Source organism: Aphidius gifuensis, linkage group LG2, assembly GCF_014905175.1.
Source record: "Aphidius gifuensis isolate YNYX2018 linkage group LG2, ASM1490517v1, whole genome shotgun sequence".
NCBI classification, from domain to species: Eukaryota; Metazoa; Arthropoda; class Insecta; order Hymenoptera; family Braconidae; genus Aphidius; species Aphidius gifuensis.
Window position 1 is genome coordinate 9517755 of NC_057789.1, and position 72089 is coordinate 9589843.

Below are 72089 nucleotides of genomic sequence, written 5' to 3' on the forward strand. Positions count from 1 at the left end.
TCGGAATAATATTTCTACCAGGGACGTATTTTTATTTTCATTGGTTATTATAAAGTTAAAATAAAAACACGAAAAAGTTAACAATAATATTTTCAATATATAATAAAAATTTCAAAAATGACTTAATTATACAAAATTAGAACTGTTGATTATCATTTTTTATCATATAATCATCCAATTTCCTTGTTTATTAATTATTTAATCAATGATTATTTAATCATAAGAAATCAATAAAACTTAATACACAAAACGACATTGAAAATATCATCAAATCGATTATTTGACAATCAATATATACTAAGTTAATCAATTAATTATCTTTAAATAAAAAAAAAGAATTTACGTGTACAAATATTATTTCGCAACAATTTGAGAATGAATGGTACCCCTGGTGAAAATGATTTCTCCAATATTCTCAGATTTTCTCCGATATTTTTCGGTTTCTCTCCGATATTTTTTCGTTTTTCTCCAATATTTCCTTCGATTCTTTCTAAATTACTCCGATTTTCAAAAATCGAAAAAAATTGGAGAAAATCGGAGATATTATTTTCACCAGGGACTTGAGTAAGAGCAAAAAAATGATCAAATGAATATGATAATTTAACAGCTTCAGGTAAATCAATATCGCAATACTCTTATAACTCATTAAACTCCCTTAAATTATGATCATAGTTATAAAACTCACCAAGATCTGAATAATTATCAAGGTCACTTAGTTTCGCCATTAGCTTGTTTTTAATTAAATAATAAAATGATGTATTTTGAGATTGGCATGTTTTAATGAAATCTTTAAATTTTTGTATTGTTTTCATTATTTTTTTTACGTTCTTCGGTATGATCGATTTCTTCGTAGATATTGCCAGTATAAATCCAATCATCACGACATTAAAAATAAAATTACATTTATTTTATTTATTAAATGAATAAAAAAAACCAAGGACAAGCAGTATTTGAGGAAAAAATGTTGCTAAGGTATGAATGTTGCTTAAAATATAATTTTTCTGGCAACATTAATTCCTTAGCTACATCTTTTTCTTAGATACTGCGTTTTTTTGTGGGAGACAACGCTTTTGTCCACGTCTGGGGTAATCTTCGACGATCTTTGAAAATCTTTGCCGACAAAAAAGTTCAAAGATTTTGTTAAAACATGAGTATTTCGATATTAATTCACCTATGAAGCTGTTGAATTATCACGTTTATTTGATCAATTTGTTAATCTTACTCAAGTACCATTCATTCAATTTGTTACTAAATAATATCTGTTCACGTGAATTATTTTTTTTCATTAAAAGATAATTAATTAATTAACTTACTAAATTCCCTGGTAAAAATTCGACGTCAGGCCCGACTTAATATCGACATAACGTGTTTACCCTAAAAATTTTTCCTTATGCTTATACATGTTATCTCGATATTAAGTCGGGCCCGACATCGATTCGACGGAACATTTCTACTAGGGTTGATTGTAAAATCATTGATATAATGATATCCCTGGTAGATATATTTCTCCATCTTTTTTCCAATTTTTCTCCGCCATTGCTCCACCTTTTTACGAAAATGACCCATGATTGGAGAAATGGCAGACAAATTTCTCCAACCTTTCTCCAACCATATTTTTTAATTTTATCGACGACTGTATATTTTTTTTTTTAACTTTTCAATTTTAATTTTTCTTATTTCCCACCCACAGCAACATAGCATTTTCTTGACTTCGAGCACTCGACGTGTTATTGCATCCAGACCCTCAATTTTAATTATATATTTTGTAATCAATAATAATCATTTTATTTAGTTAAAATGTTAAAAAAAGTAATAAACCCAAAAAAAAGATTTCAGTATTGTCAAATAATAAAACTTGGAGAAAAACGTTTATTTATCAGAAAATTATTCTAATTATAGATATTTTACAAAACTATTATCAAGATTAATACCGATGAAAATATTCGGAAAATACAAGCATTCAAGAAATCTTAATACATATAATTACATTTGCTTGTTTACGCATTAATAATAGTGAAAAAAATGTGAAAATACACAATCCCTGGTAGAAATATTTCTCCAACTTTTTCCAACTTTTTTTGCCTTTTTTCTAACTTTCTCCACTTTTTTACAAAAATGACCCATGGTTGAAGAAAAGTTGGAAAAAAGATGGAGAAATATATCTACCAGGGATATCATTATATCAATGATTTTACAATCAACCCTAGTAGAAATTCCGATCGACATAGTCCGACTTAATATCGAGATAACATGTATAAGCATAAGGAAAAATTTTTAGGGTAAACACGTTATGTCGATATTAAGTCGGGCCTGACGTCGAATTTTTACCAGGGAATTTAGTAAGTTAATTAATTAATTATCTTTTAATGAAAAAAAATAATTCACGTGAACAGATATTATTTAGTAACAAATTGAATGAATGGTACTTGAGTAAGATTAACAAATTGATCAAATAAACGTGATAATTCAACAGCTTCATAGGTGAATTAATATCGAAATACTCATGTTTTAACAAAATCTTTGAACTTTTTTGTCGGCAAAGATTTTCAAAGATCGTCGAAGATTACCCCAGACGTGGACAAAAGCGTTGTCTCCCACAAAAAAACGCAGTATCTAAGAAAAAGATGTAGCTAAGGAATTAATGTTGCCAGAAAAATTATATTTTAAGCAACATTCATACCTTAGCAACATTTTTTCCTCAAATACTGCTTGTCCTTGGTTTTTTTTATTCATTTAATAAATAAAATAAATGTAATTTTATTTTTAATGTCGTGATGATTGGATTTATACTGGCAATATCTACGAAGAAATCGATCATACCGAAGAACGTAAAAAAAATAATGAAAACAATACAAAAATTTAAAGATTTCATTAAAACATGCCAATCTCAAAATACATCATTTTATTATTTAATTAAAAACAAGCTAATGGCGAAACTAAGTGACCTTGATAATTATTCAGATCTTGGTGAGTTTTATAACTATGATCATAATTTAAGGGAGTTTAATGAGTTATAAGAGTATTGCGATATTGATTTACCTGAAGCTGTTAAATTATCATATTCATTTGATCATTTTTTTGCTCTTACTCAAGTCCCTGGTGAAAATAATATCTCCGATTTTCTCCAATTTTTTTCGATTTTTGAAAATCGGAGTAATTTAGAAAGAATCGAAGGAAATATTGGAGAAAAACGAAAAAATATCGGAGAGAAACCGAAAAATATCGGAGAAAATCTGAGAATATTGGAGAAATCATTTTCACCAGGGGTACCATTCATTCTCAAATTGTTGCGAAATAATATTTGTACACGTAAATTCTTTTTTTTTATTTAAAGATAATTAATTGATTAACTTAGTATATATTGATTGTCAAATAATCGATTTGATGATATTTTCAATGTCGTTTTGTGTATTAAGTTTTATTGATTTCTTATGATTAAATAATCATTGATTAAATAATTAATAAACAAGGAAATTGGTAATTGGAATTCCATCATTGGTAGAATGGAAAAAGAAATTGGACAAAAAGATTATTGAAATTTTTGATACAGAGTTTATATCATCAACAAAAATTATTTTTGATAATGAAGCTCAAATAAAATTTATATTTTTTGAGCTTTTTAATAAAGAAAAGAAAAAGATGAAATATTAAAATTAAAAATTTTTAAACCACCTATTTGATCTAAACACAATGATAATGCAAAAAGTTATATGAAACAAGGGATAATTTCTGCACGAAGTCATTAATTTGACACATCACATGATGTTTCAAAAAAATAGCAGAAAAAAAACACTTGTTCATCTTAACAATGAACTATATCATATACACGATGGGTTAAATCTATTTGATTCACTCTGCTCTCGAAATTTTAACAAAGCAGAAAAATCTTGAATGTTTAAAATGAATTGGTGACGTTTAAATCAAAGAGGAATCAATAACCGCAATTTCAAACAATTGTAAAAAACTTAAACGTTTAGAAATGAGTGATTGCTCTATAGTACCATCTATTAATGGTGACCCACTTTCTTCTCCATCTGCTCTTGATGAGTTATCCAAATTGAAATATCTTGAAGTTAGTACAATTATCGCTGTTGCTCATAATTGTAAAAACCTAAAATATTTAAATATCTCCCATGTCTTAACTATTACGGAAACAGCTTTTGTTGCTTTAACAAATTTGGAAAACTTACAAGTACTAGACGTATCATTTCTCGAAAGAATTACGGACGATTTCATTATCAAGTTGAAAGGATTAAAAGAATTGCATTATAATTGTTGCAAAAATCTTACTGATACTGGTATCATGCAACTTATAAAAAATAACCCAGACCTTCAAGAGCTTAATGTCATGTGTATAGATAATATTACAATTGACTTGATTATTGCTGCTCATCAGGCAACTAAAAATCGTACAAATGGTATTATTTTACACATAACTACATATTCATTAAAAGTAGAAGCTTCTATAAGTTGAAAAATAAATCTCAATGGTTAATTGTTACATAGATATACGCGTAATTTCATTTCATGATGTATTTTTAGAAACACATACAAAACACAATATCAAGTTAAAGACAACATGAAGATATTGTACAAGAACATTTTTATTATTACTTATTTTTTATATACTTGGATTTATAAAAAGTCTAATAGTAATGCTAATATTTTTACATAACAAAATTCAAAAATAAACATAAATTCTCAAATGATTTTCAATATGAAATAATTATTTTTACCCTATATAATAATCAAGTATCCAAGTGCCATTTATTGTTGATACTCCTTAACATATTCTTTTAATAAATAATTATTCACAAAAATAAATTGATTAATTATTCATCTAAACAAATATTATATTTCAAAAATAATAAATATTTTTAACAATACTTACAAAATAATAAACACACAGATAAGTCAATTGTTTTTCTTTACGAGTAACGATGAGAGTGGTTTGCGCACCTGTATCGTTATACACGATTTTGAGATTATAACTCCAATAATTTAGGCAATACTTATATATTTGTTTTTTTCTCTAAATATTCAATCTTAATTTTAATTATTTCTTTTTGATTTTATAATTCGTCACAAATTGAAATCGAAAACTTGGATTTTTCGACTGAATGTTTGACGTAGGTCAAGACTTGAAACAAATATTTCTCAATACAATTTTTGTAATATTTTTTTTCCTTTTTGAGTTAAACAAATTGAATTACAGTAAATTCTTTTTATTTGTCTAATATAGTAATTTAAAAAAATATTAAATGCCATCAATAATTTAGGAAAAATCAACATTAAACGAAAGATTCCGTATTTTTCTAATTTTAGTATAATTCCTGCTAGAATTATTGATCCACTAATTGGGGTTTTAACATGAGTCTTTGGTAGTTATAAATGTGTAAAATAATATATTGGAGTTAAAAAAGCTCTTAAATGAGAAAAAGATTGTTGATAAATTAATATAGAAAATGGAAATTTGTTTTTTAAATTAATTTCTTAACAACGAAAATTTTTTGTTTTATAGTCTCAATTTTTATTCCTTTTTTTAATTGACAAAATCAAAATTAAAAATATCTATGTATGTCAATAAAGTAAAATTAAATTATTATTAAATAATTTTTGTTATTTTTGCAGATTAATATTTTAAATTTATCCAATAAAATTTGTCCATATTTTAAATGACTCATTGCAAAAATAATTAGTCGTAATAATTAGTATCATTCAATTTAAAAAATTTCCGGATAATTCTCAACAGTTCGCAAGAGATTCGCAAATAAAAAATTCGCAATAATTTAAAAAATAAAATAGGTATAATTTTTTGTTATAATTTTATTGATCCATTAATGATAAATAAAGCTGATAAATTATACTTTCCTTAAAAAAAAACAATTTGTAATGCATTTATTTAAACATGATGATATAGACCGAAGAGGGATGATGAAGAGGGAGTAACGGGGAGAAGTTCATCGAGGGGTCACCGGCACCAGCATACCAAGATGCAGCTGAGTGGAATCACTTTTGTCATTTTCACTCGTCCACCACTTGATGCCTTCTTTTTCTTTTCTTCATTGTGCATATTAGATTCTGCTACGTATTTTTTTTTTTTTTTTTTATTATATCATTTAAAAAGTTAACTCAACATCTTGTGCAATGGGATTGAGGATTATTTGGGTGTTGGTGAATATATATGTACATTAAATTATTATGATTAAATAAAACATTTGTAATTTTATTATTGTCTAAGAAACATTATTCTAATTTCTAAGTTGCATAAAGATTATTAATAAATTAAATATTGAGAATAGAAATTATTTGTCGATCAAGTTTAACAATAAACTATCATTTTTATTTTTTTAAATTAAAACCAAATTTTTAGTTTTATAATTTCAATGTTTATTTTATTTTTCATTGTCAAAATCAAAATTAAAAATATCTATGTATGTCAAAGTAAAATTAAATATTATTAAATAATAAATTTTGTTGTTTTTGAAGATTAATTTTTGAAATTCATTTATTTTTCCATATTTTAAATGAGTCATTGAAAAATTATCAGTAAAATGTTTATTTGATAAAGTCCCATTCAATTTATCATAATTTACTAATTTTATTAAATTCATATTTTTTCAACATTTTTAAAATGAAAAATATAAAATTTCCTCATCATTGTTTACAAATGAAAATAGACAATAAATGATAAGGCTATTCAAGTAAACATTTTAGTAAATTTATTTTATGAAAATAATATTTTTCTTTTGTATTATTTCTTCAGGTTAATAATCATAATATTGAAAATTAGTAAAATTTTACCTTGTCTGAATTTTATTTTAATTTTATTTGTGAATAAAGTCGCAGTTTGGTTGTAGACATTGTCTGAGAACAACTGTTTCTTTTCTTTGTCATTTATTGTTTAAAAGTTGTATTGTTAATAAAAATTATTTGAGTGCAATAAAATAATAAGACAACGATAAATTGTTGATAGTTTTGTGAGCTATTTAATTGAAAAAATGGCTAGAAGAGACGAGCGTAAGTTTATATTTTATAATTTAAAAATATTTAATTTATTCGTGTTTTTTTTTTTTTTTTATTATTGAAATAGTAGAAATAATTATTTATATTTTTTTTTTTAGCTGATTCGTATGAATCTTTCAAAAATTACACTAAAGAGGCTTATAAGAATGATGCAAACAAAAAAATTGAAAATAGAGCTGAATTTATCAAGTTCATTTTGGAAGAATTATGCAAAAGAGAAGATGAAGATGATATTATTCCTAAGCCAAAAATTGACTGTAAATCTGCTGATGCTGCCTCAATGCTCAGGATGCAAGCACAGCTTAATGTTGATAATTTAAGATATGATGATACTATTTTGGATTATACATTCAATATTTGTACCAAAAGTATAGCTTATGCACCACCAGAAAGTAAATTATTGGCATTGGCATTTAATCTTAGAAGTGAAATTACTTTCAAGGCTAAATTAATCAGTGATTGTCTTGAAGATATTAAGAATGCATTGCTCACTCACAGTTGTCCGGATGAAGTGAGATCAGAATTGTATCTTCGCCAAGCAACATGTTATCAAATCACAAAAAAAAATCAATCTTTAATTGATGAGGCATTTTTAAATGCACGAAAATTTGTAAAAAACATAAAAGCTCAATCACGTGATTTGATAGAACGTAAAATTGCTCTTCAAGAAAATAAAACAACATTTGATCCAACGTATTATAAAGTAACATATAATGAACATCCATCAATGGTAGAATTAAAAAATGAAAATCTAGATATTCCTGGTGCATCTGATGCAATTACAATTAACTATGATGAAAAATATGGAAGACATATTGTGGCAACACGAGACATTAAACCAGGTGAAACATTGTTGGTACAAAAACCATATGCAGCAGTTTTATATCCATCAATGAGATATAATCATTGTTGGTATTGTCGTAAACAAACATGGTCAAGTATACCATGTGAAAAATGCACAAAAGTTATGTTTTGTTCATCTGGTTGTCGTGCTAAAGCAATGCTTGAGTTTCATGATTATGAATGTCCAATTATTGAAACAATTTTAAGTTACAGTGATGATACTAGCTTCCTTTTGGATTTACAATTATTAATAAAAGGGTTTAAGGAATCCAACAACTCTCTTGATGAATTAAAAATAATTTTTGATGAAGTTGAAAAAGAACCAGAATCATTGAAACGTGGATGTACAGATGACAAATTTATTTTTTCAACTTTTCGTGGTATCCTCAGTCTGGCAGTAAATATGAGTTTTAATGAAGTCAGAGCAAGTCATTTATTAGCAAATAATATCTTGACAGCTTATCATATTGCAACAAAAACAAATATAATTGGTGAAAATATCAGTGGTAAATTGTCTATATTGAAAGATAACGAAAATTTTGTATTTTTGATGAATGTATTATCAAAATTAACATATATTCCTGATACAAATAGTCATCAATCATCATCAGTCAACGCAGATGGAAAAAACGTACCAATATTTGTATCAATAGAACCTGTATTTCATTTTTTTAATCATTCTTGTGTACCAACAATGACAAAAATATGGCACGGTGATTATATGGTTGCTAAAAATCTCATTCCAATTAAAAAAAATGATCAAATTTATGATAATTATGGTTATTATTTTCATAACAATACACGTGCTGATCGTCAACTAAAATTATATACCTTTTATAATTTTTATTGTAGTTGTGAAGCTTGTGTAAATAATTGGCCAATTCAATGTGTTTTTGATCCACCACCATATTCAAACTACGAATTTAATTCCATGATGTCTATTTTTGTTAATATACGTAAATATATAAAAGATGAAGTTAAAGAAAATCTTGAAAATTCATTTCTTGAATATGATGAGACTGACTTTATTGATACTTCAAATGCTTTACGATTAGAAAAAAAAATAGAAAGCTTTATCAAAGTTGTTGAGTATTTTTGTGAAAATTTTCAAAAAAATTCTGTACAAGTTTATGATGTAACGACATGTCTTCATAAATTACTTAAACTTAAACAAAATAAAAAAACACTATTATTACATGCATGGAGAAATTAAATTATTTGTTTATAAAAAGAAAAAAAAAAAAAAACAGATAAATAATTTTTGAATTGTCAATAATAGATAATGTAAAGATAAGCATATTCATTGATTGAAAAATTAAAATTATTTTTATTTCTTTTAATATTTATTTAAAGAAAAATAAATAAACAAATTAATTATTCATCAATAAAATTTGTTCATTTGTTTTTTTAATTTTTTAATTTGTTATTCAAATCTTTTAAACAATTGAAATACTATAATGTTTATTAAAAACTTCGCATAATGTGATGATAGCCATAAAAATATTAAATTTTCTCAGCAAAGTTATACAGTCGTGATAATTTTATGCTGCAATTAAAAATTTGTTATCTTGCACATAAAAATTAATAAATATACAACAATTTTCGCATTGTATTTAGTAATTTCCGTATAATTATATTTAACAATTTTTTTGCATTAATCCTAAACCATTTATACAGAATAAATTTATTGAAAAAAATAAATAAACAAAAAATTTGTTTGTTTGTTTTTTCTAATAACAAATGAGTATTTAATCATAACTGAAGATAACATGTTAAAAAAAGAAAATTTAATAAATAACACTTTAATCATTAAAAATTTTAATGTATTTGTTTTTTTATTTTTTTGTTATTTTTCCACAATCCTGTTATTTTTTCATAATTTTATTTTCTCGAGAATTTTAAACAATAATATATATTTTGTTCAATTTCAACTCAATTAAATTTTGATTATCAAAAATTTCAAAAAAATTAATCCAATCACATTATTCAAAATATTATTATAAAAATAATGATTGTCAAGCTAATTTAAAATTATTAAATGATGATACATAAAATATTATTAGAATAAATGTCTTTATATTATAAATTGCAAGGATGTTATTTTTTTTTATCAAAACCAAGTGTTAATTATTTAAATTCAAGCTTAAATTCATGCATTTTTTTTTTAACTAATCTACGGTAACACATTATTAATTTGATTAGGATATTAAAACATAACTGAGAATAACATAGTAAAAAATAACAGTTAATAAATATCTCATTTATAATAATCGAATTTACATCATCAACAGCAACTACAATTGAAATAAGAATATTCATCTTTAATTGTTTGAACTAATGGTTCTTTACATGGCCAATTTCGATACAATGTTTGAATGAATCCAAAATTTAAAAAACATATTGCTGACTAACTAACATTGTTAAAGAAATTGAAATAATATATTAATGCATAATTTTTTATTAACAGTACGTGTTACAAAAGTTGTCGATGCAACTGAAGAAGCTATTGAAATAACAAAAAATAGCACTGATGTAGCTAAAGCAAATGAAGAAGAAAAACGAAATAAAAGAGAAGCCAAAGCAGAAGCAAAAAAGGATGAAAAGACTGATGAAATTCAAGGCGTAAGTTAAATATAATTTTTTAAATAATTTTTTATCATGCATTAATTCTATTTTTACTTGACATTTATAAATTATAACAATCAAGAAAACCAGGACCTCAGATCAATATCTTTCCACTTTTTTGATTAATTTAAATCTCTTGCCTTATTTTCTATTTAAGTATTTATTTATTTATTTCAATCTTTACTTGTATGCTTGTAAGAGTTTTTTTTAATTTCATTTTTTTAAGTTATATCTAATTAAAGGAAAAAAAATTAAAATAATAATAACAATAATAATAAATAAACATAAAAAATATGTAAAGATAGCTGTCCAACAGCTTCCAGTAACATAAAAAGGAGAAGAGGTCCAGGTATTCATCATGCTAAAATATATTTCGTTTAACACATCACAAAAAAAATAAAAAAGCCATGAAATAGTATAAAAACCCTGGACCTTGAATCTCTAGTATGTGGCAAATGTGACTGTTATTTCAGCGCTTGCTTGAAGGTTTCAATCGTCCGAATTTAAATGTCAAACCAACCTGGGGTGTTAGTTTTGATCTACCCCAAGATGGCAATGGTGGTGGTAGTGGTAGATATCCAATCAATCCTTATGGTGAAAATCCTCTATTGAATCCATATCGAGGATACGGAGGTGGAGGTGCTAATGGAATTAATCTTGGTTTAGTATCAGTTAATCCATTGCTAGTATAGCTCTTCAAGTTGGAAAAGATGATTATGATGAAAAAGTTGTTAAACCATTTGTTTATCTTCATGTTACACCAAATCAAGGTCTTGTCAATAAATTAGGTAATTTTTTGGCACAAAAAAAATGAATTACGTTTGGGAGGAGGAGGATACGGTGGTGGTGGATATTATACAGGTGGAAATTATCCTGGACAACAATATCAACCATCTGGTCCTTATTACAATCAAAATAGACCACCACCACCACCACAACAACATTATCATCAACATCAACAGCCAGGACTAAATTGGTCCGGTAATTTTAATGGATTTAACAACAACAACAACAACAACTATGGCCGTGGTGGTAATTATGCTGAAAATTATGGAAATTATTGTAGTGGATATTCACGTGATGCTGATGACTATGATAATGATGATGATGATAATAATGATTATTACAATAATCAATATGCTTACAATAGAAATGCAAATTCAAGTATATTTGCTGATGATGCTGATAGTAATGAGGCTTCTCAAGGTCTTAAATTTCCAGATAATTATGGTAACACTAAAAAAACAGGTCAAAGTGGCAAAGTTTCATTTAACAACAGAAAAAAACGTGATGTCAATGAATTAATCAAATCAGAGGAGGTAAGAAGATTAAATAATAAATACATATATTGGATTTAACGACAACAGCACCACCAAAAAATCAATGATTTTTATGCACCAGAAAAAAAACCTAGACTCTGAACTGACTACGTGAATGATAATTGAAAAAATATATTGACAATGACTATGAGAAGCAGTGGATTACCCATCACACTATCTCTACATTTTTATATTTATATAAAAACCAACGATTTATCTCAAACACTCTGGATTTTTCATTTTATTATTTCAATTATATATCATTGTTTTTTAAAATATTTTAATACAAATATTTTATTTAGTTTTTTATAATGATAAGAATGTTTTTGCCACTTGAATTTAATAATATATTTATATATAAAAATAATTAAATTAATATGAAAACCTCATTAAAATCGCACAATAAAAATATTCACACATTTTTTTTTATATTTATAAAAAAATAATATGATTTTAAATTTAAATTTAAAAACAATAACTGTCAGGATCAAATATTATTTTTTATTTATTTTTATTTAAAATGGTATAAAATACTCAAGCACGGCTTATGACAGCTTCTAGTTTAACTACTCAAATGTATTGAATTTTATTAGGCATGCATTTTGTTTGTTGCAAGAATTTGATTAGTTTGGGAATTGTTCTTTGTTCACATCAGTCAGATATGCATTTCGTATTAAGAATTTTAATTTATAAATAATAAAACTATATCTGGTCATTTTTTCATCCTCATATAAATATAAAAAAAAATGTTGTGTGAATATTTTTATTGTGTGACTGTTGTGTGACAGTGATGAGGTTGTTTTAAATAATCCATATTAAATAAGTGGTACAACGCTTATATTATCAGCTGAAACGAGAATTTTTGTTTACAAGTAAAAAGGTGGAAAATTGATATAAAAATCAATCAATGATGACTTTCATATCAATTATGAATTAAAAAAAACTACAACTGATTATTATACAAATTGATTTAAAAATTCTCGAAAGAAATTACAATTTATTAAAAGAAAAATATGGTCTTATTTAAATACATTTTATACCATAAAATTTGAGTGGTTAGTTTATACTTGAAATTGATTAAAAATACGTGTTAGTTAGTAAACATAATTCATGACAACAATTGAGTCTAGAAATTATTAAAATTGAAAAAAAAATGTTTATAATGTCAAAATTTAGCATTTGATAACTTTGAATTAAATCAAAGCAAAGCCAACTCCAACAAGAACTATGACGAAAATAATAATACCACCAATCCATTTCGAAATTGTCCCAAGTTTTGATGGTTCGTCTGCAGGAGTTGCAGTAGTTGTAGCAGCTGAATTAGATTTAGTAGCTGCAGCAGCTCCAGAATCTGCTGGTTGTGGCATTCCCTCGATGCTGCCAACTAACAACAGAAAAAAATAAAAAAATATTAGAACATGTTTTTTAAAAGTCACAATCCAAAAAATATTTTAATTTTTTAGAAGAAATGTACACAAACAATACAAATAAAAAAAATTAAAAATTAAATAAAAATAACTTACGTAATGCAAAAACTGCGAAACCAACAGCCAACATGAAAATTTGAGAATTCATTTTAAATTTTGATTTTTAAACTATATTAAAATATATCTTGGAAATTATAAGATAATCAGTTCACAAATCTAAAACACGAAAAGTATACAAAATAAATTAATTAATCGTCACGAATAAAAAATAAAATAAAATAAAAAGAATATATATTTATAAAGTGTGACGAAAATAATTATTTTATGGAAACAATATATATATATACTTTCAATCAACTTTAAAAATAAAATAGATATTTTCATAGATTTTTTTATTTATTTTATCAATTAGAAATCAAAATAATTATATTTTAAATTTAAATTCACCTGAGGCAATTGATTGTGTGACACACCTGTCTGGCGACACGTACACAAAATAATCAACCTATTTAACAGCAATTTTTCATGCAATGTCTGAATTCAGTGCCGTGGCCCTCGCGGAAAAGAACATAATCCGAGGGTCGCTCACGTCCCTCACAGCGAAGACCACAGCACTAAATTCAGACAACAAATTTTCAATACTAATATTATAAATATGTATACATGATTATATATGTATTTCAGGCAATTGCCGAGTTCGTTCCGACTTCCTCGAAATGCCCAGATTAATTTTGTAGGGCGGGGCCAGTTCATCCGAGTTCGTTCTCGAAAAGAAATCCGAGTTCGTTTCAATCGTTTCCCTTATCGAGTCCCCTTACTTATTTGCCACAATTTAGTTTTTTTTTTGGTATTACTTATCTAATTAGATATTATATTTTCCTTAGCCAAATTTTCTACTTAGTTATAATTATAGGCAAACACGTATCTACATAATTTTACAAGCTACATTTTTTCCTTAGCTCGATTTTTTACTTAGCTACATCTTTTCCTTAGCTTCAATTATAGGCAAACACACAATATGTTCATAATTTTACCAGCTTAATTTTTTCTTCAGCTACATCTTTTCCCTTAGCTAGATTCTTTACTTAGCTTCGATTATAGGCAAACACACAATATCTATATCTTTTCCTCAGCTAGATTTTTTGGATTTATGATTTTAGATAGTCATAAGCCTGGAGAAAATGTAAAGAAAAATGTTAAGGGAGGAGGTACTCAAAACTAAAATAGAGGAATTTGCGATAAGAACGAACTTGGCTGCAATAGTACCGCCTCCGGGAACGAACTCGGACTTTTTTTTGGCCTCAATCCGGCTTGAGAGCGAACTCGGTACCAGCCGTATTTCATCATCTGGCATATGATAAAAAAACAAAAATATTTTCTTATCTTTCTAATGACGCAGGTCAACAATGTGTTATTATATTATTAATAGAAAATAAAAATGATGAACACGTATAAATAATTTATAATTATTTTAATATACATTTTTAAATTATTATGATGATTGATTTGTTTCTCATATCAAATGTCTAAATGCCTCTGTAGATTTAATTAAAATATACATATTAAAGTCAGATGCAGCCTCAACCTTGATGTTAACATCCCCAATTATTTAATAAGACTGTTTTAAATTATTCACTGAGAGAAACAATACTGTGGCATTGAGATTTTGATTCTATTGTAAATTCAATATAATACACAAAAACATATTAATACAAAATACTGGGGAGTTTGGACAATTAAAACTGTCATTGTAATTATGTCATATTTATTAATTATATTATAGTATTAATATCAATCCAATTTAAATTACCAAACATAATTGGCCAAACAAACATATATATAACATAAATGACTCGTGGTGATTAATAAGTAATAAATTAGTTACCTGACGTGTATGATTGACGGTCGAAGACTGATGCATACAAAGTTTTCGGGGCTTTTATAGCCCCGGTGTGGTGGTCGGCATGAGTGGGAAAAATAGCCATCACACCTATGCCCACCTTGTCAAAGTGTCGTCATCAAGTCACGTGTACGTGCTCTTCAGCCAATCAGAGCACTCGTACCATCGTGCATTCTAGAAGTTTCTGTTTTTTTTTTTTTCTGAATACGTCATTTTAACAAAAAATTATTTCTAATTTTAACGATGATCATAGTTAATTACATATTATGTCTTTCTTTTTTTCATAATAATAATTTTTGATGAAGTTCAAAAAGAACCAGAATCATTGAAACGTGGATGTACAGATGGCAAATTTATTTTTTCAACTTTTCACGGTATCCTCAGTCTGGCAGTGAATATGAGTATTGTTAGTGAAGACAGAGCAAGTAATTTATCAGCATATAATATCTTGACAGCTTATCATATTGCAACAAAAACAAATATAATTGGTGAAAATATCAGCACGGTTGCTAAAAATTTCATTCCAATTGAAATAAGAATATTCATCTTTAATTGCTTGAACTATATATTGGTTCTTTACATGGCCAATTTCGATACAATGTTTGAATGAATCCAAAATTTCAAAAAACATATTGCTGACTAACTAACATTGTTAAAGAAATCGAAATCATATTAATGCATAATTTTTTATTAGGAAAATACTGCAGGTATTTAAAAAATTATGGTAAAGTTAGGGTTTATATCCCGAGAGATTTCTTGATGCAATTACGGACAACTTCATTATCAAGTTAAAAGGATTAAAAGAATTGTATTGTAATTGTTGCAAAAATCTTACTGATACTGGTATCATACAAGTTATAAAAAATAACCCAGATCTTCAAAAGCTTAATGTCAAGTCTATAGATAATGTTACAATTGATTTGTTTATTGCTGCTGATCAGGAAACTAAAAATCGTACAAATGGTACTATTTTTCACTTAACTATATTTTCATCAACAGTTGAAGCTTTTAAGTTAATAAATAAATCTGAATGGTTACGTGTTTGGTAGATATAGGTAATTAAATTTATGATATACTTCTTTCTGATTTACGCATAATTTTATTCTATATAATATTTTTTTAAAAAACACATACAAAATACAATAGCAAGTTGAAGACAACGCGAAGTTATTGTAAAACTTCTTAAAAAAGAACATTCTTATTATTACTTATTTTCTATATATATATATATTTATATATAGATATTATATATACTTGGATTCATAAAAGGTCTAATGTCAATTCTGATATTTTCGCAAAACAAAATCAAAAAATAAATATACTTTTTCAAATGATAACCATAATGAGCAATGATATATATATATATATATATATATCATTTAGTAATTGCACAAAAAGTATAGCTTATGCACCACCAAATAGTAAAGAATTGTTATTGGCATTCAATCTTGTTATCAAATTTTCAATTGTCAACAGAGAACACGTTCGTTACTAATTTTTTATATTTTTAATTTACTAATTTGATTTGAAATATATCATTTTATTTATTTATTTTTTTTTTTCAACAGAAATATGCTGAACGACAAACAATCAGCAGTTTACATGAATATATAAAAAAAAATTTAATGTGCCATTATCATCATTAAAAAAAAATGTACTTTAATTTTTTAATGTGTTTTTTGTTTGAATAAACATAAACAAATTTTTTTTTTTTTTTTGAACGTGACTACACTAATACACAAATTATTTTATATATCTTGAAAAAGTAAATGTGACATAGCTGTGATTAAATCTATTGATGTTGGTATAAATACTCGCTTGGTTTATATCACAAAATAGTAATGATGATTTGATTGACTTTGAAGATGAAGAAGAGCTTATTGATAATCTTGATGAAATGTGTGGAAAACTATATCAAATCTCAATGGAAAATAATATTTCGATAATTACTTGAATAGGTAAAATAAAAGTTGTAAAAAAACAACCATCAAAAAATCACTTGTGACGAAAATTAAAATTTTCAATACTCCGGTGGGTCATGTGCAATTATTAATTCATTTTTTTTTTTTTTTAAATAAATGTCATATTGCTCATAGGTTATGTCGTTTTGTTTACTACGGAATATTATTATAAACATATATTCATCTGTGTGAGTGCGTTTTACTGAGCAGGGCTGCCAACTTCGTGCGACTAATCTGCCTCAATATAATTTTGACAGATTCCAATGTTAATCAGTTCCGTGACTCCGAAAATAAAATTTTGTAATTAATCATCAATATCTTTGTCAATTTTCAAGATATCGCGTTCATATTTGCGGCAAATTGTAGATAAAAATAAAATGAAACTTTAAATTAGTCGGTGGAAGTTAATCAGATAGATAGTTTAAGAGTTATTAATTTAAAAAAAAAAAAGACAAAATGACAAATTTGATATTTTTAGCATTTACGGCTTTCATAATTACTTTTTAAAAAAACGAAAATATACGAATTGTAGGTATTAAAAATACGCTTCTTTTGATCATAATATGAAGTCTCTAGGTCTATTGGCTAAGGAGCTACGACACTTTTTTTTTTTCTTAGACAAATTCAATACGTAGGTGACGCGAAGCGTCCCACCTACGTAAAATAATGCGTCGTGATACCTGGCCAAATAATAATCAATATATTTAATTCCCTATTCAGCCGATGATAGATGTGACGTATTTATTATAAATGATATTTCTCTTGAGAATTGAGATCAAACATAATTAACAAATGGATAATGGTTGTCCTTCTGATTGTGCAAAAACAGTTAATGTTTTATTATCATATGAAGCTTCTCTTATAATTTTGGTCCAAGTCCAAGTCCAAGTCATCGACCTTTGGATCAGATTGAGAATAATTTACTCGCTGCATCTAGCGGAAAAGAAGATAAATATTATCGGCAATAGGAGAAGTTTACTTGTCGACGATTATAATTTAATTTTGAATTCTCCAGGGGAAACGTTTATCTGGAATTCACGCGTGAATTTCCAAGTAAAGATTTCGTTGTCAGAAAGATCTTAAAAAAAAAAATACTGACCACCACGTTTTTAACCTTAAAATTGTTTTATAAAAGAAATAAGCAAGTTTGTCAATAAAAGAAAAACGGATATTTAACAACATATTTTTCTGTATTCGAAGGATCTGAGGTTCTCAAAGACATTGACGACAGCGTTTTTAGATAAGTGATGATAAGTGCAAGAAAAATATATTTTGAAGAAGATCCACAAACCTCTGATGAGGCTGACAATCACCAAAAAGTTGACATCAATTCACTGAATTATGATTCTTTAGCACAAATTTTTATGCTGCTACCAATAGCAGAAAGGATGGACATGGAAAAAGGTATATATTATCATCAAAATAAAGTTCTTTTTTTTTCTTATATCACCAAAATAACAATGCTTCTGTTAATAGTTTTTTAATCAGCTGATACGTTTTATTCTAGTTTGTACGAAGTGGAAAGAGGCAGCTCCACTAGCTTGGTGTAACATTAAAAAATACAAATGTGAAACATCAATTGGACGTTCTTATGATAACCGTCTGTTGACACAATCATACCTCGAGAAAATATTATTAAAATGTGGTTTTTATTTGAACGAATTGACTCTTTCAAATATTTGTCACTCAAGCATTATGCCGTTTGTTGGTGATCACTGTCAAAATTTAACAAGGCTTGAATTCGAATTTTACGACAATCCATTAACACGTAATGCTAATCACTTTGTTCAAGCATTTACACTGTTGGATAAATTGAAATACATTAAATTGAAATTAGTTCATAATTACTCTAATAAAGCAATTAATCTCTTTGAAATAGTTCAAAGCCTTCCAGAAGGAATTAATGAAATTCATTTATATTTTCGGGTTCTTTTCAAGTATAGTAGAAAAAAAACAGATTCTATGGTAATTTTTTATTAAATATCACCATTGACAAACAATATCAAATAAATTTTAATAGATTTCTTTCATTTTTAGGTTTTTAAAAAATTCAATAATCTTCAAAAATTGACAATACATGGCGCCTACTTGGACGACATAATTTGTCAGGAAATAGCAGAAAAAAAAACGCTTGTTCATCTTGATATTGAACTACATCATATACACGAAGGGTTTTTGCTATTAGATAAACTCGTCAATTTGAAAAATATAGAACTATTTATAACTAAACGTTACTTTATAGATGACGAGGTTACAAATGACCTCTCTAACAAAGTAATGAATTCTATTTTTTGTACAAGCAGAAATCTAAAACATCTTGATATGACATATGATCACTACGATATAAATGAGTTTCTTTTCAACAAATGGATAAACTTACAAAACTTACAATTTTTTGGTATCAAATGTGATATAACGCTTGACTTAGCAAATAAAATTCTCGAATATTGCAAGAACTTAAAAGATTTGAAGATACCTTGTACTTCCCACTCTGCTCTGGAAATTTTAACAAAGTTAGAAAATCTTGAAAGTTTAATAATTTATGGTGACGTCAAGCTCACAGAGAAATCAATAACCGCAATTTCAAACAATTGTAAAAAACTTAAACGTTTAGAAATGTTTAATTGCTCTATAGTACCATCCCATGGTGACCTACTTTCTTCTCCATCTGTCCTTGATGGGTTATCCAAATTGAAATATCTTGAACATCTAGACTTGATGAATGCAGAAAATCTTGAAGATAGCACAATTATTGCTGTTGCTAATAATTGTAAAAACCTAAAATATTTAAATATCTCCCGTGTCTCAACTATTACGGAAACAGCTTTGGTTGCTTTAACAAATTTGGAAAACTTACAAGTACTAGACGTATCCTTTCTTGAAAGAATTACGGACGACTTCATTATCAAGTTGAAAGGATTAAAAGAATTGTATTGTACTAGTTGCATAAATCTTACTGATACTGGTATCATTCAAGTTATAAAAAATAACCCAGATCTTCAAGAGCTTGATATCGCGTGTATAGATAATATTACAATTGACTCGACTATTGCTCATCAGGCAACTAAAAATCGTACAAATGGCATCATTTTACACACAACTGCATATTCGTTATATAAAGGACCTCCTCAGTTGAATTTTTAAAGACAGAATTCAAAGACAATGCGAACTTATTGTAATAGAAAATTCTTATTATTACTCATTTTCTACAATATGTAAATGTATATACAATGTATACATAAATGTATAGTTGGTCTCATAAAAGGTCCAATGTTAATGCTGATATTTTTGCAAAACAAAATTAAAAAATAAATATACCTTTTCAAATGATTTTTCGTATGATGCATTTATTTTTACCCTATGATATCCAAGTATCCAAGTGCCATTCATTTTTTTTTGATACTTTTAATTGACAATATATTTTATTAATAAATAATTATTCACAAAAATAAATTGTATAATTATTCGTTCAAACAAATATATTTTATTTCAAAAATAATAAATGTTCTGAATAATAAATACAAATGATTCAATTTTTTTCTTTATAGCATATGTATTGTTTTTTTTAGCACAACAACAACATTAATTGGATATCAAGCAAAAATTGAATATGCTACAGTATGAAAAGAAAAAAAGATTTTTTCCTATTTTCGTGTAAAAAAATCAACAAGCGATACAACAGTTAATATGACAGCCACAAAATTTGCAAATAAATTATTCGCAATAATTTAAAAAAAAAAATAGGCATAAATTTTTGTTAGAAGTTTTGCGCTAGAAATACGATCTTGATGCAAGAAAAATAAAAAGTTATATATATACACACTGTCCTTGGACAATCATAATCCTTGAAAGAATAAAATAAAAAAATAATAATAAAAATGCACAGTAAGAGAAAAATAAAAATTAAAAAAAAAAAAAAAATATGCAAGAGTAACGCAGGTGTTGACTATAATAGTGGAAGAAGTACCCAAGAAGTACAACAAACTATGAACCACCTTCTTACACCCCTGTGCACATTTTTCTAGGCATTAAATATATTACCGTCTATATTTATATACATAAACTGCATAGAAACCAACGTAACAGATGAAATGAGATGTAAAAATGTAAAAAAGAAAAAAAATTATAATAATAATCTAAACGCGCACAAACGATTAAATATGAAAAAGGCGAAGGAGAGAATTGACCTTGGTTTAAGGGTATCATTTTAGAAGGGTCTAAGAACGCATTTAATGCGTCAAGTTTTAAAAATGAAAGGATAACAAAATATGATAGAAAATACAGTTGAGATTAAGAAAAAGAAGGAACAAAAAAATCTCGTGTATGCGAGTTGATTTTTTTTTTTTTGCTCCATTTTTACTCTTTCTATATGATGGACTGAAGAGGGATGAGGGTGAGAAGAGTAACGGGGAGAAGTTCATCGAGAGGTCAGCTGGGTGGAAGTTTTCTTCTCTCCACTTTTCTCATTTTCACTCGTCCACCACTTGATGCCTTCTTTTTCTTTTCTTCATGGTGCATATTAGATTCTGCTCCGTATTTTTTTTCTTTTTTTTTTTTTTTATCTCATGATTTTAAAAGCTAACTCAACATCTTGTGCAATGGGATTGAGAATTATTTGGGTGTTGGTGTATATATAATATATATACATGGAGAAAAAAAAGAAAAGAAATAATGATGGTGATCGAACTGGTGTTATGCGAAGCGAGTGGTTGTTGCAGAATCGTGGGAAGGAAAATTTAGGAAGTTGTTATATTATGAAGGTTTTTAAATAACGTTGAATTTATTAGGTAAATAAGTTGCGATACAATCGTTAGATGTGTGTTTTTAAAATTTTAGAGAAAATATGCTTGCATTTTATGTCGTAGAAAATAGCAATGTATATATATTTAAATTATACTGTATTGAAATAGCAGAAAAAAATAAAAAAGTTATTTTTCTATTTTTCATAGTTTTATATATTTACTTGTTATCAATTGATTGTCTAAGGAATATTATTTTAAGTTGCATAAAGATTATTGATAAATTAAATATAGAAAGTAGAAATTAAATATTTAAAATTATTTGTCGATCAAGTTTAACAATAACTTGTCATTTTTATTTTTTTAAATTATAATCAAATTTTTAGTTCTATAATAAATTTCAATGTTCATTTTATTTTTTAATTGTCACAATCATAGTTGAAAATATTTATGTATTATGTTAAAGTAAAATTAAATATTATTAATTAATAAATTTTGTTATTTGTAAAGACTAATTTTTATGAAATTTATTTATTTTTCCATATTTTAAATGACTCATTGCGAAAATAATGAGTAACAAAGGTTTTTTTGATAAAGTACCATTCAATTTATTATAATTTACTAATTTCGTTAAATTTTTTCAACATTTTTAAAATGAAAAAAATATCAAGTTTTATTATCATCATTGTTTACAAATGAAAAAAGAAAATAAATGATTTGGCTATTCAAGTAAGCATTTTAGTAAATTTATTTCCTCAAAATAATATTTTTCATTAGTATTATTTCTTCAGGATAATAATCATAATATTAAAAATTAGTAAAATTTTATCTTTTCTGAATTTTATTTTAATTTTATTTTTGAATAGTCACAGTTTGGTTGTAGACATTGTCTGAGAATATCTCTTTCTTTTTTTTGTTATTTATTGTTTACAAGCTGTGTTGTGAACAAAAATTATTTGAAGGCAAAAAAAATCACAAGATAACCATAAATGACTATTAATCAATTAGTGAGCAACACATCAAATATTTTTGGTCATTGAATTATCGTGCAGCTAAAAATTTTTATTAAATTTTACCTTTACTTGCCTAAAGTTTATATTTGTGAATAAAGTTGTAGTTTGTTTGTAGACAGTGTCTGAGAATATTTATTTCTTTATTTTGTCATTTATTGTTTTTTACAAGCTGTGATGTTATCAAAAATTTTTGAGTGCAATGAAATAATATAAACTACAACAAACTGCTGATAATTTTGTGGGGTGTTGAATTAAAAAAATGGATAGAAGAAACGATCCCGGTAAAGTTTATTCAATTTAAAATTCAAATTTAGTTCATGTGATTTTTTTAAACATTTTTTCTTCGTGCTCCGACGCTTCTGGGTTACATGTTAAGAAAATAGTAAAATTGTCAAGTAATGTGTGTTTTACGTTCCACATAAGTAATACTAAAACCATACAAATAATTGAAAAATTAGAAAGAAAAACAAAAAATAAATAATAAGGCTGTTTAAAAGTTCCAAGGTCATTTGACTGTTTGAGTTCACCTAATTTTAATTTGAAAAAATATTAAAACCCCTTGCTTGTCTAAAATCTTTTTACTTTACTCAGAAAATAAATCAGTTTTTTTTTTCATTAATTTTGTCATTCTAAAAAGTACATTTATAAAAAAATAATCAAAGTTTGAATTGGGAATTTAAAAAATAATCGCAAACATATACATATGCTTGTGTGTTACAGTTGCAACTTTGGCACTACAATTATCTTGATTTTAAAGCAAAAGAAAATTATTAAATTAATTCACCAAATACCAATTATTTTATTTAAAAATTTTAAAAATTCAAATAATAATTAAATTATGGGAATATTTATTTACAAACTATTTTAATGCATGAATAATACACAAAGATTTAAATCAAAAATTCATTTGCATAATAACAATATATTAATTTACATTTTTTCAATATTTTTAAAATATAAAATTTTCTCATTTGTTTACGAAAAAAAATAGAAAATAAATGATTCAGCTATTCAAGTAAACATTTTAGTAAATTTATTTTATCAAAATAAAAAATTATTTTGTTTAAAAAAAAAAAAATCCTGCGAATTTAAGGCCTTTCAATACCTCTTTATAACTCAAATTTATTTTCGAAATTATAAAGTTCTAAGTTTGATGGTACTGGGCTTTATTTAAATATTCATAAAATTATTTATAAAAAATTTCCGAAAGAGAAAAAATTATCTCTGTAGATGGGTTTTTTTGAAATTAATAATAAAAAAAAATTTCCATTGATATATTCTGTTTATTATAATATCCAAGAACTTCACACACAGACCTTTATGATTATTTTTTTTATTTTCTCGTTAACCCTTAAAGCTTGTGTAACACATTGAAAATTGAATCGGAAAAAAAATATATATATTTTTCCCTTCAGTTATGATAATATTATTCTTGTGACAGGATATTTGAATTTGTACTACAGGATTTTTTATTATCATCATTATGAAAACCTTATGACACTTTTATTTTTTATTTTTATATTTTTTTTTATTATTCTTGCTGAAAAAGCTCGTTCTAATTTTTTTTTTTTTCCTCTTTTCCGTTTTGTCAAGGCAAGCCTCAACGGTCTATTGGCTATTTGAAGAGGGCTGCGGAAAACAACGCCGGAAAATAAAAAATAAAACCGCGTTGTATTTCCAAAAAATCATATGCATGGAAAAAAAATTATATATAAATAAATAAATTTAATGAAGAGCTCGTTAAAAATTTTTTAAAAACATCACTTACGTAATATTATATTTTAAATATTCTTAACTTTAAGTATAAAATTTAAATAACTTTTTTAAAATGGTTTAAAATATCACTATTATATTTTTATTTCCATAAATTTACATTTCCTCTTTGGGTTTTTTTTTATAAAAAATACTTGAATCTTTCCGTAATGAAAATTATTCCAAGTCGTTCTATATCATAACAATTATGAATATTTTAAATCCTTCTATATCCTGGATTAAAATATTCCCTTGTTACTGTCGCCCACCCGAAGTCAAGCAGAATCATCCAAAGTATATGAAATTAATTTAAATGAAAAAAAAGTATAATTGTTGAATCAAACAAACCACCGCCAAAGTTTAATCGAGATTATTCTGAAAAAAATTTTCTTCAAGATAACATCACCCTCTTTTTGCCTCTTCTTTTTCTATCCCCCCTACATTGATCTATAAACTTTCTTCAATTATACCAAATAAATAATATTTATAATTTTCATCCGGCAACATCTGTTTTAGAATTTTTTTTTTCGACTTTTTATTTTTTTTTTTTCAACACTTTATCAAATTGTAAATGAAGATACCTTTCTACTCTTCGTATAACCAAGTGCATAAAATATGTGCATTCTTAGTGTCAACTAATGACACTTGAAAAGTTTTTAAATATATGCAAAATCGATATTAAGCCGGAATACTTTTGTAAATTTAAGTAGTCAAGGTACATATATCACACCAAATGTGGGTACACACATCAAATATCCTTTATGAACATTTTATTATTTGTAATTATTCAACGGCTTATTCTTATTATTATTTCTATCATAAATTCTCTATATACACATTACATGTAATTTGTATATTGCCCCAGCAATTATTGACTAATAATTTATGTTTTTTCAAATTTTAAAATTCGATTTAATTATTTAAAGAAAAGTTATTATTACATTATTGAGTATTAATTTTATCATGACAATAAAGATCATTTGCTTTTATTGGCTCGTGATCACCCTGTAGTATTGCGTATTATCTGGAGTTGAACAGACGTCATCACCTGCGCCAAATGTAAACAAAAATAACATGTGACACGGAACCGTCGGAGCACAAGCGTCATCACCTGCAAAAAAAAGTACTGACCTGCTACATTTTGTGAGCTTCAGTAAAATCAAATAGTTTACTCTCCTTGTAGACCTTCATAATCTGTATTTTGATTTGTGTACATAATTTGTCAGGCCACGTCAGCGCAGAAAAAACAAAAAGCATTTTCATATCATATACAATTTAAAATTATCAAAAAATAAAAAACAATAATGAATTTGTAATAATGGAGATGAACCACACGGGCTTTAATAATTAAGTTTTTTTTTTTCTATTAAAATAGTTAAAATAATTTTTTTTATTTTTTTTTTAGGTACTCATTATGAGTTTTTTCAATCATATATAAAACATGTATATGATAAAAATAAGGAAATGGTATTTGAAAATGATGATGCATACATTAGATTTATGTTAGATGAACTGTGCAAAAATCACAAAGCATGTGAAATTACTATACCTGAATCACGTAAATCCAATATAATTTCATATCAATTGAGATTAGATGCAGTTAACAAAAAATCAGATGAAGCATTCAATTTATTAACAAAAAGTATCGCTTATGCACCAGTAGACAGTAAAGAATTGGCATTGGCATTTAATCAGAGAAGTAAAATTACTTTCAAGGCTAAATTGTATAGTGATTGTCTCAAAGATATTGATAATTCATTGCTCACTCATAATTGTCCAGATTACGTGAAATCAGAATTGTATCTTCGCAAAGCAACATGTTATCAAATCACAACAAAAGATCAATCTTTAATTAAAAATACATTTTTAGATTCACGAAAATTTGTAAAAAACATGAAAGCTCAATCAGGTGATTTGATGGAACATAAAATTGCTCTTCAAGAAAATAAAACAATATTTGATACAACGTATTATAAAGTAACACATAATGAAGATCCATCAATGGTAGACTTAAGAAATGAAAATCCAGATATTCCTGGTGCATCTGATGCAATTACAATTAAATATGATGAAAATTATGGAAGACATATTGTGGCAACAAGAGACATTGAACCAGGTGAAACATTGCTAGTGCAAAAACCATATGCAGCAGTTTTATATTTATCAAAGAGATTTAATTACTGTTGGTATTGTTGTAAACAAACATGGTCAAGTATACCATGTGAAAAATGCACAAAAGTTATGTTTTGTTCACCTGATTGTCGTGGTAAAGCAAACAAAGAGTTTCATGATTATGAATGTCCAATTATTCAAACATTTTTTTTCGTTAATGATATTCATTATTCTTGCCTTTTTGACTTACGTTTATTCATGAAAGGTTTCAGAGAATCAAACTCGTCTCTTTATAAGCTGAAAAGAATTTTTGATAAAGTTGAACAAGAACCAGAATCATTGGAACGTGGATGTACAGATGGCAAATTTTTATTTTCACATATTCAAAATATTCTCAGCCTGCCAGTCAATAAGCTGATGAACAAAACGAGATCTAATTTTTTACTAGGAAACAATATTTTAATAGCATATTATCTTGCTAAAAAAACAAATTTAATTGACAAAAAAATCAAGGTCACTGATACTTTGGTTGAAATCAAAGATAAGGCAAATTTTTCATTCATAATAAATATATTGTCAAAATTATCGAAAATATCTGAAGCTAATATTTATTATGCATCCAAATATGTCGAAATTGGAGGGCCAGAACAAACATTCCGTTCAATTGAACCATTATTTCATCTTTTCAAACATTCTTGTACGCCAGATGTAACAAGAATATTCCATGGTAATAATGTCGTTGCCAAAAGTGTTACTCCAATTAAAAAGGATGAAAAAATATATGAGAGTTATGTGACACCATATTATTTGTTAAATAGAAATGGACGACATGAGAAATTAAATGAACGTTTTGATATGACGTGCGACTGTGAGGCCTGTGTAAACGATTGGCCAACTCCAGGTTTCGATTACCCACCACCATATGGTGATTTCAACAAATTTCAGGAAATGAGTGTTCTTCTTGAAACTACACGTAAAAATACAAAAGATATTGTAAAATTCACGTTTGATCATTCATTTTTCCAATACCAACAAGATATGGACTTAAAAAATAATGACAAAATACTTCTAAGCGTAAGTCAAATTTCCCTCACGTTAAATAATACAATTACAGATGCGATCGAACTTGTAAAGTATTTTTTTAAAACTTGTCCAAAAAATTCTATGGAAACTTATAAAGCCGTCTTATGTCTTAATAAATTGCTCTATATCAAACAAAATAAAAAACAACTATTATTACATCCATTGGAGAATGAATTATTTTTTTAAAGAAAAAAAAAAAAAAATCCAACAAATAATTTTTAAGTAAACAATGATAGATACTGTAAAAATGAGCTTATTCATTTATTGAAAATTAATATTATTTTTATTTCGTTTAACGATTCACCACTATATTCAAACTACGCGAAACTTAATTTATTCTATGAATTATCTTTTTGATAAAATACATAAATTAATGGAACGTGTAGTTAAAGAAAATCGTAATAATTCATTTCTTGAATATGATGAAGATGATTTTGTTGAAGCTTTAAATGCTTTGGGCTTAGAAAAAAAATTACAAAGCGTTAACAAAGTTGTTGAGTATTTTTATGAAAAAATTTTGTACAAGTTTTCGATGTAACAACATGTCTTTATAAATTACTTAATCATAAACAAAATAGAAAAACACTATTATTACGTGCATTGGAAAATTAAATAATTTGTTTATGAAAAGAAAGATAAAAAAACAGACAAATGATTTTTGAATTGTCAATAATAAATAATGTAAAAATAAGCATATTCATTGATTGAAAAATTAAAATTATTTTTATTTCATTTAATATTTATTTAAAAAAAAAATAAAAAAACAAATTAATTACTCATCAATAAATTCAATAAATTCAAATATTTTTTTGTTATTTCACGAGGAAAAAATGCTAAAATCATTAATTTTTTTTTTTTAAATTAATAAATTTTTCAAAAAAAAATTAACAAATATAATATTCATCAACAAGATTTTTTCATTTGTTTATTTTTTTCATTAAAAAATTTTTGATTTGGGTATTTAATCCTAACTGAGAAAAAAATGTAAAAAAAATTTAATTAATTAATTAATAAAACTCATCGATGATCCTAAACAATGAATAATACATAATCAACAATTAAATAATTTAACAAAATGTTTTTTTTTTATTTATTTCAATAATCAAATGTATACTATCAGCACTTTAATCATTAAAAATCATCTTATAATCTATTTGTTTGTTTTTTTTTACTTTTTTGTTATTGCTCCACAATCCTGCTATTTTATATTTTTAATTTCTCATTAAAAGAATTTTAAACAATAATATATATTTTTTTTAATTTTAACTCAATTAAATTTCAATTATTAAATATTTTTTTGCTTCTTTCCTATAATAAAATAAAAATAACAGTTAATAAATATCTCATTTATAATAATCGAATTTACATCATCAACAGAAACTACAATATTGAAATAAGAATATTTATCTTTAATTGTTTGAACTAATGGTTCTTTACATGGCCAATTTCGATACAATGTTTGAATGAATCCAAAATTTAAAAAACATATTGCTGACTAACTAATATTGTTAAAGAAATCGAAATCATATTAATGCATAATTTTTTATTAGGAAAATACTGCAGGTATTTGAAAAATTATGGTAAAATTAGGGTTTATATATCACCAGAGTGTTACATCAATTTTATATCAAGATATGCGATATTTGTAAATAATTAAATTATATATTATTTATTTTTAAATTCGTTTTAAAAAAAAATAAATAAATGTAAAAAAAAATTTTAATCACCTGTGATTATTTTTATTTCATTTTTTACGAAGGCGAAGCCTTACGTATTGAAATCACTCGCAAAAAATAAATGATGTTTATATCTTCTAAACTATTTAAGATAGAGAGTTTGAAATAGGCTTAAATTAAAGGTAATAAAAAGATCTACAGCTGCCAAGGATATGAAAGAAAAAATTTGGATTATTAGTTAATTAATTGTTGATAAAAATAGATAACGAAAAAATTTTAAACTCGAAATATTAAGAAAACTATAAGAACAAATCGGATGCGATTTTTTGCCAGGATGGTTTTTTTTTAAAACTCTACAAGATTACGATTTTTATTTTTTATTGTTGCTAGAAATTTGTTAATTAACAGAATATCAGAATTTGTGTTTTTTTAGACACTTCATAACTTTTTTAAAAATTATCTCACTACGATTATAAATTCAAGTTTGGATTCTCTAGAGAAACGTTTATCTGGAATTCACTTGAATTTCCAAGTAAAGATTTCGTTGTCAGAAAGATCTTTAAAAAAATACTGACCGACACGTTTTTAACCTTAAAATTGTTTTACAAAAGAAATAAGCAAATTTGTCAATAAAAGAAAAACGGATATTTAACAACATATTTTTCAGTATTCGAAGGATCTAAGGTTCTCAAAGACATTGACGACAGCGTTTTTAGATAAGTGATGATAAGTGCAAGAAAAATATATCTTGGAGAAGATCCACAAACTTCTGATGAGGCTGACAATCGCCAAAAAGTTGACATCAGTTCACTGAATTATGATTCTTTAGCACAAATTTTTATGCTGCTACCAATAGCAGAAAGGATGGACATGGAAAAAGGTATATATTATCAATATCTCCCATGTCTTATAACTATTACGGAAACAGCTTTGGTTGCTTTAACAAATTTAGAAAACTTACAAGTACTATACGTATGCTTTCTTGCATAAGACCAACGACTTGGACTTCAACCAAAATTATAAGAAAATCTTTTTTATGATATCATTTGTAATAAATACACGTCATACTCATTATCGGCTGAATCGGAAACTGAATATCTTCTTATAATTTTGGTCCAAGTCCAAATAATTGATCTTGGGATTCAGAATAATTTACTCGCTGCATCTAGCGGAAAAATGGATGAAAATTATCGACAACTGTAAAATTTGACTTATCGACAATTATAATTTCGATTTTGAATTCTCCAGGGAAACGTTTATCTGGAATTCACCTGAATTTCCAAGTAAAGATTTTGTTGTCAGAAAGATCTTCAAAAAAAAAAAATACTGACAAACAAGTTTTTAACCTTAAAATTGTTCTTCAAAAGAAAAGAAGGACTTTTGTCAATTAAAAAAAAAACTGTATTTAACAACATATTTTTCAGTATTTGAAGGATATCGGAGATTTTCAAAGATATTGACAACATCATTTAGAAATAAGTGATGATAAATGCAAGAAAAATATATCTTGGAGAAGATCCACAAACCTCTGATGAGGCTGACAATCACCAAAAGTTGATATCAATTCACTGGATTATGACTCTTTAGCACGAATTTTTATGCTGCTACCAATAGCAGAAAGGATGGACATGGAAAAAGGTATATATTATCATCAAAATAAAGTTTTTTTTTACATCAATAAAATAACAATGTCTCTATTAATATTTTTTTAATCTGATACGTTTTATTCTAGTTTGTACGAAATGGAAAGAGGCATCCCCTCTAGCTTGGTATGACATTAGAAAATACAAATGTGAAAAATCAATTGGGCGTTCTTATAATAATCGTTTGTTGACACAATCATACCTCGAGAAAATATTATTAATATGTGGTTTTTATTTGAACGAATTGACTCTTTCAAATATTTGTCACTCAAGCATTATGCCATTCGTTGGTGATCACTGTAAAAATTTAACAAGCCTTGAATTTGAATTTGACGACAATCCATTAACTTCTCCTGATACTAATCACTTTGTTCAAGCATTTACATTGTTGGATAAATTAAAGTACATTAAATTAAAAGTAGATAATAGATACTTTAAAAAAACATTCAATCTCTTTGAAATAGTTAGAAGTCTCCCAGAAGAAATCAATGAAATTCATTTATATTCTCGTTGTAAGTATAGTAGAGAAGAAACAGATTCTATGGTAAGTTGTAATTAAATATCAACTACTTGTTTGTGTATCGATAATGACAAACAATACTATTGAATGAGTAAATAAAAATTATTTAAATGAATTTCTTTCATTTTTAGATTTTTAAAAAATTCAATAATCTTCAAAAGTTGACGGTACGTGGCTCCTACTTGGACAACATGATTTTTCAAGAAATAGCAGAAAAAAAAACACTTGTTCATCTTGACATTGAACTGTATCATATACACGATGGGTTTAATCTATTTGATAAACTTGTTAATTTGGAAAATATCAACCTATTTATAACTGTACATTGCTGGACAAATGAAGAAGTTACAAAGGACCTCACTAGCAAAGTACTCCAACTTATTTTTTGTACATGCAAAAATCTAAAACATCTCAAAATAGATTGTAGTCTTTACCATATGACTGAAGTTTTTCTCAACAAATCGATAAACTTACAAAACTTACAATATCTTGGTCTGTCCTACAACTGTCATATAACGCCTGACTTAGCCAATAAAATTGTTGAATATTGCAAGAATTTAAAACATTTGAGGATATGTAAAACTTCCCACTCTGCTCTCGAAATTTTAACAAAGTTAAGAAATATTGAACGTCTAAAGCTAATTGGTAATGGCATGCTAAAAAAAGAATCAATAACCGCAATTTCAAACAATTGTAAGAAACTTAAGCGTTTAAAAATTGATGATTGCTCTATAGTACCATCTATTAACGGTGACCCACTTTCTTCTTCATTTGTTCTTGATGAGTTATCCAAATTGCAATATCTCGAACATCTAGACTTGATGTTTGCAAAAAATCTTAAAGATAGTACAATTATCGCTGTTGCTAATAATTGTAAAAACCTAAAATTTTTAAATATCTGCGGTGTCTCAACTATTACGGAAACAGGTTTTGTTGCTTTAACAAATTTGAAAAACTTACAAGTACTAAACGTATGCTATCTTGAAAATGTTACGGACAACTTCATTATCAAGTTAAAAGGATTGAAAGAAATGTTTTGTTCTGGTTGCATAAATCTTACTGATGCTGGTATCATTCAATTTATAAAGAATAATCCAGATCTTCAAGAGCTTGATGTTGCATGTATAGATAATATTACAATTGACTCGATTATTGCTGCTGATGAGGCAACTAAAAATCGTAAAAATGGTATTATTTTACACATGAGGATAGCTCCATTAAAAATAGAAGCTTCTAAGTTGAAAAATAAATCTCAATGGTTAATTATTACATAGATGTGAATAAATTAATGATATACTCCTCTCTGATTTACACGTAATTTCATTTCATGATGTATTAATTTAAAAATTTTTAAAAACACATACAAAATACAATACCAAGTTAAAGACAACTCGAAGATATTGTAAAAGAACATTCTTATTATTACTTATTTTCTATATACTAGGATTTATAAACGGTTCAATATCAATGCTAATATTTTTGTAAAACATATAGTTAAAAAATAAATATAACTTCTCAAATGGTTTTTTGGTATATAAAACTATTATTTTCACCCTATGATATCCAAGTAGCCTAAAAAAATATAAAAATATTTTCATATTTTTTTAATAAATGTGCCACTTATTGTTGATACTTTTTATTGATAATATATTTTTTTTATTAATAATTATTCGCAAAAATAAATCGATTACCTATTCGCATCTAAACAAATTTTATGTTAAAAAAATAATAAATATTTTTAATAATATATACAAATAATTCAATTTTTTCAAAAAAAAACTAGACAAAAAAAATCACGATAAAAAAAATCATGACAAAAAAAAACTAGCAACGAAGTAAAAGATTTGCCCGGTAAAATATAAGGTAGCTATTAAGAAAAACTGAAACCACATTTTGTTTGAACAGACATAACTCTTTTTAAAATTATCGAAGGGATTTTTTGTTATAGTCTTAATGGATTCCCTATCAAAAAAATCTATAACCAAAGCCATACTCGAAATTTATTTAACAATTATTTTTTTCATAATTAGCGATTGTTTATAAAAAATTTCGGAGTGAATAGTTTATAAAATAAAAAGAACCACAAAGAAATCATTCTAAAAGTTTCTTTAGCTTAACAGCTTGTAGAAAATTTTCTAAAAAATTTTTTGACTACGATATGAGATTTTTTATTTAATTATTCAAACAATTAACAAAGATTGAAACAATTTTTTTTTTCTTTATCATTTTTTTGCTGTATATGTATGCACGCGCACTTGTGACTGTAAAGTGTAGAGCATAATACCCACTCGTTTTTACCATTAGATTTTTTTTTTCAGATGGCAGATAGTAGCAATCAATAATTCTAGGAATCCATTTGGCTTATTAATTTTTTATTTATCATGTTTTATTAAAGTTTGAGTAAGTTAAACTTTTATAAATAAATTTAATATAGTGAAATATAATAAATAATCGTAATAGAATAATAAAATTAATAAATAAAAATTATATAATTTCGGAGTTAACGCGTCTTCCCACCAGAGTTTTAAAAATATCAAATTTTCAAAGAGAATGCAGCCGTTACTAAATTTTATTTTTTTATTTTTCGGAATTATTATAATTTTTTTCTCATACGCTTGATATTTATAGCGAAATTAGAAATGCAAAGAGAAAAAAAAATACAGCATCTTACGATTGAGAATAATTCACTCACTTCATCTAGCGGAAAAATGGTTGACTATTATTTTGTCGACAATAGTAGAATTTTACTTGTTGATATATAATTATAAATCAAATTTTGAAGTCATATAATGAAAGCTCAAAGCCTAAGGGAAAGGTTTATCTGGAATTCACCTGAATTTCCAAGTAAGGATTTCGTTGTCAGAAAAATCTTAACAAAAAAAAAAAAATACTGACCAACAAGTTTTTAACCTTAAAATTGTTTTACAAAAGAAATAAAGAAGTTTGTCAATAAAAGAAAAAACGACATTTAACAACATATTTTTCTGTAATCGAAGGATCTGAGGTTCCCAAAGACATTGACGACAGCGTTTTTAGTAATTACTAATGATGAGTGTAAGAAAAATATGTGTTGGAGAAGATCCACAAACCTCTGATGAGGCTGACAATTACCAAAAAGTTGACATCAATTCACTGGATTATGACTCTTTAGCACAAATTTTTATGCTGCTACCTATATCAGAAATGATAGACATAGAAAAAGGTATATAATATATATTATTATTATCAAAACAAACTTTCTTCTTATATCACTAAAATAACAGTGCTTCTATTAATAGTTTTTTAATCAACTCGTACGTTTTATTCTAGTTTGTACAAAATGGAAAGAGGCAGCTTCACTAGCTTGGTGTAACATTAAAAAGTACAAATGTGAAACATCAATTGGACGTTCTTATGATAACCGTCTGTTGACACAATCATACCTCGAGAAAATATTATTAATATGTGGTTTTTATTTGAAAGAATTGACTCTTTCAAATATTTCTCACTCAAGCATTATGCCATTTGTTGGTGATCACTGTAAAAATTTAACAAGGCTTGAATTTGAATTTGACGACAATCCATTAACATGTAATGCTGATCACTTTGTTCAAGCATTTACACTGTTGGATAAATTGAAATACATTAAATTAAAATTAGATAATGAATACTTTAATAAAACATTTAATCTCTTTAAAATAGTCAAAAGTCTTCCCGAAGAAATTAATGAAATTTATTTATATTTTCGATTTAGGTATCGTAGAAAAGAAACAGATTCTATGGTAAGTTGTTATTAAATATCAACTAGTTGTTTGTGTATCACCAGTGACAAACAATACTATTAAATAAATGAATAAGCATTATTTAAATAAATTCCTTTCAATTTTAGATTTTTAAAAAATTCAATAATCTTCAAAAGTTGACAGTACGTGGCTCTTACTTGGACAACATGATGTTTCAAGAAATAGCAGAAAAAAAAACACTTGTTCATCTTGACATTGAACTATATCATATACACGATGGTTTTAATCTATTTGATAAACTTGTTAATTTGGAAAATATCAACCTATTTATAACTGTACATTGCTGGACAAATGAAGAAGTTACAAAGGACCTCACTAGCAAAGTACTCAAACTTATTTTTTGTACATGTAAAAATTTAAGACATCTTAATATGAACTATGGTCCCTATGATATGACTGAAATTTTTTTCAACAAACTGATAAAGTCACAAAATTTACAACATCTTAATATCCACTGTCATATAACGCCTGACTTAGCCAATAAAATTGTCAAATATTGCAAGAATTTGGAACATTTGGAGATACGTTATACTTCCCACTCTGCTCTCGAAATTTTAACAACGTTAAGAAATCTCGAATGTTTAATATTAAATGGTCGCTTTCAAATAAAAGAGGAATCAATAACCGCAATTTCAAACAATTGTAAAAAACTTAAACGTTTAGAACTGAAGAATTGCTCTATAGTACCATCTATTAATGGTGAACCACTTTCTTCTCCATCTGTTCTTGATGAGTTATCCAAATTGCAATATCTTGAACATCTAAACTTGATGTATACAAATAATCTTGAAGATAGTACAATTATTGCTATTGCTAATAATTGTAAAAACCTAAAATATTTAAATATCTCCCATGTCTTAACTATTACGGAAACAGCTTTGGATGCTTTAACAAATTTAGAAAACTTACAAGTACTTCACGTATGCTTTCTTGACGCAATTACGGACAACTTCATTATCAAGTTAAAAGGATTAAAAGAATTGTATTGTACTTGTTGCGAAAATCTTACTGATACTGGTATCCTTCAAGTTATAAAAAATAACCCAGATCTTCAAAAGCTTCATGCCGAGTTTATATATAATATTACAATTGATTTGTTTATTGCTGCTGATCAGGCAACTCAAAATCGTGCAAATGGTACTATTTTACACTTAACTACATTTTTATCAGCAGCTAAAGCTTTTAAGTTAATAAATAAATCTCAATGGTTACGTGTTTGGTAGATATAGGTATTTAAATTTATGATATACTTCTCTCTGTTTTACGTGTAATTTCATTATTCTTAAAAACACATACAAAATACAATACCAAGTTTAAGACAACGCGAAGTTTATTGTAAAAGATCATTCTTATTATTACTCATATTGTCTATATACTTGGATTCATCAAAGGTCTAATGTCAATGCTGATATTTTTGCAAAACAAAATTAAGAAATATATATACTTTTTCAAATGATTTTTATGAAACAATTATTATTTTTACCCTATGATATCCAAGTACCTAGCTTAAAAAATTATTTTATATTTTCTCAACAAGCGTGCCATTTATTGATACTTAGTAATTTGTAAGTAAAGTAAATTCATGGACATGATATATTCATCTTATTAACAATATATATTCTTTTATAAATTGAATAATTATCCATCTAACTAAATATTATATTTCAAAAATAATAAATATTTTTAATAATAAATACAATATAATATGTAAATACTAAACTTTTCTTATTTTTCTTTTTTATAACCCAAATAAATCAATTGCCGAAAATAAACAAACGTAGCTGCCACACAACATGTATCAACGTGTCAATTGGCTGAGAGAGAAAACAATTATGAACAAATAATTATGGGGGTATAATTATAAGGGTATAATTATGAACAAGTGCTAAGAATTTAAACCAATCAGATTACGAATAAAAATGCGGTCGAGTGTCTTTTTAATAATAGGAGATGAGAGTGATGCAAACAAGGTAATCGAAAATAAAGCTGAACTTATCAAGGTCATTTTGGAGTAATTGTGCAAAATAGAAGAAACACATGACCTTATTCCTGAGCCAAAAATTATCTGTAAATCCGCTGATGCTGCATCAAAACTCAGGATGGAATAAATGCTTGATTTTGATAATTCAAGGCATTATAAACCTATTTTGGATAAAGCATTCAATATTTGTACTAAAAGTATAGCTTATGCACCACCAGATAGTAAAGAATTGTTATTGGCATTCAATCTTAGAACTAGAAGTCTTTTCAAGTCAAAATTACTTAGTTATTGTCTCAAAGATATTGATAATTCATTAATCACTCATAATTGTCCGGATCACGTGAAACCAGAATTGTATTTTCGCAAAGCAACATATTATCAAATCACAAAAAAATATCAATCTTTAATTGAAAATACATTTTTAAATGCACGAGAATGTGTTAAAAATATGGAAATTTAATTACGAGATTCAATGGAACGTAAAATTGCTCTGCAAGAAGATGAAAAATTATATTTTCAAAGTATATGCAATAGTTTGAGAAAAGAGAAAGCAAGCGATTTTTTGGCAAATTATATCTTGACAGCTTATTACTTTTTCTAAAATCATTTATTATTAAAATTAACACAAGTATCTGATGTAAATGGTCATCGATTTCCAGTAAGCCTTCAAAATGAAAAAGAGGAACAAATATTCTTATCATGCAATAGATCCTGTATTTAATTTTTTTAATCATTCTTGTATGACATCAATAACAATAGTACGGCATGGTCATTTTGAATTTAACTGTGGAGCTTGTAAAAATGATTGCAGGCCAATTAAATGTAAACAATATATTCAATTTATTGATTTTATTAGATTTAACATTTTTTCAACATATTTAAAATGAAAAATATAAAATTTTCTCATTATACAAGAAAATAATAAGATTTGGCTTTTCAAGTAAACATTTTAGTAAATTTATTTTATGAAAATAATATTTTTCATTTGTATTATTTCTTCAGATTAATAATCATAATATTAAAAATTAGTCACAAATTCATTTGAAGTTCATGAATCCGTGTTATGTCATATAAGACATGATAAAACTGACAGTTTTATATTATGAATCTTAATTCTTTTGTTGTACGTTCTACATAAGTGATACTAAAACCATACAAATCTCATAATTGAAAAATTGGCAAGAAAAAAAAAAATAAATATTAAGGCTGATTAGAAGTTCCAAGGTCATTTGACTGTTTGAGTTCACCTAATTTTGATTTGAAAAAAATATTAGCACCCTCACTTGTCTAAAATCTTTTTACTTTACTGAGAAAATAAATCAGTTTTTTTTTCATTAATTTTGTCATTCTAAAAAGTACATTTATAAAAAATAATCAAAGTTTAAATTGGGAATTTAAAAAATAATCGCCAACATACATATACGCTTGTGTGTTAAAGTTGCAACTTTGGCACTCTAATTATTATCTTGATTTTAACGCAAAAGAAAATTATTAAATTAATTCGGCAAATACCAATTATTATTTATTTTATTTAAAAAGTTTAAAAATTCAATTAAAATTTAAATTACGGGAATATTTATTTACAAACTATTTTAATGCATGAAAAATACTCAAAGATTTAAATCAAAAATTCATTTGCATAATAACAATATATTAATTTACATTTTTTCAATATTTTTAAAATATAAAATTTTCTCATTTGTTTACGAATAAAAATAGAAAATAAATGATAAGGCTATTCAAGTAAACATTTTAGTAAATTTTTTTCCTCAAAATAATATTTTTCATTTGTATTATTTCTTCAGGATAATAATCATAATATTAAAAATTAGTAAAATTTTACCTCGTCTGAATTTTATTTTAATTTTATTTGTGAATAAAGTCACAGTCTGGTTGTAGACATTGCCTGAGAATATCTGTTTCTTTTTTTTGTTATTTATTGTTTACAAGCTGTGTTGTGAACAAAAATTATTTCAGTGCAATAAAATACTCAATTGTTGATAATTAATCATTAATAATCAATAATTAAGCAGTACATAAAATATTTGTGAGAAAAACTGTTGTGAAGTGAAATAATAAAATTCAGTGAAATTCTAAAGTCACAGTTTGGTTGTAGACATTTTCTGAGATAATTTTTTTTTTTTTGTGATTTACATTTTACAAGCTGTATTGTTAAAAAAATTATTTGAGTGCAAAAACATAATAAGACACAATAATAATAATTTTGTGAATTGTTCAATTGAAAAAATGGCTGAAAGAGGTAAGCGTAAGCCTTTATTTTATATAATTATATAATATTCCCGGCCCCCGGGATAAAAAATTCTATATTGTTTTTCCATACTCCTTTAAAAATTAATTGCCCGAGTGGAAATCTGGTCAGGTTTGACGGATATGATATCCGATCCTGGTCAAATCTTAATAAAAAAACATCAAGTTTTGAAAATGCTTTTCCGCAAGACCACGATTTTTATGTGAATCCTCAATAAAACCAGCAAAATCAGGAACTATAAAAGTACCATTAAATACATAAAAAAATAAATTATTAAAATATTTAAATAATATATATTTTATTTTTGTTCATAATCATCATACAAAACCATTCCTAAATAAGGTGTAAGAGTTGTAAATGGATAAGAAGCAATTTTTGGTCTTGCTCAAGTGATTGATATTAGTAGTTTATTTTTTCCAGCATTTAGTAGACCAATTTATTGACAATAAAATTATTTAATTATTAAAAAAAAAAGGTGGCCTTTCATAAAGACAATAATCCTTTAACTTACAAGTCCAACATGTGCTATATTTTTAACTTCAAGAACATATCATCTATTCTCACCAATTGCTTCATATTCAGCAATTTTTGGTGACTGCTGTGTGTCAGGTCAAAAAAAAAACATTACCATATCCACCAGCACCACCACGTGCTTCAATAAATATCATTTGTTCTTCATCCAAATCAGCCAAAACATTACTATCAATGTCTCTTACAATTGCACCCATTGGTACTTTAATAACAGCATGATCAGCATTTTTACCAAAATAATCTTTGTTTTGTCCAGCTATACCATCTTCAGCTTTTATTATAAATTCATTACATGACTGAGATCAGTAACATCTCTTGATACGTTTAAATATAAAAATGTTTTTTGATATCTTTTTTTTTTAATTTGTAAATTGTTGATTATTGTACCCCAAAAATAACATGACCACCATCTGGTCCAGCTTTGCCACCTTTTACCATAATTTTTGTTTTATTATAAAACTTTTATGGTTTCGTTTTTTTTTTTTTTTCAAATTGTACTTTGCCTGTTTAATGTCAACAATATAAAATTTCCATATGCAGCCATTTCTTTAACTTTCCATGAATCATTCCATTTTCTTTAGGGTTTATCAAAGATATGTACCACTTTATCCATTACAAAGTGACAATAATAATTGTCCATTTTAGTTAAATAATCATAAGATGATGTAAAAAAACCTTTTGAAATTAAATATAATTTTGTATCATATTTATTCAAAATTAGCATGTTTATCCAAATTTCATGCATCAACTCCTAACAAGATGATGATTCCTAGAATAAAAATTTATTTGTAAATATAAAAAAATAAATAATTTATTGTTATTTTTTTGATTAATACTTTAAGAGAAAAAACAATTTTATTTCCATTTCTATTATTTTTTTTTATTGTTTAGATTTTCTTTTCATTATTACCAGTAATAAGCCATTGTTTTTTAAATAATCAATATTATCAATTGCAGTATCATTTATTGGTGATGTTTCATACATGAAAACTGTTCTTCATAAGAAAAAATCTTAACACTTTTTTCATTTCAATGCCGTTGGAGGCTTTTTGTTTTCTGTAGTCCTACAAGTTGTACGGATAAAATTCGGCCTCCCTGTCCTCAAGCCGTTTGGAATATTAATCCGTTGTTCGTAGGTTCAATCCCACGATCATATATAAGATTGTCAATTTATAGTTAATGTTAATGTTTTTTTTAGTATTACTGAATATAATTTTTATTATATTATTATATTCTGTAATACACAAATTTTTTATCCCGGGTAATATTAGTTTATTCATATTTTTTTTTATTGAAATAGTTGAATCAGTAATTTATATTTTTCTTTTAGCTGATCCATACCACTTGTATCAATGGTTCATCAGAGATACGTATGAACGCAAGCCCAAAGTATTTGAAAACGATGATGAACATATTAAGTATATTTTAGATATAATATGCGAAAGTGATGAAGCTTGTAACATTCACATTCCAAAGTCATTGAAATCAGAAGAGTATTCACTTAAACTGAGAACAGATGCAAGTAATGAGAAAAATCTTGATAAGGTATTCATTGCAATTACGGAAGGTATAGCCTATGCACCACCAGGTAGTAAAGAACTGGCATTGTCATTTGATTTTAGAAGTAAAATTACTCTTAAGGCAAAATTAATTGATGAGTGTCTAAAAGATATTGAGAATGCATTAATGACTCATGGTTGTCCTAATAACTTGAAACCAGAATTGTATCTTCGCCAAGCAAAATGTTATCAAATAACAAAACAAGAACAATCTCTAATTGAAAGTACATTTTTAAATGCTCGAAAATATGTAAAATATATGGATGAGCATTTACGTCACGAGATGAATGTTCTTATTGATGAACAAGAAAATCAAACCACATTTAATCCAATGGTCTTCAATATATCACATTATGAAGATCAATCAATGGTAAAATTAAAAAATGAAAATCCAGATATTCCTGGTGCATCTGATGCAATTACAATTAAATATGATGATGAAAATTATGGAAGACATATTGTGGCAACACGAGACATTGAACCAGGTGAAACATTGTTAGTACAAAAACCATATGTACCAGTTTTATTATCATCAAAAAAATACAATTTTTGTTGGTATTGTTGTAAACAAACATGGTCAAGTATACCATGTGAAAAATGCACAAGAGTTATATTTTGTTCACGTTGTTGTGCAGACAAAGCAATGCGTGAATTTCATGATTATGAATGTCCAATTATTGAAACATTTTTTATCAATAAATTCAGTTATCCTTGCCTTTTTGAGTTTCGATTATTAATAAAAGCCTTTAAAGAATCAAACTCGTCTCTTCATAACTTAAAAACAATTTTTGATAGAATTGAAGCCGAACCAGAATCATTGGAACGTGGATGTACAGATGGCAAATTTTTATTTTCAAATTATGCAAGTATTCTCAGCCTGCCAGTCAATAAGTATATGAGCATGACGAGAAAAAATTTTTTAATAGGAAATAATATATTAACAGCTTATTATCTTGCTTGTGAAACAAATCTAATTAGTATAAATAACGAGGATAATACTTTGAATATATTAAAAGATGAAGAAAATTTTGTATTTTTAACTAAATTATTATATAGATTGACAAAAATATCCGAATTAAATTCAGTTCACCCACTGGGAATCCTCAAAGATGAAACAAATCAACAAGTTTTCCAATCAATGGATCCTGTATTCCATTTTTTTAACCATTCTTGTATGGCATCAATAACAAGAATATGGCATGGTGATTATGTGATTGCTAAGAGCCTTATCCCAATTAAAAAAGATGAACAAATTTATGATAACTATGGGACACCATATTATTTAATGGATTGTAATGAACGACGTAAACAATTGGATAAAATATATGATTTCGTGTGCAACTGCGAGGTCTGTGAAAAGGATTGGCCTGTTAAATGCTTTGATTACCTACCACCATTTGGTGATTTCAAAAAATATGATGATATGAGCGTACTTCTTCAAAGTACATGTAAAGAAACAGACTTTTTAGTTGAATCTACAAAAGAAAATACACTTTTTGAATACAACCAAGGCTTGGAGATTGAATATAATGTTGCTGTAACTGTCAACGTAGCTCAAAAATTTCTTAAGTTAGATAATAATATCGAAAATGCAATAGAACTTGTTAAATTTTTTTTTAAAAAACAACCAAAAAATTCATGGAAAGTCCATCAAGCCGTATCATGTCTTGAAAAACTACTAAAGATAAAACAGAATAAGATAATATTCTTATCCCATTCTCAATTAGGAACACTTGTTTAAAACAAAAAAAAAAATAAATAATTTTTAAATTAAAAATACCCAGATTATCTAAACAAAAGCATTGAAAATAATTGAAAATTAAATATCTTTTTATTTCATTTAATATTCATTTAAAAAAAATTACATAAATTAACTATTCATCAATAAAATTTGTTTATTTGTTTTCAAGTTTTACAGTTGTGAAAATTTTATGCTGCAAATTAAAATTTGTTATCTTGCACATAAAAATTAATTAATATACAACAGTTTTTGCATTATAATGAACAATTCATATTATTCCACGTAAACATTTATTTGTTTTTTTTTCAAAATTACAGTAAAAATTTGTTTATTTAGTTATTTTTTTTCAATAACAAATTTTTAGTATTTAATCATAATTTAATATGAAATTTAAAAAAAAAAATCAATAAATAAGGCCCATGATCATAATAATACATAAACAACAATTTAATAATTTAACAAAATGTTTTTTTTTTTCTGGTATTTCAATTTTCAAATGTATACTATCAACACTTTAATCATTAAAAAAAATTTTCTAATGTATTTGTTTTTTTATTGTTATTTCTGCACAATCCTGTTTTTTTATATTTTTATTTTCTCGAATTAAAAGAATTTCAAACCATAATATATATTTTTTTAGCAGTTGGAGAAGAAATGTCAATTTTTTATACAATAATATCACTTGCATTTACAAATTATAGCTGTTTTCGAATAATAACAAAAATATTTACTAATGGTTTTGTTGTTAAAAATGTGATAGCAATTTAAAAAAATGAACAAATATATGATAATTATGGACCAAGTTGTTTTGAAAATCAACGTGATCAACGACAAGCACATCTTTTGAGACATTATAATTTTACATCTGAATATATAGCTTGTAAAAATAATTGGTCACTTGAATTGATGATGATTTACCAAAATTAAATTTACCAAAAAAGATTTTTTTTTAATTTTAGAAAATTCAAAAAAATTAATTCAATCACATTATTCAAATTATTATTATAAAAATAATTATTGTCAAGCTAACTTGAAATTATTAAATGATGGAACACAAAATATTATTAAAATAATTGAATTTTGTTATGATAATCGTCAAAAAAATTCATCAGAACTTAATAATGCAATGGAATGTTTAAAATCATTGATTCGATTGAATCAAAAGCCACATGTGTCAATGACTGATATCAGTAGTTAAAAATTATGATAATTTTTTTATATAATCATCAATAAAATCATTGAGGTGAGTCATTTAAAAATATAATTGTTATTTCAATATTTTTTCACATGTATTTGTAATAATTCAATAATAACTTGTTTGTATTTTACAGGTACCTGGCTTGATGTTCAACAAAAACAACAACAACAACATTCAAGAACTGGAAATAGAAAAATTGTCTTCATATTCTAAATTGCAAGAATGTTATTTTTTTTTATCAAAACCATATGTTAAATAGCTACCCTCTTCTTAAGCTACAAAAGATTCGAAACATGTTTTATGAAATTTTTTTTTTTTTTATGTATTAATGATAACTGTAACGACGAAGATAAATTTTTTTTATATCTTTTATACTTATGTAAATTTACAATGTTAAAAAAAAAAAAAAACGAAAAAAAAAAATTATCAATAAAAATGTAATTAGGTATACAAAATTATTTTTTATTTATCAATTTTTTGGCTCAAAAAAACAATATGAGAATAAAAAAAAAATTTTTTTTTAAATTTGTGTCATATTTAATTAATTGCATTCCTTTTAAATCTAATTTTCCATAATTACATCTTTTGGTTTAAAAAAATTCAACAAATATGGAACAGTTAACTAGCAAAAATAATAATACAACAGCTTTATAATGATTTTTTTTTTTTAATTTTTATTATTTTAAATATGTTTCTTTTGTAGAATTGTAGAAAAAATACAAGATGAGGAAAAAAATACTCAAATTCCATTCTGTTTCATTCTAACGATGAATTAACCATTGAGATTCAATGCAGGCTTTTTTAAGATCTAAATCACGAGTTTTTATAGCTAAAAAAGTATCATTAATACGATTTTTAACTGCCACTTCTGCAGCAATAATTGTGTTTATTGTAACATTTGCGTTGCTGATATCAAGAAATTCAAGATCTGGATTATTTTTTATAAATTGAATGACACCAGCATCAGTAAGTTTGTTGCATACAGAACAATTTAAACTTTTTATTCCCCTTAATTTGACAATAAAATTGTCTTCAACATTATCATTCGATCCAACATTGAGTTTTTTCAAATTTTTTAAACTCGTTAAAGCAATATAACCAGTTGAAGTGATGGAACAATTTTCAATATTCAAACATTTCAATAGCCTACAATTTTCAGCAATAGCAATCATAGCACTATCTCCAAGTTTAGAACTAAATGCCAAATTTAAATTTTCAATATATTGCAACTTTGATAAATCATCAAAAATTGATGCCTCCACTATATTAGACCCGTGAATTACCAGATGTTTAAGTTTTTTACAATTATTTAAGATTGCAACCATTACTTCTTCATTGATATGATTTGTGAACCCAAATTTTAAATAATTAAGATTTTCTAATTTTGTTAACTTTATAGTAGATTCACTATTTAATTCATCAATCTTTATGAATTCTAAATTATTGCAATACTTGATGATTTTTTTAATTATTGCGTCACTAGCTTGCCAGCGAATATTTAAGTATACGAAATTTTGCAAGTTTACCCAGTTTTCTATCTCAATTTCAGCTAGATCAACATCAAAACCTGGGGCATCAAGATGTTTTAGATTTTTGCATGTATTGAAAATACCACTGAGTGGATTTGGAATATTTTGTAATTGACTATCCATGAAGGACACGTCCTTAATGTTGAGATATTCCAAGTTTGAAAGTTGATTGAATGTAAAAATCTCATTTACAGCTAGACAGTTTTGGAGATCGAGATAAACAAGTGTTGTTTTTTTTGATATTTCTTGGATAATGCCGGTGATGTTGTAAGAACGTATTGTCAAACTTCGAAGATTGGTAAATTTTCTCAAAGACTAAAACGAAATTAATTTAACAAGTTAGTATTCTTTCTTATAAATGACAATAAAAATAATTATGGACTAACAATAAGTACTTACGAAAAGTGATGGTGATACATAATGAGTTGAAGAATAAACCTGAAAGAAAATAAATTCAAACGTTTGTATATTTTTATATTAATGACACAAAAATATAATTATTGGCTAACGATAGCTACTTACCACCATACATACGCCTTTTATACTTATTACTTCTGCCGATTCATGAGGAAAAAATAAATGAAATTCATTTATATCGTTTGGAAGACTATTCAGCATTTGACATTCAAATTTATCTCCAGCTACATGTATTTTAACGACTTTCAATTGCTTCAACTGTGTGAATGCTTCAACAAAGCGATCAGTATAACAATCATCTTTATTTACGTCAATTTCAAATTCAAGTTTTGTTAAATTTTTGCAGTGTTCAGCAATTACTAGCATGATACTTGAGTTACAAACTTTTGAAAGAATTAATTCTTTTAAATAAATACCACAATTGAATAATATTTTTTCTACGTATGATTGTGTTAAAATACATTTTTCATAACTACGAACAATTGTATTGGTACATTTGTATTTTTTAATGTCATGCCAAGCTAGTTGACAGGCCTCTTTCCATTTGGAACAAACTGGAATAGAAAATGTTAAATTTTAAACATTAATATCAACAAACTAAATAATATATATTTCAATGATTATACCTTCATCCATAATTATTCTCTCAGATATTGGCAGCAGCATGAATATTTGTGCTAATGAATCATTATCAAGAGAGTTGATGAGATCCATTTTCTCCTCAACATCATCTGCAGAGACTTGTTGATCTTTCTCAATATCTATTCTCTTTGCAGTCATCCTGACTCATGAGTAAATACTGTAAATATAAACAATACATATTATTGAACTGTCAAAATTATTGATCAAATATACCTACAATAAAACAATAATGATAAATTTAAATTTTTTATGTCAAATAATTTAATAATCAAATGAACATAGTTAAAAATAGATATATATTTTGTTTGATTATAAATAAAGAAATTGTTGATTTAAATATTAAAGAAAAAATAACCTATAAACACGTGTTTTGCAGTGTTTTCTATCACTATTTAAATATTGATTTATCTGATCACAAAAAAATCAATTAAAATCAGCAAAAATTTAAGGAAACAATTACCTGAATCGTAAGTTATTTGAATGAAAGAAAAAAGCTTCGTTATTACTTTTAATAATAATCTTTTTTTTTATATTGTTGTTATTGTTTATTTTTGTTTTGATCAGTTTTGATGAGAGTGAGATGGAGATGAATATACCGATTGTTGGTATTAAGTTCGCTCTTTTATCGAAAGCGCCATATTTAGATTATTGATTGGCCATTCCATATTCAAATATTCCGTTGACCAACCAATTAAAAATTTATTAATATCTAACTTGACGTGAGATAATTTTAGGCGGCAATGATCATATGTTTCGCTCTGTCTTTCAAACACAACTTCGCAGCTGCCTCTTTTTCTCTCATCTGAAATAATCTGGAATGTTCTAAAAATCAAATCCCCGGCCTCATTAAAATTCATGGACCCCCGTGACCGCGCTTCAGTCTCGCTGTAACCTCCGGTTGATTTGGACGTATTAATTTTTCAGTTCCAGAGACTTAATACTCGATAGTAAATAAATATATACATTAGTAAAAAATTGTGTGGTTCAGTCTTGTTGCTGACTAAAAAGTAACAATAATATAATATAAAAAATTAAATTAAAAAAAAAAAAAACATTTACCAGTAATAAATGAGGATAAAAATGACTAATAAAAAATCAAATAAACTCTATCGACCACCAAGTGGAGAATCACAATGTTATTCAAAAGAAATCGATACGAAAATGATGGAAATTGGCCCACTGAAGTTCCTGATCCATCAAAGTAAATCAAACGAGCTTGACACATTAATTGAAGAACATGATTATCTTTATGAGAAAACACCAGATAATAGTAAGATTTTAATTAAAAATAAAAAAGATGAAATTTATCAAAAAATGGAAGAGATACAAAAAAGTAATTATTTCGAAAAAACAATGGGTTTTTTGTTTAATCCATTATATCGATTATATCAAAATTATCCATGGATATATCAAATAATTTTTTTATTAATCATAGTTATAGCTTTTATAGCAGTATACTGCTTAACAGAATATGGCACATATTCACTTAAAGTATGTTTGTTTTTCCTGCCAGAAGTCATTTATTGGATATATAAATCTATCACTTTTTGTTTGGTGATCTACAAAGCGAATAAATTCAGAAAGAAGACTGAAAAATCCATAGAAACCTTGGATAAACTTGAAAAAAGAGTTAAAAAAATAAAATAAATAATCATCAGATCTGTCGGCAAAAAATAATTATTTAAAAGCTCGATGCTTTTAATTAAATTATTAATAATCATTGTATATCTAATTTAATATTCATTAATTAATAATTATATTGAAATAAGTGAGGAGATAATTGAAAAAAAAAAATTATTAAAATTTATATCGTTTTTTTTTTATGTCATCGAAATTAATATCATGCAATTTTTAAATATTATTCCAAGTATTGGTGATGTAATAACAATGTGGTATATAAGAATTGGTATGAAGACAATAGACATTGATTTTATTATTATTTTTATTATATATTTTAATAAAAACTAACGTACTTTATATAAAATAAAATTTCAATGAATAAAAATATTTTAAGCTAACACTATTTTTATAAACAAAAATATATATTAAGATAGAAAAAAAATGTACTTAGAAATTATAATTAAAATATATTCCTTATTATTATAAATTTTTTTTATGTTTATAAAAAAATGTTTTATTTATTTACTCCAAAATTTAAATATTATTATTTCAGTAATTTAAAAAATATAAAAAATTATTTTGATTAATATTTATAAATAATTAAGATTTTATCTAATGAAAATTTACTTTTAAAATTTATTAATTTAATTACTAGTCTCTAATTTTTTTTTTTCAAATTAATTTGTTAATTTTTCTTCGAAAATTTGTTTGTAAAAATGTGAAAGATGCTATCAAGACCTGTTTGATTGAAAATTGATTGAGACTTAATGCAGACTCTTTCAAGCTCTGGATCAAAAAAGTTTTTACCTTTTCATTCGTGTTTCCCGCCAATCTCACATTCGTATAAATGTATTATTAATAACTGTAACGACGAAGATAGAATTTTTTATATATGTAAATTTACAATGTGAAAAAAAAAAAAAAAAAGAAGAAAAAAAAATATCAATCAAAATGTAATTAGATATACAAAATTATTTTTTATTTAAAAATTTTTTGGCCCAAAAAACAATATGGAAATAAAAAGAAATTTTTTTTTTTTAATTTGAGTCTTATTTAATTAATTGCAACTTTATTAATTTATCTAGACTTGTCAATTTATTGTTATTTATTTGGCATATAATTATCAATGTCATATATATTGATATTATAATTAGACTCATTATGTCACAAGATTATTTAATAATCTCAACAACTCATCATCTCTTAAACTTTTTTTTAAATCTAATTTTTCATAACGATATCTTTTTGTTTGAAAAAAAAAATCAACAAATATAGAACTGCAGTTAATCAGCAAAAATAATAATACAACAGCTTCGTAATGATTATGTTTTAGCTTTGATTATTTTAAATATGATTTTTTTGTAAAAATGTAGAAAAGATACAAGATGTACCTGCTGAGAAAAAATACTCCAATTCTATTCTAACGATAAATTAACCATTGAGATCTTCTGCAGACTCTTCTAAAATCTGGCTCAACAGTTTTTATAGATAAAAAAGTATCATTTGTACGATTTTTAGATGCCTTTTCTGCAGAAATAATCGTGTTCATTGTAATTTGTGGGTTAAACCTGATATCAAGAAATTCAAGATCTGGATTATTTTTCATAAATTGAATGACACCAGCATCAGTAAGTTTGTGGCATACAGAACAATTTAAACTTTTTATTCCTCTTAATTTGACAATGAAATTGTCTTCGACATTATTGTTCCTTTCAACATTTAGTTCTTTCAAATTTTTCAAGCTCGTTAAAGCAATATAAGCACTCGAAGTGATAACACACCCTCCAATATTTAAACATTTCAAAAGCTTACAATTTTTAGCAATAGCAATAATAGAACTATCTCCAAGTTTGGAACTAAATGCCAAATTTAAATTTTCAATATATTGCATGTTTGATAAATCATCAAAAAGTGATGCCTCCACTTCATTATCCTGAGGAAGTACTAGATGTTTAAGTTTTTTACAATTATTTAAAACTGCAACCATTACTTCATTATTGATATTATTTGTCTTCGCAAATTTTAAATAATTGAGGTTTTCTAATTTTGTTAATTTTATAATAGATTCACTATTTAATTCATCAATCTTTATGAATTCTAAATTATTGCAATACTTGATGATTTTTTTGATTATTGCATCACTAGCTTGCCAGCGAATATTTAGATATACCAAGTTTCTCAAGTTCCCCCCGTTTTCCATTTTAATTTCAGCTAAATCAACATCAAAATCTGGTGCATCAAGATGTTTTAGATTTTTGCATGTATTAAAAATACCACGGAGTGGATTTGGAATATTTTGCCTTTGACTATCCATGAAAGACACGTCTTTAATGTTGAGATGTTCCAAGTTTGAAAGTTGATTGAATGTGAATATCTCTTTTGTAGTCTTACATTTTTGGAGATCGAGATAAACAAGTGTTGTTTTTTTTAATATTTCTTGGATAATGCCGGTGATGTCGCAAGTACGTATTGTCAAACTTCGAAGATTGGTAAATTTTCTCAAAGACTGAAACAAAATCAATTTAACAAAGTTAATATTCTTTCTTATGAATGACAATAAAAATAATTATTAGCTAACAATAAGTACATACGAAACGTGATGGTGATACAGCATAATTTGGAAAATGGCTCTGAAAAAAAAATAAATTCAAACGTTAGTATTCTTTTATATTAATGACAAGAAAAATATAATTATTAGCTAACGATAGCTACTTACCAACCCTAATTGTTGGTTAAAAGCCGTATTAAGTTCCAAAAATAAATGAATTTCATTTATATCTTTTGGAAGACTATTCAGCATTTGAAATTGAAATGTTTCTCCAGATATATGTATGTTAACGACTTTCAGTTGCTTCAACTCTTTAAATGCTTTACTACAGTCATCAGTATCATAAATTTTAAATTCGATCATTTCAAATTCAAGTGCTGTTAAATTTTTGCAGTATTTAGCAATTACTGGCATTATACTTGAGTTACAAAATTTTGAAAGAAACAATTCTTTTATATAAATACCACAATTGAATAATAGTTTTTCTACATATGATTGTGTTAATATACATTTTTCATGATTACGAACAATTGTATTGGTACATTTGTATTTTTTAATGTCATGCCAAGCTAGTTGACAGGCCTCTTTCCATTTGGAACAAACTGAAATAGAAAATAACAAATTTAAAACATTAATATCAACAAGCTAAATAATATATCTATACTTTGATGATTATACCTTCATTCATAGCTATTCTCTCATATATAGGCAGCAGCATGAATATTTGTGCTAAGGAATCATTATCAAGAGAGTTGATGAGATCCATTTTCTCCTCAACATAATCTGCAGAGACTTGTTGATCTTTCTCAATATCTATTCTCTTTGCAGTCATCCTGACTCATGAGTAAATACTGTAAATATAAACAATACATATTATTGAACTGTCAAAATTGTTGATCAAATATACTTACCCTGGTGAAAATAATATGGCGGATTATGTCGTAATATGCCATAATATGCCATCAAATGACAGGAAAATTATGGCATATTATGACATATTATGGCATAATATGACATAATCTGACATCTTCTGTCATTATTACTTTTCAGAATTTGTCGGAAAATGCCGGAATTTCTAAGGTTATTTGGACTTCCGACAAATTCCGACAACTTCTTACAAGATTTTTTTTTGGGGATTATGCCATATTATGTCATATTATGACATAATGCACCATTTTTTAACGTCAATTTATGGTATTTTATGTCATAATATGACATAATTTACCAACTTTTTATGGCATATTTTGCCATAATATGACATAATCCGCCAACTTTTTATAGCAATTTATGGCACATTATGTCATAATATATGGCATAATCCGCCGCAACTTTTATGGCATTTTATGGCATCTGGCGAATTTCTCATATTTATTAAACATAACTATTTACGCATTATTCATTTTTACTTCTTTCAAACAATTACGGGAAACATTGATTCTTTAAATTTTTGTATTATTATATCGTCATATTTTTTGGATATGAATATGATGGATCCATATCGTACATATAAGAACTAGTTGTGAGATATGACCACATGCGAGAAACTTCGAAAAGCAATGTACAAGAAGAAATGTAAAAAAAATGGTATCACTCGAAAAATTTCTTGCATAATAATTTAATAACAGAGTCCCATATTTAAAACAACGTGACCGAGAAAAAATATTATTTACTAAAAAACTATTATCAAATGATTTTGCCATTACAAACTTTTTAGTTGTCAGAATATGCCATATTCTGACATATTCTATTTATATTCTTATATAATTTTGGATGCCAGAATATGACATTTTCTGGCTTATGAATTTTGTCGGAATATGTCAGAATATGTCAGAATATGGCATATTCTTACATGATTTTTGGATGCCAGAATATGCCATTTTCTGGCAAATTAATTTTGTCGGAATATGGCATATTTTGTCATATTATGTCAGATTATGTCATATTATGCCATATTATGACATAATCCGCCAAATTATTTTCACCAGGGTACAATAAAACAATAATGATAAATTTAAATTTTTTCAGTATATATCTTCATTGCACTCATCATGACTTATGAGTAAACACTGTAAATATAAACAAAACATATATTATTGGACTGTTGATTAGAATATTGAAGAAAAAATATCACTAATTAAATATTGATTCATCTAACCACAGAAAAATCAATTGAAATCAGCAAAAATTTAAGAAAACAATTGTCTAAATCATCAATTATTTGAATGAAAGAAAGCTTTGTTATTACTTTTAATAATTTATATCAATCAATCTCTTGTTTATTTTTATTTGTTATTGCCACGGAGTTTTATAAGTAGACCTCCATGATGCATGATGAGAAAAAAATTCATGCAAAGGGGTATGGCACGGCGTACCCGAAGAAATGACTCGACAATTTCGACAGACTATAACTGCCAGAGTGCTAGTTATATTATAGACTAATAATTATCTATCTCATGCCAAAATTTCAGAAATCTATTCCCGCTAGTAAAATAGTTATTAATGTTCAAAGTCAACAACTTCTAACGTGTACGCTAACGTAAAAAACAAAAAATGTTAAAAAAAAAAAAAACATATCTCGAATTTTCACGGTGTTTTTATCTTACCACCTAAATAAAAACTCACTTGATAAAACTTCAAAATCTTAAAAAAATTATAAAAAAAAAAAAATTCAAGTTCCCTGCTAGAAAGTTAAACAATCATTGTTTAAAAAAAAACAAAAAGTCAAAGAGTGAAGAAGTGGAGATAACAAAATACGTTTGTGGGCATATAGATACACACAACCGTACATGTATTAATGGAAAACAGGACCGTCAACGCAACAAAAAGTGCAGGGTGCCGCATAAAATTTTATAAATTTTTACTATAGCATTGAGGTGCCTATTAGGCCACATTTCTTGTTTGTAATTTTTTCGTTCGAACTCCCTTAAAATATTGTGAACATGAAATAAATACATTTTTTATAGATCCACGATAACATAAAATATTTATTTAATTACTAAAATTACTAATTTATTTTTAGTGACACGTATTTTAAGTTTTTACCTTTTATATTTATCGATAAGAAACCAAGGCTTGGAAGTATCGACATATTAAAAAGGTGATCAGTTGAGTCATCAATATCACGAGAAAAAAAATTATATATATCAATCAAGCTGTAATCGTCACATGATCATTAAAATGAGATTGATATTGAAGAACACATTCACAATTTTTATTTAATTGACGAATATATTATTGATACGTGGTCATAATGATATACACGGAAACATAATGATAACGTTTGGAGTGCCACTGACATTGATATTGACTACACACAGTTTTAATTTTATATTTCATTTTATATTTCAATGTAGTTTAAAATTTATACAAACTTAAAATTAAAAGTATCGAATAATTTTTCACTTACCCCAGTAATAAAAATATAGCTAAAAAAATTTCGCTATTTATTTACGTGACGACGCGACAATAGATTTCTTTATCGTAAAAGTGATGAGTGAGTCCAGTCAAGACTTGGTTAATAAGAAGCACTCTTTGAAACTATATGAAAATAATTTTCTTGGATTACAACAGGTGATGAAACTTTTTTTTGAAACCAAGTGTGCGTCATTAATTAATAATTTTTAGTGATGGCAGAGCTAATGCGTATGCATCGAAAAATAATTCGTGAGTGAGTAGTGCGGCATTCAAAAAGACAAAAAACACTGATATTTCTATAGCATTAGACGCACATTTGTATAACGCATGCGTAGTTTTAAAAATATTGTTTCGTCACCAGTCGCAATCTAATAAAATATATATTTTTTACATTTCATCGACATAAAAACGACAGAGTGGGAAGATCTACGAGTGTTAATGTATTTTCATTTTTCCATGTAATTATATGTTTTTTTTTATTTACATCAACTTTGAATAATCATTTAATGTATTTATTAATCTTTTTAAGGGAGTTTGAACAACACTCGATTATCTTAAAGTTTTTTTTTAATTATTAGAGAAGGTTTATGAAATAGTTATTCATCTTACCCTGGCGAAACTCTGCACGGTACAACGGTGGCGATTACGGCGCGGTAAATTTTGACATTACGTTGAACGTACAATGGACAGAAAATCGTTGTACAAGCATTGTACGGTGTTAAAATACATGTAAATTTATTTTAAAAAAATACAAATGTCCAAGGAAAAGCAGTAGCTAAGGAAAAGATGTAGCCAAGGAATTAATGTGACTAAGGAATTATTTCCTTGAAACACAATTTTTTGGCAAGATTAATTCCTTAGTCACATTAATTCTTTAGCTACATCTTTTCCTTAGCTACCGCTTTTCCTTGGACATTTTTTATTTACTTTGTAAATAAAATACATGTAAATTTATTTTAAAAAAATACAAATGTCCAAGGAAAAGCAGTAGCTAAGGAAAAGATGCAGCTAAGGAATTAATGTGACTAAGGAATTATTTCCTTGAAACATAATTCTTTGGCAGCCTCAATTCCTTAGCTACATCTTTTCCTTAGCTACTGCTTTTCCTTGGATATTTTTTATTTATTTTATATATAAAATACATGTAAATTTATTTTTCAAAAATACAAATGTCCAAGGAAAAGCAGTAGCTAAGGAAAAGATGTAGCTAAGGAATTGAGGCTGCCAAAGAATTATGTTTCAAGGAAATAATTCCTTAGTCACATTAATTCCTTAGCTGCATCTTTTCCTTAGCTACATCTTTTCCTTCACTACATCTTTTTTTTAGCTACTGCTTTTCGTTGGCCATTTTTTTTTTTTTAAATTAAAAATACTTGTATTTTATTTATTCAATATATAAAAATGTCCAAGGAAAAGCAGTAGCTAAGGAAAATATTAATAAAATATTAGAAATTGAATATTTCATTATATCATAATTTAAATTACAGCCAAACGGTCGATTGAGAACCTCGGAGGCACTGTATATGCCACCGTACGTTGTTGATACCACGCGACAAGAGTGAATAATCATTAGCCACTGTACATTGACCGTACGGTTAATGCAATGCCCACGGTAAAGCCATTGTACAATGCGGTGTTACAGTTCAACCACGAACGTCCACCGTACGTTGGGCTTTACGTTGCCTCTCATATCTTACATTTTTTCAGCCTCCAACGTACGCTCATCGTACAGGCAACAAGCTCATACTCAATCTCACTGTACAATAATTGTACGGTGAGCAATTTTCTTTTTTTATACAACACCGTACAATGCTTGTACAACGATTTTCTGTCCATTGTACGTTCAACGTAATGTCAAAATTTACCGCGCCGTACCATTCCGCCAGGGTTCAAATTTATCCAAGATAGTTTTTTTTTTCTATTGAAATGAGTTATTAAAGATAAAATTATATCTAACACTTTTACGTAGGCGAAGCCTATAGTATTGAATTCATACACGTTTTTTTTAAAATGATCATATCTTGTAAAGTAATAAAGTTAGAAGGATCGTATTAGGACCAAATTATTCGTCTATGAAAATACTAAAACCGGGAACTTACTAAAAGTAATTTCAATTGTTAGTTAATTTATTAATAACAAATAACGATCACCGTATAATTTTCAAAGTCAAATAATAAGAAAACTAAGAACAAATCATGGATGTGATTTTTTGCCAGGATATTAGGAATGACGGAATTTATAATAATCGAGTTGAAAATTGTTTTTAATGTCGTTGGAAGATTGTTAATAAACAAAAAAACAAAATTGCTGTTTTTTTATATTTTGCATAACTCTTTAAAATTTTAACTGACAAGCTTTGTTTATAGCTCAAATTAATTGTCTTTTCGATACCGAGAGCCACCCTCTCTTGATAAAATTTGCTCTGATCATTTGTTAATTAGATATCAGCAATTGTTTATAACAATCACTATCATCCTCTATGTTACAGTTGAAAAATAGTAACGAAGGAGTGATTTTAGCGATTTTTATCAAGACAGAGTGGCTCTCAGGAATTAATATCGAATTTTTGAGCTCAAAAATTTTTATGTTAATTTGTTCAAAAGTTATCCAAAATATAAACAATTACCGATTTTTATTTTAAACATTTTTTCTTCAAAGAAGAGTTTAAAGCGCATGCGTAAAACTTTTTTTGCTGTGGTTACAATTTGCTTGATCGATAAAATAGTTATTTATATTACCATGTTATTGAAAAACAAAAAAAACTACCATGGACAAATTTTTATAAATAAAAGTAATAAACAAAATGGTTCTAAAAAAGATTTGTTTAGTTAAAAAAAAACTAAATTGAACGATTTATTTTTTTTATATTTGTATTGATTCCTTTTTTGAACGAATCTAATAAAATTATTAATTACAAGTGGTATAACCTCAAATTTTTTTCATCTGTATTTTGATTTATGTACATAATTTGACAGGTGAAAAACAGCGCAAAAAAAACAAATAATATTTAATCATATAATTTAATAAAAAAAAAAACTAAAATGAATTTGGAATAATCAAGAGGAACCACACGGGCTTTCGCCGGAGTTTTGAAAATTTTCAATTTTCAATAGAACGAATCCGTTACTAAAAATTTTTTTTTTTTGTCAGTCTAGGGTCATATAAAAAGTAATAAAAAAAAAAAAAAAAAATTGTAAATACCGTTTAGTTCAGTGGCAGCATATGGTACATGTACAATGTACATACTGAAGAAAATAAGATTAAAATTTATTTTAAAAGTTCAATGATCCAATGTTGTTCGTAAGGCTTCATCTCACATATATTATATATATATTTTTTTTTATATAAACATTCAAACAATAATCCCTCATTCTCAATATCATTAAATTTTAAAATATATTTTTACCCTATTTTTAAATTGCCTCTAATTATTATTACCATCAACAAAATAAAATATAAGCTCAAATAAATAATTAAAAACTCATATATAAAAATAAATAATTATCATCATAAAGTTGTTAATTAATTCTAACAATAATTGTCAAGTATCAAACAAGTGTCAAAACTAGTTGGTCACTTGTTTTCTTTAACAACTGTTATCAGTTTTAAAAATTAAATAATTATTCCACTGTTTATGTTTGATAATAAATTATCTAAAAAATTAAAAATCAAATAATTCTAGTGTTTAAAAATTTTTTTAAATTTGTTATTTGAAATATAAATTAAATTATCAAAAAAATAAAAAGTTGATAACTCAGTCAGTATAATTATACATATAGCTGATATCATGTTGAATATTTTAAACTCAATTCGCAATGCTGGTAAGAGTGTTATTTCTATGAACCTATAATAATCATCATGTATAAATACATCAGGTCACAAGATCAAGAGACGTAATAAAAAATCATTCAAACATTTAAAATGTCGGTTATTTATATTGAACAAAGTTTTATTTTTAAAAATGAATTTCTTACAAAAAAAAAGCGCTTTTTTTAATTTCTAAATCATTGAGCAACGGTATGTATATATTGTAACGAGATTTGGCAGATCTCGCGCTCCCGAAAATAATTAGAGGTCTAGTCTGAGGGGTTTTATCGACTAAGACGCTAATTAATACCACCGGTTTGTGAGTGGCCTCGGTAGTGACATCCATTTTCGCCTGAATGTCAGTGTTGACTTGGTAGACATCTACCACGAGTGGATAATCCGGATTCCTACCCTGGCTACGACAGATTCGTATCCCCTACTTCGACACTCCCACCGGAGAGTCGCATCGAGGTGTGCGCACAGATGGTCGTATGGAGTGGGTCAAACGGGAGTGGGGATAGAGAGTCCATAAAACTGGTGATCGCTGGCATCTCACTGCCAGTCGTCGGCCGGCTCTCGGAGCTGGCTGATGGCACCGGGACTGGTGACAGTCCGTGGTTGGCTTCCGATGAAGCTAGCCGACCTGGTGGAGTTGGCTGGTGACTTGGTGATGTCGACATGCCTTGGAGGAGCTAGTTGATATCATTGGTGAAGCTGGCATGACTCCTTGGTGGAGTTGGCCGACTTAGACGATGACGTCGACTGGGTCCTAGGCTGGAACTAGTTGATGTCACTGATGAGTCCAACCAAGCTCCCGATGCTCTCGGGGGTGATTTACGATGTCGCTACGCTGTATAGGTAGGACGTTGTATATCACTCGCTCTCTCGCTCTAGTGTGGTTACTCACTGTCAGGGTAACCTATAATCGAGTAGCCAAATGCATAGAGTGGTCCGGCGTAAGACCAGCGTGGCTGCGGATGGACTTTATGTTCGGCTACTTGGTGCATTAGAGTGAGTAGGCAATAAGAGGATATTTGGTAAAGCCTGTGAGGTACGAATATCCTCGTTCTCGTATTGACTTGGGTTGTGCGAGTGAGTTAAACCAGAGTTAATGATCACGGTAATAACCGCCGCCGCGGGGTGAGGTTATTACGCTCCCGGCCAATACTAAAAACAATATACATTTTAGTAATGGTGCCAGAGTGACGTTTTGGAACTAATATGGTGGACCGCGCCCCTCTACCATTTCTTACTGAACTAGTCGCTACCGAAATGGCCGTCGGCGGCCATTGCTCCCGAAACTACCCCACGGTCCGTTGGGGTAGTTTCGATCCCATTTTTCGATCCCGAAAGAATCCATTTTTTTTAGCTGAAATATGGAAACATAATTATATAAATAATTAATTTAAATTAATTATTGAATATACTAATAAAAAAATTCAATAAAACTTACTGCTGATAATTTCATCGATGATATTCTAATGTCAGCATTATTCGTGATGCTCACTTTTTTAATTGATCTCGAAAGTTGGTTTATGTGCTGTACAAATGAGTTATCGTGATGGCCGATATTATGAATATCTATGCATTGTAGCCTTGACAAATTGACAAGGTTGTAGACTTTAAAAAACTTTTCGAATCCCAAAGCTAAACTCACGACATTTATACAAGTGTTATAAATTAGTAATGGGACTGTGTTATTTTTCAACCCACTGATTGAAATAACTTTTAGACTACTTCCACATTTATTTATAATGTATCTTATAAATCTTTCCCATTCTTGGTAAGCTGTTGGATCCCATTCACGATCGCTCATTGCTTCAAAGCGATGAGTGCCCTTCCAGGTCATCACGACAACATTGGTCCATTTTTTGCAAACTAGATTGAACAAAAAATATTTAAAAAAAATAAATTCTTTAACTGTTTCAATAATTAATGTTTATAAAAAAAAAAAAATATAAAAAACCGCGCCTGGGGGGTCGTTTGATGTTCGCGAGGGGTTTAAATTTTTGATAGTAGTTTAATGTAAGTCGCGTTGTTGTAAAAAAAAATTAAACGGGGAAAAAAAAATTGAAAAAAGGACTTTTTACATTAAAATAAAATTTTTACTTACCTAGAGCAATGTTGACCAACTCTATTAGCGGTACGAATGAAAATATTTCGGCCAGGCAATATTCATTCAAATCGTTGATATTTTTTTCTATTTTGTCGCTCACATTTGCTGCCATATTGATACCTTATCAATAATACAAATTAAAATTAATCAATGTGAATTATCTTTTTATGGTAATCAATGTGGCAAGCTATGATAAGTGATGGAATATTTATAACAGTTGCTATTTTTATTTATACAATTCGTGGTTTAACACATATAAATAGTGATAAAAAATATGATGATAATGATGAACCAGCAGCATCAAGTACAAAATGTATTAATCTACATGCTTTACCATCAATATAAAATTACCATGAACAACAACAACAACAAACCGATTATTTAAATAATAAACAAAAGTTACCATCATTAACATCAAATTTATTATCAACTTCTAGCTGGTAAATCAATGGGATTGGTATCTTCAACAACTGGAAAACGTAGAAGAGATGATTCAAATGATCCTAATTTATCATCGGATTATAATGATGATGGTGATCATGATAGTATACTAATAGAAAGAACCATTATCTAAAATAAAAACTTTTGATCCAGTAATTCTTAAATTAATTTATAATTAATTATTATTAATACTTAATATTCTTCATGTATTGAGCTTATCTCAAACATGAGTTCTTTATTTTGTTGTGTTATGGTTTTTTGATTTTTTATTTTATCAGTATATTCAGTGACATTTTGCTTTGATTTTTCTAATAATTCATTAAAATTTATTGATTTTTCATTGAGATTATTTAATTTTTCTTCAGCTTTTTGTAATTGTTCTTGTCCAATTTTAATTGAATTTTCTAAATCTTTTATTTCAAGATTTAATGTTTCAGAATCTTGTTCATGCTTTTGCCATGCTTCACGTGATTTTTCAGATTTTTTTTGACATAATTTAAGTTGATTTTCAGCATCTTTTAATTGTTTTTCACGTATATTGTTGAATCCTTCAATTGTTCTTCAATTTGATTAGCTTTTTTATTACTTTCAATAGCAAGTAATTTTGCTGCTGCCATTTGTTCAGTGTTACGTCTTGGTATCAATATAATAAATAAATTAATTAATTAAATATTTAGTAAATTCAAGGGCATATAAAATATTGAGTAAGCATGTAGATTTTTTTCTTTTTATTTTTTCATAATTATTTTTATATTTTTTTAGCAAAATCAACATTTTACCTTTTTCTCACATATTATTTTTTTTATTTAAAATTATTTTGCAAACTGTAGTCAAAGTCACCTTAGCAACTCGATACTTTACATCCGTTAAATTTACTAAATTGTTATAAATAAAATGTTTAAATAAATGATAAATGCTGACTATCGTGGGACAGGTAAAATATAATTGGTCAAGATGTTCCCACTTTTAATCATCCCTACTTTTTAATTTAATTTTTATGGGAATTATTATTTTTAATTTTTAAGAAGTTTCACTCTTGCGACAACTTTTGTTTGGACAATATCTAAATTAATTCTAAATTTCATATTTTATAAACCAAATCAAATTAGTTAAATATTACAATCAATTGAACTTTTAATTTTCTAATAAATAAAATTTTAAAAGTGAATTTAAATTAAATAATCTTTGTGTTTCAATTATTATTTTTCCGTTTATAAATTGACTGTTCCTAATATTAAAAATATATTGACTGTGACATTTTTCCGGGGTGTTGTTTTTCTGTGTTACGAGTTTGTGTTACCTATTGGATTATTCTAAATTATCAACATCATCAGGCGAACATCCGGATTGACACGCTCTCTATAATTTAATTTTGGATAATCCACAACAACAAGGTAGAATCTACAAAAATTTCACATTCCCTCCTAACCCGTTCCCCTGTAGCCTACAGGCTGTAGGGAATAACAAAACAAGAGGATTTTAAAAAAACGTTAAATATCAAGTTGATTGAACTAAATTATTCCTAGAATTTATTTGAGCCCAAGTGAAAAAAATATATTTATTGGAAATATGAAATATATTTATTTTATATTTAGAAAAAATTTAGAAAAAATATGAATTAAATTTAAAATATATACAGTTTTGGACATACTAAAATTAAATTTAGAAAAAATTTAGAAAAAATTTAGAAAAGATTTAGAAAAAATATAAACTAAATTTAAAATATATATACAGTTTTGAACATACGAAAATTAAATTTGAAAAAAATTTACAAAAAATAAAAAAAAAATTAAGAAAAAATTTAGAAAAAGTTTAATTTTAGTATGTCCAAACTTGAACATATTCTAAATTTAATTTATATTTGTTTTAAATCTTTTCTAAATTTTTTCTAAATTTACTTTTAGTATGTCCAAAACTGTATATCCATTAAATTTAATTTATATTTCCATTAAATATAAATTAAATATATTTTTTTCACTTGGGAGAATTTATTTTAGGATTTATTAGACCCAAGTGAAAAAAATATATTTATTGGAAATATAAAATAAATTTAATTTATATTTAAAATATATGTGAATTAAATTTAATTAATGTTTTAAAAAATATAAATTAAATTTAATTTACATGTAATTTACATTTAATTCATATGTAATCTATATCTATACGAAAAGTAAATGTATTTTATATTTTTTCAAAACATAAAATAAATTTACTTAAAATTTTTTTTTTTTCGACATTGCAAAAAAAAAATTTGGATGTACTTCAAATTTAATTTATATTTTTTAAAACATTAATCAAATTTAATTCACATATATTTTAAATATAAATTAAATTTATTTTATATTTCCAATAAATATATTTTTTTCACTTGGGGAGACTTTTTTAAAGAATTTATTTGAGAATTTATTTTAGAATTTATTTTAGGATTTATTAGAGAACTTTTTAAAAAATTCATTTGGGATTTATTTGAGAACTTTTTAAAGAATTTATTTTAGAATTTATTTTAGAATTTTTTTTATAACTTTTTACAGAATTTTTTGGAGAATTTATTTGAGGATTCATTTGAGAACTTTTTAAAGAATTTGTAATGTCCTGCGGTAAGCGCCGAACCTTTTTTTATTTCATATAAATTGTATTTTATAAAGTTATATATTTAGGGTCCAATTGGATACCCCTAGCTCCATCTTATGAATCATAAGGGTAACATTTAAGGGAGCAAACGCATCCCCGAGCACCCCCGAATACTCCCGACCTACCCTACGGTTAGCTTGTGCCACTGACCCAATATATCGATCAGTTCACTGGGATCCCTGATCCTGTGACTACCAGCTCTAACTGCTTTAATTGCTTTAACTGCTCTAACTGCTTTAATAAGTGCTCTAAAAAGTCTTAGAGTAATTTTAAGAATCACCAGCCGAAAACTGTAAGTTATATTTATCCAATATTTCATTGATTTATTTTGCTTAAATATTCTCACTTAAATTCACTTAATATTTGGTTACATGAATTATTAAGTTAAATTCATTAAAATCATCTTGGATTTAACTTGTAATAAGTTCCGACCTCATGGTCTAAGTTGGCTTGTTCTTTTAAATTTAAATTCAAGTGCAAGTTTTGTGTTAAATTATTTAATCAAATAAATATTGAATATAATAAAGTAAATTATAGTTGGCCGATTTAAGCAAGAATTTGCTTGTTAAAAATATTTAATTATTTTAAATATAACAATCAACGACCTCGTGGTCATGAATTTGGTTTTAGCTACGACCTGTAAAGTATAGTAAAGCGATTATGTAATTATTAAATCAAGCAAATGTAAAAGTGATCTTCTTTATAATTTTTATTGTAAATTCAGTGTTACACAAGTGCGTCAATTAACTCAAGGTCCACGTCGGTCCAAATTTAACTATCTGTTACTGAACATCAATACCTTTGGTAAAGTTGTGGTATTTTAATAACAAATTTACCATTTTATTTAACATTATATGTTTTGTGTTTGACTCAAGTTTTTATAAATTATTTGTGTTTAATTTGTGTACTATTCTCGCGTATTTTTCAGGTTCCTTTTTACCTCTCCCTACATTACGCAATTTTTGTTTTCCTACCCTTCTAATGTACCTTCGCTGGGCAGGATAAACAGGGTTAAGGCTGAATGTCAAAATATTGAAAAAAAATTCCCTCTCACAGATTTTGATCAAAGTAGGCTTATTTTTTAAGTGAAATAAAGATCTATTTTATCAAATTTTTTTTGCAATTTTCTACCACGATTTAAGCGAGATAATTGGGGTCAAAGTTGACGCTTTTTACACACGCATAGGAAGCATCGGCACGTTTTCACTTCTATTGAAAAAACGCTCTCACAAAAAACCTTTATTTTACTACAGCTAATACTTCTTCAAATTACGAAAATAATAAAAAAAAAATCATCGATTTCTACCACGGATTTTGAAAGTTATTAATTATTTAAGAATATTAAAAACAGTCAAAAAGTACCGGGTGAAGCATTGAAAAGGACGCACCGGAATTCAGGCCCGTGACACCCATGGTGCTCTCCATGGCGGCTTATTGTGTATTGTTGCCTTTTCTACTATTCGTATTTTTATTTATCATTAACAAAATGTTTTTAAAGTAAGTCATATTAAATATCACTAATTGTGTGTATATTAGCTATGTGATGTTGATGTAGAAAGTTAAAAGAAATATATTTTTGACGTTGTAATTAAGTCTGAGCTATTGAAAAAAAAAAATTTTAAACTTGACCCCACCTGATGTAAAATATATGTCTATTAAATACTGTAATTTTATTTGGGAAAAACCAGGTGGGGTCAAGTTTACAATTTTTTTTTTTCAATAGTTCAGACTTAATTACAATGTCAAAAATATATTTCTTTCTTGTCTTTCTGGTATCACATCTTAATTAATATACACACAATTAGTGACAATTTCGAATACTTGACACTTTTTTTGTAAAAAAAACTTGTTTTTTTTTTTTTGTTGAGATATCACATCTTTTTGTAGAGTAAACAATTTATTTATGCTGTCAAATTAGTTTAGAGGTTATGTCATGCATACAAACAAATAATAACATACTGCAGTGCAGCCAAAATATAAACACTAAAAAAAGAGAAGAGAAGTAATTGTAAAGTTTTACCAACTGAACGGAAGAAATCTGGTCGATTTGATAAAAACGCAAAGACCGTAAATATCAATTATGCTTCAAATATATATTACCGCAATGAAAAAATCTGATTTTTTTTTTAAAAAAAAGCTTGACATCGATTTATGGGATCATTACCAAACCTCAACATCCTCATTGAACTCTATCATATTTTAATTAAATTTCTAAAAGATTTGAGACGGAAGGGGACAAAATATTTGATGTATAATAAGGCACGGTAGTAGTAGTTAATCTCATCTCACACATATTCTCATCGACACACATACTTTTCTTTCTCATACTTGACTCGAGGCACTACCGTGCCTCTTGATTTTATCTAGTTTTGGCTCCAAAATAAGGGACTTAGTTTTTTTTCGTGAAATTTTCTCGACTTAGAAAAAATGTAGCTAAGTAAAATAATGTAGATATTGATTGTTTGGCTACAATTACAGGTAAGTAAAAAATCTAGCTAAGTAAAAAATTTAGCTAAGGAAAAGATGTAGCTAAGTAGAATAATGTAGATTTTGATTTTTCGGCTACAATTACAGCTAAGTACAAAATCTAGCTAAGTAAAAAATCTAGCTAAGGAAAAGATGTTGCTAAAGAAAAAATGTAGCTAAGTAAAAAATCTAGCTAAAGAAAAGATGAAGCTAAGTAAAATAATGTAGATTTTGATTGTTGAGCTAAAATTACAGCTAAGTACAAAATCTGGCTAAGTAAAATATCTAGCTAAGAAAAAAATATTGCTGGTAAAATAATGTAGATATGGATTGTTTTGTTACAATTACAGCTAAGTTCAAAATCTAGCTAAGTAAAAAATCTAGCTAAGTAAAAAATGTAGCTAAGTAAACAATGTAGCTAAGTAAAAAATTTTGCTAGTGAAATAATGTAGATATTGATTGTTTTGTTACAATTACAGCTTAGTAAAACATCTAGCTAAGTAAAAATTTTGCTAGTGAAATAATGTAGATATTGATTGTTCTTGCTACAATTACAGCTTTAAAAAATGTAAATATAAAAAAAAACACTTGGTTTTTTTTTGTAAAATTTATTTTTTTTTCTAAGTTCATTATTTTGAACTTGGCCAAACTAGACGAAACAAGTCAAAAAATAAAAATGACTCCGGATGGTCATAGAAGCCAGAATGGACGATAAGTCACGTCCCTCACCGTGGGAGTGCCACGGGGCTGAATTTGGATATTGCCAAAATTATAATGATAAAGTTGATGAAACAGTAGATAGTACATCACATGTTCTACAAGAAAAAATACCAACTTATAATTTAAAAACTGAACCACAAACTGATTTACAAAATGGACAAATACCTGATGATACAGAAATTGATTATTTAGCACAAGAAATAAAAATAGAAATAGCTTTATGTGATTGGTGTAAAGAAAAGGAAGTTACAGTAATGTGTGGTAAATGTCATAAACAAAAATATTGTTCTGAAGATTGTCAAGAAATTCATTGGAGTCATGATCATGAAAATGAGTGTTTGGAGATTGACCCAGATTCAAATGATATTCCAGTCATCGATTTGGATTAAAAAATATTAAGAATAAATTATTAATTTAAGAACAAAAAAAAAAAAAACCAATTAAATTAAAGAACCAAGTATTAGTTATTAATAAAAAAAAAAAAAGATAAAACTATTATGATTTTAAGAATGTGATATGATTCATCAACCTAACTTATAACAATAACTTTTAGTTTAATGAAAGATTCAAGAAACAAAGGTGAATATTAAGGTTAAAACTTTTATTATATCTATATATATATATGTGAAAATGAAAACCTTTGAGGCAAATGTTCTCAGCAACTACCCAACCGATCATTATGATTTTTTTTTTAAATTAAAGAGCTTATCACGGAGATCGTTCTTAGCGTTTATTCGATTTCATAACTTAATAAACAACCGAGTTATTAATTATTATAAATAATAGCCTGCTACGCGGCAGAGTCAACAGGCGGCGCTTCGGTAGTGGCTGCTTTACACTCATACAATCACAGAGTTGGAAAAAGAGAGAGAACGCGCCATAGTCTCAAATGATTTATCTATTTGCATTTAAACATAATCAAAAAATTGAAAAAAAATTAACAATAATATTTTTGAATCAACTAGCTTAGGAATCATCAGACCAATAGATAAATAGAAGTGTATGTAAAAATATAAGCTTAAAAATTTTGGTAAATATTCGGTTTAAATGAAATGTGTTATCAATAGAAAATGTTTAATAAAATGAAAATGTTTACGTTCAAAATTTTTTTGTTGGATAACCTTGGTTTAGATTTTCTATTAATTCTGTTTTTAATGATAATGAAAATGGCAGCACGAAATTATTTAATAATCATCATCATACCTTATCAATCCATTCAAAAAATTAAAAAAGAAAATTTCATTTAAACAATTATAGTTAGTAAATCCCATCGTCAAACAAAGTTTGGGCCCAATAGTATGTAATCCGTATTGTAAAGAAAAACAGACTGATAATTAAAAAAATAGTAGTAGTAAAAATTTTTTTAACGACAAGCATAAATGTGTATTCTTCCCCTATTCTTATGTGTGGAAGTTGTCAGCTTTGACATCTATTATCTAAAAAAAAAAACTAGCATGAAAATTTAAAAAAAATTCTGACTTTTATTTGCTACCAAAAAATCGAAAATTGAATAACGGGAAATTTATTTAACTTTCAACCTCAAGTTTGGAATAGGAATATTATTTGGAGCTAGCGAGTCTTTAATTTTTTTGAACAAATGATAACATCTCTAAAATTGTAAAAATAATCTCGAGCGAAGCCGGGTTAATCAGCTAGTACAATATATAATTTATTATGTTATTTTTGATCAAATAATGAGTATTTAAAATTAATCTGTTAAATAAACAAATAATACACAAGATAATAGTTATTCAAGTGCTTGACATAATACGACAGCAACATCATAATCACAATACCAAACAACAATAAATAATATGTGGATAAAATGTGGTACCACGCGAACGTAAAGATAGCAAAGATGGTAATTTAGATTGTATAGGATTTCAAGAGACAATTAATGACATTGAAATATTATTAGAAACATGTGATAAATGTACTGGTAATTCTAAATCAGTAAAATTTAAAATACGACTAGATCCTATACCAATATTTGACATTAAATTTTTTTTTAAATAGTTCGGCAAATAATAAATAAATAAATAAATTATTAAAAAGTTACTGGATCAAAAAATTTTATTCTAGATAATAAAGTAGACTTACTCTGGATAGTTTATTATCATCAAGATCATCATCATCATCATCATAATATGATGATAAGTTGTTGAGGATATTATTTTTTATTTTTTTTATTCACCAGCTATTAATTTAATTATCTTAAAACTGATTTTATAAATGTTGTTGAATCACTGACACTTGTATCAATATTTTTTTTTAATCGTCTCTTAATTGATTTTACATTAATTTATTAATTAAAAACATATTAATTTAATAGAAATAACCAAAAAATTTTCAAAACTAATTTTTTAAAATCACTGCTTTTAAATAACTTGCTACATTGAATTAAATATATAATTATTTTATTATTTTATTTAATTATTTAATTGATTATTCAATTACCAATAATCCACACTACAAGAAATTTTTCACAAAGGAGAAAAAATATATAAAATTAAATGGACAAATTTTAGATATTTTGCTTCGACTTGTTGAATGGTTGAATGGTTCTGGCTGAATGGTTTTTTTTTTTTTTTTTTTTTTTTCATCAAAACTGTTTGTTGACAAACTTACCAATGTTTTTCTACTGTTGTATGATGACCTTGCTTATTTATTTAATAAAACTAGAAATAAACCAACACAATATTAAATATTAAAATAAGTAACTAGACAATTTAAATAGTTTTTTTTTTTTTTTTTTAAATATTTTTATATATATTTATTGGAGAAATAAGAAATGTTTATATTAAATTTAAAATTAATAATTTTAATTTGTTTTTTAAATTTTCATTTGGAAAAATATTATCTCATTTAAATTCATTTGCTTTAACTCTATCATATATACCAATTAATATATCTTTATCAATATCACCACAATCATCAATACCACGTAAATTTTTAATAAAATCTTCAATTCTCATTTTTCTTTCTGGTTTTAAATTTGGTGTATATAAATCAGTATTAAGCATTATTATTGCAAATGCAAGTACAAATACAGTATCTGGTGATCTTAAACGTGTAACAACATCTTGATTACATTGACAATATCTATGACTAAATACTTCCATAAGTCTTTCAATTTTTTGTGCCTCACCAGGCATACGAAAATATGCTTGAAATTTACGTAAACCAACATCGATTTGCATACCAGATAAATCAAGTTCATTTGAAAAACATTCAAGCACAGCCATATTAAATTGATTTTGTAAATTACCAAGATATTCACCAATCATTTGTTTTGATAAACCTTTTCTACTTATTAAAAATCTTGCAACACCTTGTGGACTATTTTCTAAAAATCTACGTTTTATTAAATATGCAATACCTTTTTCTGGTTTTTTATTAAATAAATTTAAACCAACACGATATTGACGTTTTCTAACTGTTTCAGATACTTTATAACTTGCTTGTGTTATATTATTTGTATCATTATTATGATCAATTATTGGTAATTGATAACCTAATTGATCATTTTTTATTGTATTATCCATATTAATATTATTAATATTATGATTACAATCATGATGTTCTGGAGATGATGATGGATTTCATGCATTTTTGTTGAACTAATTGACGGTAACAAATTTTCAATTTGATTAGGATATTAAATCACAACTGAGAGTAACCAGTGAAAAATAATAGTTGATAAATAACACTCTTCAATGATAGCTTTTTACATAATCAACGGTTTTAACAGTAATATATAACCATAATAAAAAATTCAAACTGATGAATCACAACAACTGCGATTAAAATAAGAGTATTCATCTTCAATTGCTTGAAATATTTGTACTTTACATGGCTAATTTTGATACAATGTCTGAATGGATCGATAACTATTGATGATAGGGATAATTTTTTACAATAATTTGATTAAATAAATTATATTATTATTCCATGATGCTAATTCATTTTTTGCGACATTATAATTTTACATGTGAATGTATAGCTTGTAAAAATAATTAGTCACTTAAATATATTGATGAAGATTTATCAAAGCGTATTCAAACTCAGTACCATAAAATGAATGATGATTTTTTTCGAGTTTTAGAAAATTCAAAAAAATTAATTCAATCACATTATTCAAATTATTATTATAAAAATAATGATTGTCAAGCTAACTTGAAATTATTAAATGATGAAACACAAAATATTATTAAAATAATTGAATTTTGTTATGATAATCGTCAAAAAAATTCATCAGAACCTAATAATGCAATGGATTGTTTAAAAGCATCAAAAGCCACATGTGTCAATGACTAATATCAGTAGTTAAAAATTATAATAATTTTTTTATATAATCATAAATAAAATCATTGAGGTGAGTCATTTGAAACATAATATTCATTTTGATATTTTTTTATAATTTAATAATAGCAACTCTTAATATGCTAAATGACTTTTAAAACTAATAAATTAATCGAATCTGGGTATAGTCTCGCCTCAATTTTTTTAAGGCGAACAAGTTTACCAAGTATATAGTCGTTATCTCTTCAAGTAACAGGTTAAATATTTATTATTATTTTTTTTTATTAACTTTATTTAAATTATTTTATACAATTTATTTTTGTATACATATTTTTAAAATACAGTCTGTTTATTGCAAGACCAACTATCACTAGAAACAACTAGATAAATCTAGGGATAAATCATGCTATTGAGTTGGTTATAACAATGGGGATGACATTCCTTAGATGATATAAAAAACATGGTGGTGGTTTGTTGATCTTATTATCAGACACAATCATCTGTCATCTGTCAAGTTATTCAAGTTGTGGTGACTCAATTTATATAATAAATAATTAAAAAATAATATTTATTATTTTATATTATCAATATAACACCACCAACTTTTTGATTATTATTTTTGTTATTAACAATAATAATTGCATTAACCAATTCAAGTATTATTTATTTTCAAATTAAATTATGAGTGCCATGGAGTTGATAAAAACCGGCAAGGTAATTATTAATTATACATGTG

General features: G+C 26.3%; 4 protein-coding genes across 4 annotated transcripts in view; 2 read left to right on the forward strand and 2 right to left on the reverse strand.

The window, feature by feature from the left end:
- Nucleotides 1-16833: 16833 nt before the first annotated feature.
- On the forward strand, nucleotides 16834-20431 carry LOC122849039. Its single transcript, XM_044147568.1, has 4 exons — nucleotides 16834-17098; nucleotides 18302-18505; nucleotides 18609-19066; nucleotides 19139-20431. The coding sequence occupies exons 2-4, from the start codon at nucleotides 18349-18351 to the stop codon at nucleotides 20243-20245; spliced, it is 1722 nt and encodes a 573-aa protein (XP_044003503.1). The 5' UTR covers nucleotides 16834-17098; nucleotides 18302-18348; the 3' UTR covers nucleotides 20246-20431.
- Nucleotides 20432-45461: 25030 nt separating this feature from the next.
- On the reverse strand, nucleotides 45462-47842 carry LOC122850340. Its single transcript, XM_044149497.1, has 5 exons — nucleotides 47749-47842; nucleotides 47273-47445; nucleotides 46752-47200; nucleotides 46629-46667; nucleotides 45462-46544 (listed from the first exon to the last, which is right to left on the reverse strand). The coding sequence occupies exons 2-5, from the start codon at nucleotides 47424-47426 to the stop codon at nucleotides 45462-45464; spliced, it is 1725 nt and encodes a 574-aa protein (XP_044005432.1). The 5' UTR covers nucleotides 47427-47445; nucleotides 47749-47842.
- Nucleotides 47843-50230: 2388 nt separating this feature from the next.
- On the reverse strand, nucleotides 50231-55131 carry LOC122850341. Its single transcript, XM_044149498.1, has 5 exons — nucleotides 54863-55131; nucleotides 52135-52307; nucleotides 51625-52058; nucleotides 51500-51538; nucleotides 50231-51414 (listed from the first exon to the last, which is right to left on the reverse strand). The coding sequence occupies exons 2-5, from the start codon at nucleotides 52286-52288 to the stop codon at nucleotides 50329-50331; spliced, it is 1713 nt and encodes a 570-aa protein (XP_044005433.1). The 5' UTR covers nucleotides 52289-52307; nucleotides 54863-55131; the 3' UTR covers nucleotides 50231-50328.
- Nucleotides 55132-71774: 16643 nt separating this feature from the next.
- The window catches only part of LOC122849041 (myotubularin-related protein 6), a 2830-nt gene continuing 2515 nt past the window's right edge, over nucleotides 71775-72089 (forward strand). The window contains exon 1 of the mRNA XM_044147569.1: nucleotides 71775-72067. Within this exon, the coding sequence (XP_044003504.1) occupies nucleotides 72035-72067 (33 nt within the window). The 5' untranslated portion in view covers nucleotides 71775-72034. The remainder of the gene's footprint in view (nucleotides 72068-72089) is intronic.

What these genes read in the sequence shown, in the direction of transcription:
- LOC122850341 (XM_044149498.1), bottom strand. Translation starts at nt 52,288, where the DNA reads ATGACTGCAAAGAGAATAGATATTGAGAAAGATCAACAAGTCTCTGCA. An exon ending in GAGAATAGCTATGAATGAAG is followed by an intron (nt 52,059 to 52,134) that starts GTATAATCATCA and finishes TTTCTATTTCAG; the next exon opens with TTTGTTCCAAATGGAAAGAG. An exon ending in TTAACCAACAATTAGGGTTG is followed by an intron (nt 51,539 to 51,624) that starts GTAAGTAGCTAT and finishes TTTTTTTTTCAG; the next exon opens with AGCCATTTTCCAAATTATGC.
- LOC122850340 (XM_044149497.1), bottom strand. Translation starts at nt 47,426, where the DNA reads ATGACTGCAAAGAGAATAGATATTGAGAAAGATCAACAAGTCTCTGCA. An exon ending in TAAAAGGCGTATGTATGGTG is followed by an intron (nt 46,668 to 46,751) that starts GTAAGTAGCTAT and finishes ATTTTCTTTCAG; the next exon opens with GTTTATTCTTCAACTCATTA. An exon ending in ATGTATCACCATCACTTTTC is followed by an intron (nt 46,545 to 46,628) that starts GTAAGTACTTAT and finishes ATTTCGTTTTAG; the next exon opens with TCTTTGAGAAAATTTACCAA.
- LOC122849039 (XM_044147568.1), top strand. Translation starts at nt 18,349, where the DNA reads ATGATAAGTGCAAGAAAAATATATTTTGAAGAAGATCCACAAACCTCT. An exon ending in AAGGATGGACATGGAAAAAG is followed by an intron (nt 18,506 to 18,608) that starts GTATATATTATC and finishes GTTTTATTCTAG; the next exon opens with TTTGTACGAAGTGGAAAGAG. An exon ending in GAAAAAAAACAGATTCTATG is followed by an intron (nt 19,067 to 19,138) that starts GTAATTTTTTAT and finishes TTTCATTTTTAG; the next exon opens with GTTTTTAAAAAATTCAATAA.